At 43.8% G+C, this 72,089-nt stretch overlaps 1 protein-coding gene across 1 annotated transcript; it reads left to right on the plus strand.

Moving 5' to 3' along the window:
• The first annotated feature begins 12,018 nt into the window (after nucleotides 1–12,018).
• Nucleotides 12,019–40,671, plus strand: LOC120020606 (ephrin type-A receptor 4-like). Its single transcript, XM_038964312.1, has 19 exons — nucleotides 12,019–12,064; nucleotides 13,241–13,308; nucleotides 14,088–14,396; nucleotides 14,555–14,909; nucleotides 27,992–28,147; nucleotides 28,649–28,781; nucleotides 28,866–29,071; nucleotides 31,900–32,024; nucleotides 32,816–32,975; nucleotides 33,103–33,214; nucleotides 33,768–33,826; nucleotides 33,933–34,046; nucleotides 34,237–34,422; nucleotides 34,573–34,634; nucleotides 35,059–35,268; nucleotides 35,442–35,618; nucleotides 39,734–39,921; nucleotides 40,034–40,192; nucleotides 40,542–40,671. The coding sequence occupies exons 1-19, from the start codon at nucleotides 12,019–12,021 to the stop codon at nucleotides 40,669–40,671; spliced, it is 2,955 nt and encodes a 984-aa protein (XP_038820240.1).
• The last annotated feature ends 31,418 nt before the right edge of the window (nucleotides 40,672–72,089 follow it).

The following is a 72,089-nucleotide window of genomic DNA, read 5'->3' on the forward strand; positions in this document are numbered from 1 at the left end:
TATGTGGGTTCGATTGAGCCCAGAATCTGGTGCAGCACTATGAAAGAAAATATATGTGGCCTAACTACAGAAGATCAATAAAAAGTGCATGTTTCAAGTACGTTTTTGAACAGTTGAATATGGCTTAATAGCTTCAAATCAATTGATAAAAGCTCAAATCAATAATAGTTGAATAGAACTCAGCATTTGCTACTTCTGTGGCAACTCTGACAATTTTCAAATGCTTTTTTGTCATTAAGCCACTTTAAACTCTCCAATATATTTGCAGCTGCTATTGAAAAGCCATCCACATACAGATTTCTGAGAAGTAGCCTATTGATTTTGGGTCAGCTACATGAAGTGTTTTTCACATAAAGTATTTTAGTAATACTCCAATTGAACAACATATTAGCGGGGGAGTGACAGTGTGGGTGTGAGTTTGGGACAATGTATTTGTATATATTATGGATACCCATTAGCTGCTGGGGTCCAGTAAAATTAAGCCAATTTATACAATTTTAAAAACATTATAACACATTCACAGATTTCACAACACACGGTGTGCCCTCAGGCCCCTACTCCACCACTACCACATATCTACAGTACAAAATCCATGTGCATGTATAGTGCGTATGTTATCGTGTGTGTGTGTGTGCGCGCGTGTGTGTGTATGCATGTGTCTGTGCCTATATGTGTTGCTTCACAGTCCCCGCTGTTCCATAAGGTGTTTTTTCAAATAGACAGCTCGGTGCATTTAACATGTCAATACATAAATACAAGTAGTGATGAAGTTAATCTCTTCTCCACTATGAGCCAGGAGAGATTGACATTAATATTAGCTCTCTGTGTACATCCAAGGGCCAGGTGTGCTGCCCTGTTCTAAGCCAATTGCCAATCTACTGTAAGTCCTTTTTTGTGGCACCTGACCACAAGACTGAACAGTAGTCAAGGTGCGACAAAACTAGGGTCTGTAGGACCTGCCTTGTTGATCGTGTTGTTAGGAAGACAGAGCAGCGCTTTATAATGGACATACTTCTCCCCATCTTAGCTACTGTTGTATCAATATGCTTTGACCTTGACAGTTTACAATCCAGGGTTACTCCAAGCAGTTTAGTCATCTCAACTTGCTCAATTTCCAATTTATTTATTACAAGATTTAGTTGAGGTTTAGGGTTTAGTGAATGATTTGTCCCAAATACAATGCTTTTAGTTTTAGAAATATTTAGGGCTAACTTATTCCTTGCCACCCACTCTGAAACTAACTGCAACTCTTTGTTAAATGTTAGTCATTTCAGTTGCTGTAGTAGCTGACGTGTATAGTGTTAAGTCATCAGCATACATAGACACTCTGGCTTTACTCAAAGTTAGTGGCATGTCGTTAGTAAAGATTGAAAAAAGCAAAGGGCCTTAACAGCTACCCTGGGGAATTCCTGATTCTACCTGGATTAGGTTTGAGAGGCTTCCATTTAAACTTCTTAAGGATTGGTGTCCCGCTAGCAGGACAACTTCCAGTGAAACTGGAGGGCGCGCAATTCAAATAAACAATTATAAATATTATGGATTTTAAACATTTATGTATATTTAAGTGTCATATATCGGCTGAAATCTTAAATACTTGTTAATCTAACTGCGTTGTCCGATTTATAGTAGCTAGTACAGCGAAAACATGCCATGCGATTGTTTGAGGACAGCTTCCCACATCAAAATATTTTTCCACCGGCACAGGTTTCATACATTCACATAAAATTATTAAATATTCACTTACTTTTTGACAGTATTCCTCTGATTTGTCATCCAAAGTGTCCCAGCTATAACATGTAGTGTCGTTTTGTTAGATAAAATCCTTCTTTATATCCCAAAAAGTCAATTTAGTTGGCACCATCGATTTGAGTAATCCACTCGTTCAACTTGCAGAGAAAGCAATCCAAAAATCTACCCCTAAACTTTGTTTCAACAAGTCAAAATACATTTCTATTTACTCCTCAGATACCCTAAAATGTAATCAATAATATTTCTTTCGGAAAGAAGTATGTTCAATAGGAAACCGATTTTAGCAGGTCCATAATGTCTTCATGGCGCACGCAAACAAGAATTTCCAAGACTGTGTCCTTCTACTAAAACTGATATTTCTTTTTTTTTTTAAGTTACAAGCCGGAAACCTTGAAATTAGACTGCTGACACAATGTGGAAGCCATAGAAATTGCATCCAGGGAGCTAATTTTCAATATGACCTTTTTCTTGTATTTCTAAGAGGATGGTCTCTAAATAAAAAATATAAAAAATCTAGTTGGTTTTTCTTTGGATTTTCTCCTACCATATTTATGTGTTATATTCTCCTACATTATTTTAACATTTCTACAAACTTCAAAGTGTATTTTTTCCAATGGTACCAATTATATGCACATCCTGGCTTCAGGGCCTGAGCTACAGGCAGTTTACTTTGGGCACGTCATTCAGGCAGGAAGTGGAGAAAAAAAGGGTCCTAGCCCTAAGTTAAAGAATGCTGTGGCAGATGGCAGGGAGAGGTGAGGGGAGTGGTTATTGAGGGGAGATATCTTGCAGCCCCCTGGCTCCACACCCAAGCCTTATTTGGACTTCCTGCCCCAACGAGGCGAGGCTGTGGGTGTGCTTTACTGTAGCATTGTATCTGGTCAAACACAATTTTATCCAGAAGTTTACTAAGGGTTGATAACAGGCTGATTGGTTGGCTATTTGAGCCAGTAAAGGGGGCTTTACTATTCTTAGGTAGCGGAATGACTTTTGCTTCCCTCCAGGCCTGAGGGCACACACTTTCTAGTAGGCTTAAAAATAAGAGTGGCAATATCGTCTGCTATTATCCTCAGTAATTATCCATCCAGATTGTCAGACCCCGGTGGCTTGTCATTGTTGATAGACAACAAAACTTTTTTCACCTCTTCCACATCGACTTTATGGAATTCAAAACTAAAATTCTTGTCTTTCATAATTTGGTCCGATATAAGTGGATGTGTAGTGTCAGCGTTTGTTGTTGGCATGTCATGCCTAAGTTTGCTTATCTTGCCAATGAAAAAGTCATTAAAGTAGTTGGCAATATCAGCGGGCTTTTGTGATGGATGAGCCATCTGATGTTTCAATGAATGATGGAGCCGAGTTGGCTTTTTCCCCAAAATGTAATTTAAGGTGCCCCAAAGGTTTTTACTATCATTCTTTATATCATGTATCTTTGTTTCATAGTATAGTTTATTTTTATTTAGCTTCGTCACATGATTTCTTAATTTGCACTACGTTTGCCAATCAGTTGGGCTGCCAGACTTATTTGCCATACCTTTTGCCTCATCCCTCTCAACCATACACTTTTTCAATTCCTCATCAACCCAAGGGTATTTAACCATTTTTACAGTCATTTTTTAAACGGGTGCGTGCTTGTTAGTAAATGGAATAAGCAATTTCATAAATGTGTCAAGTGCCGCGTCTGGTTGCTCCTCATTACACACCAGCAAATATTCTTTACATCATCAACATGTGATTCACAACACAACTTATTGCACGACCTCTTATACCAGCCTCTGGAACTTTGGTTTTCCTAGATATGGCTATTATATTGTGTTGACCTACAAATGCCTCTTCTGATATTGAAAAGTTCAAAGGAAAAGTTAGAGGTTGTCTAACGGTCTCTCACATAAGATCATATTTGTGCTGAAATATCTATATCAGCAGTTGAACTTGTGTACTCTGAAATGGTGCATTGCCATCCATAAACTGTCACCGCAGAGTGCTGATGTGGAGGAAGGGGTGCATGTTTCTGTTTTAAACAAGATCAGAACTTCTCAGCGATGTCTGAATGCATGGCTCACTGTGCCCTTAGGTAGGATGGTGACACACTCATCTCAAGGTTTTCACTCACCCACCACCCACACCCACACCCACACCCACACCCACCACCCACACTCCACAGCCTTTTTGTCAATGTTGTTTAATCATAATCAGTGGAGGGGGATATGGTACAGTAATTACAATTAAAATAAATGTAATCTGCATGAATAGATTTAGTATAATCTCATTCCATTCTGTATTGTTAGATTTGTCAGTAGACATCAATGATGTATATAAACACTAGAGTGCCATTGCTTTGTATTGGCCAATGAGAAGCTTTGAAGCCTCCCGTCAGCCATATTGGTACTCCTCAGAAGAAGCAGTCCTCCATAGAAATGTACAGTATTTCAATTAAATGTTTCAAGGACAAAATAACATGTATTTAAGTATTATTTTGTTGTTGTGGGGACAGTAACATAAGTACTTTGAAAATGCTAAGAAAATGTATTTGTATGTTTAGCTCACATAATATAATTTAAAAGTATGCATCAAGTTGTCTGTAATAGAATAAACGTGGTAAAAATGAATGTAGACATCAATAAATGCATTTCTATAGCTTCCAAAATATTTTTCACAACGGTGGGGGAGTAGTAAAATGGAGGCGCGGAGGCAGTCATGTAGTGTATGTATAAATCATTGATAGGCACATATGCAAGCTCTTGGTCTCTGTCTGACCCTCTCATGTCTGTCGGTGTCATATCTGCACTGACTGGCTCTAGTGTTCATTGTCCAGCAGTCTTTGACCTTGTGCATCCCCCGCACCTTGGAGTCTTTTGGTATACTCCAGTCAGCTACCTCTGACCCTGGTGACCCCCCGAAGTCTCAGTCCTTTGGTACGGACTGATAAACTCTATCTCCAGAATGCAGTGGCATCAGAGCAAGCCTTCCAGCTGATCTGTAGACTATCATTGACTTTGATGAGCCCAGTCCTGGAGATGTGTCAGACAGCCCCATGCTTTGATCGTCCTCAGTTTAGGCAGAGAGAGAAGGAATGAAAACATGGTGGAGAGTTCTGAGTGTAGCACAAACCAATAGACATAACCTTGATCCCGGAGCTCCCAGGTTTGGGGTAGAATCAGCCAGTAGAAGATGGTGAATAACACCTATAAAAAATAAAAATGGATCAAGCAGGTTCAGAGGAACTCTCCGTGAGTTGGTCTATCTTGGTGTTTGTCTCTCCCTGTCTGTCTCGCTCTCTCTCTGTCTCTGCCATGCAAAACACAGGGCCTTGTTGTCCTCTCATCCTTGAAGTACTGAGAGATGAAGAAGGCAAAGAAAGAAGTGATGATTGGTTATTTGACACTTCCCTCCTTCACCCTCCTCCTGCATGTGTGTGAGTGTTGTTAGTTTGGTGTGAAAGAACAAACATGGCGGAGGGGGCTGTCAACAGACAGAGACAGGAAGTCAAAGGTGACGAGTGACGGATCTCAAAACCAACTTCCTGTTGGGAGAGTCTACTGTTCTCTTCCTTGTTTTCTGTCTCCTCTTCTCTCCTTTCTGCTCTCAAAGCTTTGCTATGTAATACCCAAGTTAATGCTTTGTTATCAGAGGGCTGGTGTAGAGCTGCTTTGTAGTGTGTGTGTGTGTGTGTGTGTGTGTGTGTGTGTGTGTGTGTGTGTGTGTGTGTGTGTGTGTGTGTGTGTGTGCGCACGTGTGTCTGTCCTGTCTCATCAGTGCAACAAGGGCCTGATATGTGCAATCATCTGTTTACATCTAATCCCCAAGTAATCTCCCTCATAACACAGTTCACTTTGTTTCCTTCCCTGTGCTCACTCAAAGAGAGATCTACAGAGAGATCCATCTCTGAGAAGACACCTTTAATCTCTTTTGCTCACTCACTCTTCCTCTCTCTCTCTCTCTCTCCCCTCTTCTTTCCCCACCTCCTCTGCCACTTTGATTTATTGTGGCTCTTGTGCCCTGTAATCATGTGTTTGTTTTCAGTAACAGTGGCATGTGAGTCTGTGTTTATTTAGTGGTGCTCCCATACAGTGGCATGTGAGTGTTGATGTGTGTTTGAGTTCAGCACGAATGTTGTCCAACACAAAAGAGCTAAATGTTTGCATAAGCAAACACGTGTGTGTGTGTGTGTGTGTGTGTGTGTGTGTGTGTGTGTGTGTGTGTGTGTGTGTGTGTGTGTGTGTGTGTGTGTGTGTGTGTGTGTGTGTGTGTGTGTGTGTGTGTGTGTGTGAGAGAGAGAGCAAGAAAGAAAGTCTTCCCTGTCCACATATGTCTCGCCTTGGGCCTCTCTCTCACTCGCCCTCCCAAAATGGTGGAAAAGGCAGGGAGTCCCTTTGAGTTGCCCACCCACACACGGTGTCCTCTGGTCACCTCTCTCCTGCATGGGCTGTGGGGCAACAGAAGCTGCAAAGACGTTGCCTTAAACTTTCAGTGGAAGCTTGTGTTCCTCAAGTCCTCTCCAATTGAACAAGTACTGTGTCATTAAGTGTGAATTACCAGCAACGATTTAGATACTAGATTATAACGATTCTCATTCTAGAATGTCACACGCACACATACAGCGGAGCATCCTCTTGACTGACATAATTAATGGCTGGTGAATAGTAGTTAGCCCTAAGCCTTTTTCCTTGATGAATAGCATCCATCAACAGAGTGACACAAACTACCAAGACGGATGAGAATCATAGTACATTCCCTCTAGAAGGACACACACACACAAACGCGCACCCAAGACACACACTTTGGAACTATTCGTGGTTGGTTATATATAACCATGTGAGTCGTGTCGGAGACCTCAGGGTGTGCGAGAGAGGGAGATGTTGAGAGGTGTATTGTCAGTTTTCGTGTGGTTTGGTCAAACATACACACACATACAAACACGCACACGTGCATGGGGTGAGAGGCAGGATGGAGCCTGCGGGGTCACCAGGTGACCTGAGAGTGTGCGCCGCAGACTGTGCTGACAGACAGACAGAACCAAGGCCACCACGGAATCTACCACCACCCCACAACCCTCTCTCTTTTTCCTATCTTTCTTTCCCAGTCACTCACTGCCTCTCTCTCTCGATTTGTCTCACTCACTCCACCCGTCTCTCTCTTTCCCTTGGGAATGCAGTGATCTGTTCATTCTGCCTTAGTGTACCAGTTGGAGAGAGGGAGAAAGTGTTCCCCTGTTCCTGAGGAGCGAGCCGCCAACAAGACGCCAGCACAACAGATGGATGGATGGAGAGAACAAACGTGTTCTGCATCATATCACTTCACTTTACATAACCGCACACACTGACTCACGCACTCACAGATACCCACACATAGATTAACGCGTAAAAAGTTATCTTTCTACCACATGCTAACAAGAAAAGACAGCAATAGAACGAGAGGGAGGGGGGAGAGAAGGAGAATAAAAGAGGGGAGAGGTTCCCTGGCTGTGTTCTTTTAGTGTCAAAGTAAGCAAACAAATAAAAGGACACACACTCCTCCTGGGTTTACTGACGACACCTGCTGCTCTTCTTCCTCTGTTGGCAACTTAAACCTTTTTTCACACACACACACACACACACACACACACACACACACACACACACACACACACACACACACACACACACACACACACACACACACACACACACACACACACACACACACACACAAATGCCAGCAGATACATTATGGCAGAGGATTGCAAGGGGATTTGACCTCTTTAGTCCTTTCATCAGAGCATATGAAGGAAAAGAGAGGAGAGGACCATCATGCTAGACTTGATGCACCTGGAGTCTTATTCCGCCAACTCTCCCCCAGCCCTCCCTTAGAGCAGCCGGTGGCTCAGTGGAATCACATCAGCTGTGTGTACACTCATGTGTGTGTGTGTCTGTGCTCCCTCAGAGTGGTGTGACAGATGCTAGCGATCCCTAGGTCTCGCCACTACGCCTCAGGCATGTTAATGATGCTCCGTTAACTGTGGGCTCTGGTCACACACGTGAACATACACACACACACAAATATCTGCTACCCTCTTTCTATGTTTGAGCCTCAATATAATAGCACAGATTGTGTTGTCAGTTAACCCGTACTCTTGTTCGTGGAGTGTACGTGATATAGGAGGAGGTTTTTGAAAGGCCCCATACAGAAGCTCCACTAGCAACACTTCTGTCCTCTTCTTCTCCTCCTTTGTTCTTCTGTCTTAACCACCCACATATCTTTTACATCCCTAGAGCCTTTACCAGACCTGCAGCTCATTCATTCATATATACACACACACACACACACACACACACACACACACACACACACACACACACACACACACACACACACACACACACACACACACACACACACACACACACACACACACACACACATATATACATACATACATACATACATACATACATACATACATACATACATACATACATACATACATACATACATACATACATACATAGAGAGACCAGGTTGCTGTTGACCAGGATGTTGCGGGCAGCCAGGTCTCGGTGAACGTAGCTCATGTCAGACAGGTACTTCATGCCCGACGCGATGCCACGCAGCATCCCCACCAACTGGATCACTGTGAACTGACCGTCGTGTTTCTAACACAGAGAGAGAGAGTGAGACATGCTATTTGAAAAATATCTCATTGCCCGAGCTCCTTACACACACACACACAACACATGTCCAACATCTCTCCATACACAAGCATCCCCCTATCCTTCTCAGCGATGTGTCTACAAAGCAGTTAGACTTATATTTGTCACACTGTTAAAGGGCCCTTCTGTGAACTTCTCCCCATGACTCCTTTTATCACTACTTCTATGACGAGTACCCGATGGTGTCTGTGGGAGGCATGAGGAGTTAGTTGGTGATTTGAGGAGGGGGTTTGGAGAGGGCCAAGATGACCTCACTGTGTCTTCAGGAGCTCTTCTGCGGGTTAGTGGGTTTTGGTGGGTTTAGGCTTTCTAGTAATTAAGGGAAGCTAGAGGGGTTGAGGGGTGCTCACACACACACAAACTCTCTCTCACACACACACACACACACAATATAGATGTGTGGGCAGTAGGAGCCATCTGGGGCCCTATAGGAACAAAACGTGTGTGTGGGGGCCGAAGGCTCGGGGGCCGCAGTGGGAGTTCACTCTTCAGATCTGGGAATCCCACAGGAGAATGGAAACACCATCACGACGGTCATCAATCAAAACTACACTGACACCAACGAGCCTAAACAACGGCCTGCAACTCCATAATGTCACTGTGTCACCTCCGACCCGTGGCGAGGGTCTGCCCACTGGCACCCGCGTTCGATAGGCCCCTGCTCTCCACAGCTCGATGTGATTGGACACCGGCTCCACAGCGAAGCTGCCACCCGCTCTCGGCTAATTGGGTCTTTGTGATTGCGCAGTCTGTCGTGGGTTTGGAGAAAAATAAGGTGGTGAAAACGGCATTATGGTCTGCGGCGGTGAGTGACGGGTCGATGTGAGGCGATGGGTTTCGGTCTCAAAGCACCAGATGCTCTTCCTGGTTCCATTATGGTGCATTATGGGGGATGGGATAGTTTCGCCTGAGCAACCGAAATGACACAAAGACGTTCAGAATAGGACCCTGGAGAAACACAAACACCCTGTACTAAGGGCCCCGCCCGGACCTGAGAATGGCCCCATACACTGAGATGGAAAGTGTATGGCGAACACATACAATTCACATACAGGTCTCACACACAGTAAATTCTCCCTCTGTCTCTAAATTGAGGTCAGCACAAAAGTTACACACTCTCACACTCTCTATCGAGCTGAACAAGTTTCAATATGATAAAAGACCTCAATTTACCTCAATCTCAAACTCTCTAGGTAGAGCTCTAAACAAAACACGTACAACTCGCGTGACCCTGTTGAAAGCAATATTAGACGTGGATAGGGCGGAATTAAAGATCGTAGACTTCCAAGTCGGGGTGTGATAAACAGCTATAACAGGCTGTAGTAAAGGACCTGTGTCTTTTCTCTTAAGAGATATCCACTGGGTTTCTCTCTGTAGCCACTCCATTGAGAGAGTGAAGGTGTGGGTGGACGCAACCCCCTCTCTTTGTTCTTCCTCTACGCCTTCACAGCCTGCACAGGATGGAGTCTGACTTTTTTTTAGAACAGAGTGTGTAATAATGGCTGTGGTGCGTGCTTGCCTCAGTGGACTACCTGTATACGGTCGACGTAAGCATAGTATGACCTTTGCCAAGAGGTCTGGATCGTTATGGCACGGTAGTGCGCTTATACCATAACAGCAAAGTTGCTGGTTTTTAAGACCCTTTTTATGTTGACAGTGTTACAGTTCTTATTGTGTAGTTGTCATAGCCTTAGGCAGGGTTGGGAAGTAATGGATTACACGTAATCCGTTACATGTAAGGGATTACAACAAATATGTAACTGTAATCCGTTACGTTACCCGTAAAAAATATTGTAATTGGATTACAGATACTTTTGAAAAACTAGATGATTACTTTGAGGATTACTTTTAAATTCATAAAGCTTCCTATCAATCATTGTTTTTGAAACCAGTGGACAGCCAGTGAAAAAATGTTCTCTTGCAACAGATGCACAGTGCGGATCCCAGCCTATGGAATAAAAGCGGGGCTTTTATTGCTCAATCTAATTCCATAGGCCTAATGGACACATGTTCAAACTCGCACACTTTTGATAGCCTTAAAGGGACAATCTGTAGTTGCTACATCCATTTTTGGATTTATAAATTATATACATTCATGTGAAAATATAATTTAATATTATTATTATATGTATTAGAAAGCAATGGGTTAGAAGAATCCTACATAACCAACCCATAAAATTACATTTAGATGTCGTTACATTGGTAACATACATTTTTGTCTTCTAATGCCTCTTGAGGGGAAAGTCATCTCAAAGTAACTAAATGTTACTTTACCTTTCTTTAACGAGGCACGTCAGTAAGGAACAAATTCTTATTTACAATGACAGCCTATGAGGAAACACTGGGTTAACTGCCGTGTTCAGGGGCAGAACAACAGATGTTTACCTTGTCAGCTCAGGGATTTGATCCAGCAATCTTTTGGTTCCTGGCCCAACAATATAAGCACTAGGCTACCTGCCGTAATTAGACTACATTACTGAGTTTGGGTAATCCAAAAGTTATGTTACTGATTACAATTTTGGACAGATAACTAGTAACGGTAACTGATTACATTTAGAAAGTAATCCACCCAACACATGCCTTAGGCTATTGAGGTCATCACCATCACCCCAGATCTCACTCCCAATGGAAGAGCGTCAGGTAGAGAGAGATATGAGCTAACGACAGGGGGCGCTATCTCCCTCTTGTTTTTCCTCCATCCTTTTCAGTGAGGCATTGCAATTCAGCAAGCAACAAACAACCTACTGACTGGGAAGAATGTCAGTTAAACGTCTAGTTTTGATTTATATTTCAACTAACATGAATTCAATGTGAAATCAACCAAAAAGGTCACTATGTCATTGGATTTAGGTTAAAAGTTGGGTGAAAGAAAGATGAAATGCCCTTAAATTGATTACTTTTAGCAAATCGAAACAGTTTTTCACGTTGATTAAATGTCATCACATATATTTGTTTGGCTTGAAATAACGTGGAAACAATGTTGATTCAACCAGTTTTTTGCCCAGTGGGAAGAGGTCTTCATATTTGATGTGTTCACAGTTCCAAAGCACACTATTTTATCTATCACTTTTGTTTCAATCTATAAGCAGTTTTCTATCTTAAATTAGTCCTATTCTATCCCAAACAAAAAAAGGTTATTATTTGTCACATACTACAAATGTTTCGTTAAAAGCTTGTCTGTTGATTTATCGAAACGATCACGTTATATTGGCTCATCATGACGAATCAATGACGCAGGCTTAGTGTGATGTTGTCACCCTACTGTCAGTGACTTAATTGCCAGGAACACAGGTAAAACACGCAGACATTACAACATAATCTACACATATGACATATAACAACTCACACGTTGACAAACACTTACACCCTATGCCAGCGAGATACCGCTGACCAGAGAAGAGAAGATACCTACAACTGCGTCAGAAGGAACGCGAGAGACCTCCTTTTGCCCACAGCGTTCCAAGTATCATTCCCACACACACACAGTTTTCCAAGAGGGATGCGCGGAGCTAAACGGAGACACTTCCACACAGCACAAATGGCTGCGAGTTTTTGCAAAACAACTTGTGCGTTTATATGGATGTTTACAGTTATTTCCGCCGCCCGAGTGTATCCACCTAACGAAGGTAAGGAAATCAGTGTTTTGGAATTGTTTAGGCTTAAGGGGGGAGTGTACGGTTCTCCGAAATATTTGGTTAGGCTACTTAACGTGTCTTAATTGAGGGTCCGTTTTTCCCTTCATATTCGGGCACTATTGGAAACTGATATTTCTTATTTCGCATGTACATACTTGGAGTTCCTACCCGCTGCCTGGAAAACGCCGTTGTCCTCTTTCATTTGACTGTTATACAACTATTTGTTTCACTAGCTTATAATGATGAATGATAATCGCAATCACTGCAATCAAAAAATGTATGCGGTTGCCTCCCATACTATCTTTCTTTATCAGGTTCAGAATGCCGTTTCATTTGAGCTGAATTTCAATGTTATGCAGTCAGTAGCCTATTCAGCCTAAAGCAGTTCGAACAGGGGCACAATTGAAACCTCCAAATTCACATTTCTAACAAGTAAAACGTCAAACATTTTCGGTTTAAGCAGTGACCTACGGCCTTTGCGCTACGGGTTTTATCAAATTGTATTTGTCACATGCGCCGAATACAACAGGTGTAGGTAGACCTTACAGTGAAAATCTTACTTACAAGCCCTTAACTAACAATGCAGTTTTAAGTAAAAAATAAGAAATTATAGTAACAAATAATTAAAGAGCAGCAGTAAAATAACAATAGCAAGGCTATATATAGGGCATACCGGTACAGAGTCAATGTTGGAGCTCCCGAGTGGCGCAGTGATCTAAGGCACTGCATCTCATTGCTTGAGGTGTCACTACAGACACCCTGGTTTGAATCCAGGATGTATCACAACCGGCCATGACTGGGAGTCCCGTTGGCCCAGCGTCGTCTGGGTTTGGCTGGTGTAGGCTGTCATTGTAAAAAACAATTTGTTCTTAACTGACCTGCCTAGTTAAATAAAGGTTCAATAATAAATGTACAGGGGCTCCGGTTAATCCCAACACAGTGTCATGGGCGAGCTATATGTGTAACGTTTAGCCCAAAATCTATACATTCGTTCCAGTATATTTGAGATAGTCTGTCTGTTTGTGATATTTTATCGATCTTGTCATTTTCTTTCCATATCTGCATCTGTATGAATACAGTATGTATGGGTTCTTGTTGAGCCTAAGAGTAGCTGCCAATGGAAAGTGGAAATCACCTTCCCTACCTGTTTGTAACTGTGTGTTTCAGGGACGTTACTGGACACAAGGACAGTTCCTGGCGAGCTGAAATGGGCGGCAAGTCCAACAGAAGGAGGGGTATGTGGTCCTGCCGAGACAAAATAACCTATTTCAGTGAGAACATGTGTTTGTAATGCATAATTGTACACAGGTAGACTATGGGTGAGTCTTTTTTTAAATACCCTATAATCCAAGCTAGATGGCATTCTACTGCAGTCTCCATCTCCCTCTGTCTTTATTGCATGCACACCCTCTCTCGCTCACTTTCACTCTCTCCAGCCTCTTTGTTAGTTTAAGAGTTATTGGTGAACTTGACTCCTCTCCAGTCTCCCTGCGCTCACTTTCTTTTACTGAACTGCTTGATTGACAAGGTCCTGGTCCCCACACACTGAGCCCTTTGATTGCCAGCATACCCACACCCACCCATTGCTTACACACACACACACACACACACACACACACACACACACACACACACAAACCCCTCTCCACATCACAGTCGGGGCCAGTGTACAGCTTTACGACTGTGACAGCTGTGATTTCTGTCCTTCAACAAAGACTCCAAAGGAGGGAATAAAACTTGGAGCCATACTCTATGACAGCTCCTATAGAACACCTCTACACACACACACTCTCTGCCTCGGTCCGTCTAAAGCTCTCACCAGCAGGGAGTGGGAGGCCACATTACTATTCCATGGTAGTAAGATGCCATAGTTAGGCAAGGTCACCATGCAAGTCCATAAAACGTCCTTGATAAACTATCCCAAGATAAACGCACGGAAGGTTTTGTCGTCACTGAAGCTGATTGATGACTAGAAGTGACTTTGGTCTAATGGTCAGAATGTGTGTGTTCCCAGTGGGAGGAGGTAAGCATCATGGATGAGAAGAACGTCCCTATCAGAACGTACCAGGTGTGTAACGTGATGGAACCCAGCCAGAGCAACTGGCTTAGAACCGACTGGATCCCTCGGTCTGGAGCGCAGCGCATCTACGTCGAGATCAAGTTCACCCTCCGGGACTGTAACAGCCTGCCTGGAGTCACCGGCACCTGTAAGGAGACCTTCAACCTCTACTACTATGAGTCTAACAACGACAGAGAGCACTACATCAGAGAGAGCAACTTTCTCAAGATCGACACCGTGGCAGCCGACGAGAGCTTCACTCAGGTTAGGACTCTTGTTTTTTTTTTCATCTCTTTGTTAAATTTTAAGATCTGATGGTGTGTTGATTATGTTTTTTCAATGTGAAAATTACAAGGAAGTAACATTGTTGTGTTCTTATGGCTATTTATTATCAGTAATTCTGTTATTATTACAATGATCAGGTGGACATTGGGGACCGCATCATGAAGCTGAACACTGAGGTGCGTGACGTAAAGGTCACAACCCGGAAGGGTTTCTACCTGGCGTTCCAGGATGTTGGCGCCTGCATCGCTCTGGTTTCCGTACGTGTCTTCTACAAAACCTGCCCCCTCACTGTCCGCAACTTAGCAACCTTCCCAGATACCAACACCGGAGCTGACACTTCCTCGTTAGTGGAGGTCAGGGGGTCGTGCGTGAACCAATCAGAAGAGAGGGAGGAGCCCAAGATGTATTGTGGCGCAGACGGGGAATGGCTGGTCCCCATTGGTGGGTGTGTCTGTAACTTGGGATACGAGGAGAAGAGCGGAGTCTGTCAGGGTAAGGCATTTGATTTACTTTTAATTTAATGACCACATTTTCTTCTAAATTGTATCGAACCCCCGGGCGTATGCACGTAGTCGACTGAGCTAAAGTTAAGTCATCAGCTCTTGGACCTCTGGAAGAGAGAGTGAGGGAAATAGGCGAGACTGGAGGGAACAGACGTTCTGAAGACAGCTTTATAGCACGCCATTACTCTCTCTGAATAGAGAGTCTCTGTTCACACACACACACACACACACACACACACACACACACACACCAGTTGAGCGTCAGTGCTTCAGTAGGGAATGATATACAGCTGTGGGTTTATTCTCTCAATCTTATTTATTATGGCCATCCCAGCAGGCTAATTATATAACAAACAGCTTAAACGTTTAAAGGCCTGCGGACCGAGCAGAAGGTGTGTGTATGTGTGTGTCTGTGATAGTAGAGAAAGGGATAGCTATCAAACCTTTCTGTATGTGACAGACACCAGGTTCTCTCCCTCCCTCTCTCTTCCTCTCCATCCCTCTCTCTCTCCATCCAGACCTCCCCCTCTTTATCCATAGCAGAGTTAATGACATCTAAAGGCTGTTTTCTTTAACAAGATTTAACTAGACCCTTGACTCTGATCACCTTTGAACAGAAGTGAAGGACTAGCTCTTTTTAAGTATTTCCTTTTCCCCACTCTAAGTTGAAACAGCCCACTCAGGTCTGGAGCGCTCTAGTGATTTGCCATAGTACTGTCAGGCTTGACGACCGATTGGAACCTAGATTAAGTCTTTCCGTCATATCAATTAGCGGCCTGCAAACAATGGACAGGTGACCAATAGGGAGAGAGAAACGACAAAGCGAGGCAGGGAATGAGTAGAATACTTTTTAGCGCTATAGAGTGCTATGAAGAGACAAAGAGAGAAATAGTGCAGAGAGATACCGGCGGATAGAGGTGGAGGATTGGAGAGAGAGAGGGGGAGGAAAGGAAGGAGGAATTAGTTTGTGAATAGAGCGGGGGTTCTATAAGGAGGCCATTTGCGGCATAAGGCATCAATGATAGCCCAGTCCCCCCAATTGTTACTATGTCGGGGTGTTAGAGGGGGTGCAGTGGGCTCACACGGGGGCAAGAACACAAACATAAGAGAGGTTACCCCCCCTCCCCTCGACTTTATCCCCCAATGTCCCTTACGCCCAACCCCTCCACACACGCACATACACACACACCTTTAAGAGCAGGGTCATGACCAGGCTTGATGAAGCCGTCAAAAACTTTGACAGACACACACACACACACACACACACACACAAATACACTCTGTTAAGTTGTGAAGGGCAGGGTCATGACCGAGGTTGATAAAGACGTCAAAACTCTGACAGCTGTGATTCGGGCTGGGAGGAGAGGAAGCGAGGGAGGGACAGAGAAGGAGAGGAGAGACAACAGAGGTGGTTTAAATGTGAATGGGACAGTCAGACTCCGGAATGAAAAAGGACCTCTGCGTTTTGTTAAGAGTTTTGACGGCGCCTTTTTAGAGGGACTTTGTTCAGCTGTGGTTGCTCATCTGCTGCTATTACTGTGTGTCCATGTGGGCGTTATCTGTGTGTGTGTTTCTATTTTCTGCAGTGTGTATATGTGTTTGTGTGAGATATACAGTGCCTTCGGAAAGTATTCAGACCCCTTGACTTTTTCCACATTTTGTTACATTTTAGAACAAGGCTGTAATGTATTTAATAGTTTTTTCCCCTCATAAATCTACACACAATACCCTATCATGACAAAGCAAAAACAGTTTTTTAGAAATTCTTGCAACAAAAATATAAAAAATATCACATTTGCATAAGTATTCAGACCCTTTACTCAGTATTTTGTTGAAGCACCTTTGGCAGAGATTACAGCCTCAAGTCTTTTGGGGTATGATGCTACAATTTTGGCACACCTGTATTTGGGGAGTTTTTCCCATTCCTCTGTCAGGTTGGATGGGGAGCGTTGCTGCACAGCTATTTTCAGGTGTCTCCAGAGATGTTCGATTGGGTTCAAGTCCGGGCTCTGGCTGGGCCGCTCAAGGACATTCAGAAACTTGTCCCGAAGCCACTCCTGCATTGTCTTGGCTGTATGCTTATGGTCGTTGTCCTGTTGGAAGGTGAACATTCTCCCCAGTCTGAGGTCCTGAGCGATCTGGAGCAGGTTTTCATCAAGGATCTCTCTGTACTTTGCTCCGTTCATCTTTCCCTCGATCCTGACTAGTCTCCCAGTCCCTGCCGCTGAAAAACATTCCCACAGCATGATGCTGCCACCACCATGCTTCACCGTAGGGATGGTGCCAGGTGCCAGACGTGACGCTTGCCAATCAGGCCAAAGAGTTCAATCTTGGTTTCATCAGACCAGAGATTATTGTTTCTCATGGGCTGAGTCTTGGAATGGATGCACCTGAGCTCAATTTCGAGTCTCATAGCAAAGGGTCTGAATACTTGTGTAAATGAGGTATTTCTGTTTTTTCTAAAAACCTGTTTTTGCTTTGTCATTATGGATTATTATGTGTAGATTGCTGAGAAAAACATTTCATCCATTTTAGAATAAGGCTGTAACATAACAAAATGTGGAACAAGTCAAGGGGTCTGAATTCTTTCCGAAGACACTGAATGGGGTGAAATAAAGCGAGTAAGAGAGTGATAGAGAGAGACCTGAAATTAGATTTTATAAGATGCATGGTGGCGGTTGTCCAAGTGTGATCGACGTCAGAGAGACTTGAAGGTGCACCTTCAATAACTCAACCAACAGAGGATTTGGTGTGTGTGTGTGTGTGTGTGTGTGTAGAGAGAGAGATGGCCAGAGAGAGAGACAGGGCCAGCGTTATGGGTGGGCCTTATGGGGCCAGGCCCGCCCTACTGTACCTCCTTGCCCATCGAAATCAAATATTTAAATATTGATCATTTATTTGACTGAGACGCACGTCGACATAAAGACGCAACAATCCCAGATAAAGCATCCGAGCGAAACAGCACCCATCTGCCTCGGTATGGGTTGCCCATGTGCATGACATGTCATACTCTTTTTGGTCAGACGGCATCAGATACATGAGCTACATATAGTAAGACAGAGGGGCACTGTTTTGCTCGCTCAGGTGACATAAGCATTTTCTCATTTGAGCAAAAGTCTGTCTTCCACCCTCTCTCCTCCGTTCTCTCTCTTGACACGGAAACCGTTGAGTGGTTGGGGAGATGTCAATTCGTTAGTAGGTGAACAGAAGCGTCCTCCCCTCCTCAATAGCCACCTTTCATCAAGGATACTCATGTGTATCCTACCGCGGAAGAGTTTTGAAATCTGACACACCCCCTTTGAATCAGCTTTTGTTTTCGCCAGATGAGAAAAACATGCACACGTATAAACCGGTGATTGTCAAGCAAATAACTCATGTAATATAGCCTACACCTTCACAATAAATTCAATATATTTTTTAGACAGGTGTAAAGAAACATGATATGAAGAAAATGTAGTCTATTTTAGAAGAGCAGAAGTTGAGCTGTCCTTATGTTAGGTCCTGATCTGGCTATGCCAAATGGCTGTGGGCTACACTAGTTCATTTAGCAGACACGATTAGCTTAGAATTCCGTGGCATTATTTTATATTATAGTATGAAGAATACACTTGAACTAAGCTGAATTAAATAGAAAGGATATTTTCTCCAAATGATTTGAGGGAGTGCGCACATGCAGCTATTCTGTGTTGAGCAGTTAACAAATAAATGTAACTTTAGTTGTTCTACAAACGTTGGGCTATATGTTTTGATGTTTAATACATTGTAAGGCTGCATGATGTGAGTCTATTGATGATTTGAAAAAAGTCGCTTGAAAGGCGTTAGCTCCTCTTTGTTTTTTGTGCAGGCTGTACACACTTCATCAGTCTCTCATTCACAATTTGACAAGCACTTGATAACGGCTCGAATTTCCCGGCGGCATCCCCTTTGTTTGGCCGTAATGCACCATAAAAAATCCATACCTTTTGCGGCCAGTGCCCTTCGTGCCCTCGGCCCGGAGTGCTGCGTTGTGCCCTCCTCCATGAGTGCTGCATGTTCTGAAGCACCTCTCACTCACATGGCTCTCCCTCAAGTGATCAGGTTTTTCTCACAGGCTACAAGTGAAGACAGACACATCGGGGACACAACTGTGCGTGTCCTTAACCATGTCCGAGGTACATATTGAAGATATTGGAAGAACTCTCCACATTTACTTTTCGTCAGCCAATATGATGAGTAGGCCTAACAAATGGCAAAATAACTAGCCTATGTCAATTTACTATCTTTCATAGTACAAAAGTAAACCTATTCTGTGCAAGACATAAATGTCTCGTTTCAGGAAACTAGGCATACGTCACGTGTCACTACTTCACAGGAGAGCCATTTGAACCTAACTTATTTTTTAATCAAAATGCGTATTTTTGACAGTAATGCCTTCTGGAACATGTGAACTTTCATGTTCCATAATAAAAGACTTGTATGCCACCTGTAAATCCGATTTAAAATATTTAAATTACGAGCCTAGTTGGTTTAGTAACAGAAAAGCGAGCAACCTTCCTGCTAGCCATGATTGGCTGAGATAATGAGTGGGCTGGACATGCCGAGAGATGAGTTCGGATTGGTCTGCCATATAGCACGCTGCTGTCTATTGGAGCTGGTCGGTATATGTAGGTAATCCTGTCTAACGCTGCTTTAAAATAAAAAATGTATTGTGTATTAGAACTGCGTAAGTGTTGCTCTCCACTTTCTGGAGGACCGAGTTTTGAAATCAGTGGAAATAGCTATCATACTCTATGTAAACACTCCGGATTACATCTTCATACTAAGGGCAGCTATGGCATCCGTGATAGGGAGAAGCGCCCATCCATGATGTATATGGGTAAGATAGTCTCGCTAGCTACATTTTCAGATATTACACTTTTCTAATTTTGACAAAGTCATTTTCATTTCAAGTTCAAGTGTACTGTTGGCTAGCTAACGTTAGATGGCTGTCTCGCTAGCTGTTACATGTATGATCTTATTATTCATATCTCAGAGCCATTTGCTTTGTTAGTTATAGCCTAATGTTAGCTAGCCAACATTGAACCTGGTTGTTTAGCTACCTGCAGATTCATGCAGGGTAGTAACGTCATGAGTTGGGATTATGGTTTATTGTTTACCTAGCTAGTTACATGGCTTAACTTCTCTAGGGTAGGGGGCAGCATTCGGAATTTTGGATGAAAAGCATGCCCAAATTAAACTGCCTGCTTCTCGGGCCCAGAAGATATGATATGCATATAACTGGTAGATTTGGATAGAAAACACTCTAAAGTTTCAAACTGTTAAAATAGTGTCTGTGAGTATAACAGAACTGATTTGGCAGGTGAAAACCTGAGAAAAATCCATTCAGGAAGTAGGATTGTTTTTGGTTTTGTAGTTTTCTATTCAATGCCATTACAGTATCCATTGACTTAGGACTCAAATTGCAGTTCCTATGCCTTCCACTAGATGTCAACAGTCTTTAGAAATTGTTTCAGGCATGTATTCTTAAAAATGAGGGAGTAAGAGCAGTCTGAATGAGTGGACCCTGCCGTGTCACAGAGCTTTTTCATGCGCGCGACCGAGAGAGTGCCTTTCATGTTTACCTTTTATATTGACGACGTTATTGTCCGGTTGAAATATTATCGATTATTTAGGCTAAAAACAACCTGAGGATTGAATATAAACATCGTTTGACATGTTTCTATGAACTTTACGGATACAATTTGGATTTTTTGTCTGCCTGTTGTGACTGCGTTTGAGCCTGTGGATTACTGAAGAAAACGCGCAAACAAAATGGAGGTTTTTGGATATAAAGAGACTTTATCGAACAAAAGGAACATTTATTGAGTAAATTAATGTCTTCTGAGTGCAACCATATGAAGATCATCAAAGGTAAGGGATTCATTTTATCTCTATTTCTGACTTGTGTAACTCTTCTACTCGGCTGGTTACTGTTTGTAATGATTTGTCTGCTGGGCTATGTTCTCAAATAATCGTAAGGTATGCTTTCGCCATAAAGCATTTTTTTTTTTTTATCTAACACCGTGGTTGGATTCACAAGAAGTTAATCTTTAAACCTATGTAAAATGTTTTGTTTTCTGAATTTTTATAATGAGTATTTCTGTATTTGAATTTGGCGCCCTGCAGTTTCACTGGCTGTTGAAGAGGTGAGACGCTACCGTCTCACGTACCCTAGAGAGGTTAACAAAATACTCCACTATGCAAGTAACCATTTCAATAGAATGTCACTGCGACAACTGTTGATAGACGTAGCTGGTAAATTCGCTCTGGCTATCTTCTCCGATTTCAGAGCACTCTCATCTGACTGTGCCAGAGTGCAGAATAACTGACGAATTTACGAACACTCAACACCTGTTGAATATGGCCGGTGTCAGTAAACATTGGCAAACAAGTGTAAATTGTTGCCAGCAGCACAGTTGCAGTCACCAACGCTCTGGATAACATAAAAACAGCCTAACCAGCTCTGCTAGGATGAGTAAAATGGTCAGTGAGCTGTTCTCTCATTTGTGTCTGGAAGTAGCTAGCCAATGTTAGCCAGTTAGCTTGGGTGCTTGACTGCTGTTGTTAGGACAGAATGCTCGGATCAACCCTTAAAGAGATGGGTGGGGCTAAAGCTTAAGAGGGTGTGAACAATGCTGAATGGGTGTAGAGAAAGAAGAGCTCTCCAGTAGGTACCAAAACATTCAAAGGCCATTTTCTCAAAAGTGAGGTTACAACTTTATCAACTTTCAAAGCAGAATTACTTTCCCATTGTTCGTCAAATGCGGTGTATGATGTACCATTTTGTAGCTCTGTGTCTTTGCTTTTATCCCATGTAAAAAAAAAAAAAAAAAAAAAAGAAAACACAATTTCAAATTTTGCTACATAAGACAGAATCAAGGCGGTCGGTCACAAATATTCCAAATATTGCATTTTTATAGTGAAAAGGCCATATCAAAACATAAAGGCCTGTGGGTTAGGCTACATGAGGTGTGCGACTATGATTAGAAAAAGTTGCCAAAAAAAGGCATTGTTTCTTGCCTTATGCTGGACATCATTCACAAGAAAATGCCATAGCTTCAGCCACTGTTTGGATGCTGGAATTATTTTGGATGAACGTGCGAAGGTAACCTTCGTTTTGAAGTGATTCTTTTGACAATTAGTTGAAAACATGACTGGTTGTGTTCAAGCCACATTAAATGTAAAACATTTTTACAGTTAAATTACATATTTACCTTAAACCCCATTTAAAAAACACACACATGGAAGTTCCTGTGAAAAAAACATGACTTATTTTGGAAATGTGTGTGTGTGTGATCACAGTGCTGTGCTGTGTGTTGCTTCTGTGTCTGTAAAACAAAGGTATTGACAGTCTGAATATTCATATCCTGTCTGCTTCTCACTGTGGGAGAATACTGAATACATGATCATCACCTGTCTACTGAAAGAGAAGAGAAGAGACGAGAGCGAGTGAGAGAGACGAGGGAGACCGATAGAGAGAAGAGATAGGTGTAGGGAGTGGGAGAACAAGAGGAGAGAGTGAAAGAGAAACATTCACAGTAAAGGTGCCCTTTTATTGCTATCATCTTGGTCATTTACATATTCATTTTTTTGCGCAAATCCAGATCAAATGCAAATCTATCTCATTACATAGTTTCTCTATGACCCTGTCCTGTCGCCCTCCCTCTCGCTCTCTGTGAGTCGGAAGTACCTCTGACCGCTCCAGTGTGTCAGCTGTCTAGGTGATGGATAGAGGGAGGGACGGAGTGATGGATGGATGGAGTGATAAATGAGAGGGAGGGATGGACATCAGAGGGAGTTATGGGTGCCCGGTAGACCTGGGGAAAACGAGATGAGTTTTTCAGAGTTAACCATTGTAGATTAGTGATCCCAAGGCTGTCCCATTCACTCCTCTGTGATCAAGGGGCTCTTCAAAATTGTAGTAGAATATAGCTACTTAATATAGCTACTTTGCAATCTAGGTTGATTACATAATCCCTCTTGTGTTTCCGGTACTTCCTCTTGTGGCTTGTGAACAAAATCAGAGTTCCTAACCAGAAGAACTATGATTATCCTCGATGGAGATGTGTCACCTCTGCAGTGACACACAGTGTGTGGTGCAGTTAAACACAACAGGACATCTGTATGAGAGCCTGGTTAGATGTTATATATGGCTCCTCTGAGTGAGTGAGATGTCTGTCTGTCTGACTGTCAGCCTGCCTTTCCCTTAGGGTAAACCAGGATTAGCTCCTACCTCACCACCGCACGCACAGATATGCAAGCATAGCCCTGTGTGTTTGTATGTGGAATGCATTTGTCATTGGAAAGGTGTTGACACTCGTCGTGTTTGAGGATAATTACAGAGTTCTTTCGCTCCTCTTCCTCTATCAGTCACCCAGACCTGCTAGTTACACACTAGTCTAGGTGGATTTAGTTTCACATTCACACAGTGTTTAGTGTGTGTGCCCAGGCTGGGGGAGGGGCGGGTGGAACTGACAGTGAGAGTATTATCATGTCAAAAGCCCCCTGCAACAATTACCCCCTTCTCTCTCTCAATTTAAGGGTCTGTATTGGCATGGGAAACATATGTTTACATTGCCAAAGCAAGTGAAATAAACAATTAACAGTAAACATTACAATCACAAAAGTTTCAAAAGAATAACGACATTTCAAATGTCATATGATGTCTATATACACTGTTGTAATGGTGTGCAAATAGTTAAAGTACAAAAATAAATAAACTTTTATATTTTAAATATATAAAACTATTTTTAAAATATTTTTTACTGGTTGCCCTTTTCTTATGGCAACAGGTCACAAATCTTGCTGCAGTGATGGCACACTGTGGTATTTCACCCAATAGATATGGGAGTTTATCAAAATTGGATTGGTTTTTCGAATTCTTTGGGTCTGTGTAATCTGAGGGAAATATGTTTCTCTAATATGGTCATACATTTGGCAGGAGGTTAGGAAGTGCAGCTCAGTTCCCACCTCTTTTTGTGGGCAGTGTGCACATAGCCTGTCTTCTCTTGAGAGCCAGGTCTGCTGTCGGCAGCCTTTCTCAGTAGCAAGGCTATGCTCACTGAGTCTACATAGTCAAAGATGTCCTTCTCGCTCTCTCGCTCTCACACAGTTTATGGAGTTTGTAGTACAAAGGAAGTAGCCTACACTCATTTACTCACTCTACCCAACTCAGCATTTTCTGTAAAATGAAGAGCAAAGGGGAAGGAGAAACTATAGGAGTGGAGAGGGATCTCTCTCACACACAGAGAGAGTTTAGAAAGTAATGTGCGTTGTCTACCCCTTACCCAGCAGCTTCAGCCGCTCTCATCAGGAGATTGGAGACAAGAGCCAAGAATCTGACTGTTTACAGTGCGTGTGCTTGTGTGTGTGTGTCCTACTGTCCTTCCTCCTCTGTCAACTGCCACCCCCCTCCCTCACACACACACACACACACACACTCCTACTGTGTGCGTTCTGCAAGGCGGTACTCCTGTCTCTCTGAGTCTGATGGACGACCCCGGGGCTGTCCATCAAAGAGACACGCGATACCTGACCTGCCGTTGACATGAACACACACACACACACTCTGTCACACATGCACAAGCACACCGGCACACATACAGCCATACTGGCACACATTTTTTGGCACACCGTGAGCCATTGAATTGTAGCAGGAGGGCAGGACTCAAGGCTGTGAGCTGGCTTTGTCTCCATCCCACCCTGCCGTTCTCCCTTTTTTCCACAATGAACAGAGGGAAGGTGAGAGGGAGAGAATAAGAAAGGGAGAGAGTGTGGCCACCAACCCATAAACACTCCTTCGTCTTTTCACGTCACTGTTTCTCTCTTCTTTCTTTTTCTCGCTCATTCCCTATCTTCTATGTTTCTGTCCCTCTCTCTTCTCGTTCCCCACAGTCTCTGATAATCTCTATTTTTCATCATTCCTCTCTCTGAGGGGAAAAGGCATGTGTGTGTGTGTCATGATTTGTGTTTGTGCTGCAAAGGGAGAGTGAGCGTTGACCTGGAATGACAGCTCATAAAGGTGTTATTATCCCTATATAAGAGAGGGCGACGGTGGACTGCTGCTCTCCTCTCTCTCTCGCTCTCTCTCCTTCTCTCCACTCCTCTTTCCCCTCTGTCGCACCCTCACAAAGACCATCACCCTCAACAGTGTATGACTTTATGGCGTCACACACACACCAAGGTCTCTACTGATAGTATTATAATACCCGGAACTACACTCACTCATTGATGGCGGGGGCTCAGTCAAAAACAAACCTGCCTTTTGCAACTAGCACAGACTTTCTGATAACTTATTTATTGAGGAAAAATGCATTTACTACGACTGTGATATGTGGTTGTCTGCATTCATCCTAACATGAGTGCACTAACTGTAAGTCACTCTGGATAAGAGCGTCTGCTAGCTAAATGACTCAAATGTAAAATGTCGACATCGAGGCCTTACAGCTGTAAAGTGTTTGACATAGAGCCATAAAAGCAGGGTTAACGGATGTGAATGGCTCCTATCTGTGTGTGTTAGTGCGCGTGTGTGTGCATGTTCTTATGCAATCAGCGTTTAACTGGTATCGATTGAGCTATAAAAAAAAAACAATAACAATCTTCAAAGCATTCCAGAGGGAGAGAGAGAAACAGAGAGGGAGAGAGAGAGAAACAGAGAGGGAGAGAGAGAGAAACAGAGAGAGGGAGAGAGAGAAACAGAGAGAGGGAGAGAGAGAAACAGAGAGAGGGAGAGAGAGAAACAGAGAGAGAGAGAAACAGAGAGGGAGAGAGAGAAACAGAGAGGGAGAGAGAGAAACAGAGAGGGAGAGAGAGAGAAACAGAGAGGGAGAGAGAGAGAAACAGAGAGGGAGAGAGAGAGAAACGGAGAGGGGGAGAGAGAGAGAAACAGAGAGGGAGAGAGAGAGAAACGGAGAGGCAGAGAGAGAAACGGAGAGGCAGAGAGAGAAACGGAGAGGGAGAGAGAGAAACGGAGAGGGAGAGAGAGAAACGGAGAGGGAGAGAGAGAAACGGAGAGGGAGAAACGGAGAGGGAGAAACGGAGAGGGAGAAACGGAGAGGGAGAAACGGAGAGGGAGAGGGAGAAACGGAGAGGGAGAGGGAGAAACAGAGAGGGAGAGGGAGAAACAGAGAGGGAGAGGGAGAAACGGAGAGGGAGAAACGGAGAGGGAGAGGGAGAAACAGAGAGGGAGAGGGAGAAACAGAGAGGGAGAGGGAGAAACAGAGAGGGAGAGGGAGAAACAGAGAGGGAGAGGGAGAAACAGAGAGGGAGAGGGAGAAACAGAGAGGGAGAGGGAGAAACAGAGAGGGAGAGGGAGAAACAGAGAGGGAGAGGGAGAAACAGAGAGGGAGAGGGAGAAACAGAGAGGGAGAGGGAGAAACAGAGAGGGAGAGGGAGAAACAGAGAGGGAGAGGGAGAAACAGAGAGGGAGAGGGAGAAACAGAGAGGGAGAGGGAGAAACAGAGAGGGAGAGGGAGAAACAGAGAGGGAGAGGGAGAAACAGAGAGGGAGAGGGAGAAACAGAGAGGGAGAAACAGAGAGGGAAACAGAGAGGGAGAGAGAGAAACAGAGAGGGAGAGGGAGAAACAGAGAGGGAGAGGGAGAAACAGAGAGGAGAGGGAGAAACAGAGAGGGAGAGGGAGAAACAGAGAGGGAGAGGGAGAAACAGAGAGGGAGAGGGAGAAACAGAGAGGGAGAGGGAGAAACAGAGAGAGAGAGAGAAACAGAGGGAGAGAGAGAAACAGAGAGGGAGAGGGAGAAACAGAGAGGGAGAGGGAGAAACAGAGAGGGAGAGGGAGAAACAGAGAGGGAGAGGGAGAAACAGAGAGGGAGAGGGAGAAACAGAGAGGGAGAGGGAGAAACAGAGAGGGAGAGGGAGAAACAGAGAGGGAGAGGGAGAAACAGAGAGGGAGAGGGAGAAACAGAGAGGGAGAGGGAGAAACAGAGAGGGAGAGGAGAGAGACAGAAACAGAGAGGGAGAGGGAGAAACAGAGAGGGAGAGGGAGAGGGAGAAACAGAGAGGGAGAGAGAGAAACAGAGAGGGAGAGAGAGAAACAGAGAGAGAGAGAGAAAGAGAGAGAGAGAGAGGGAGAGAGAAACAGAGAGAGAAACAGAGAGAGAAACAGAGAGAGAAACAGAGGGAGAGAGAGAAACAGAGAGGGAGAGGGAGAAACAGAGAGAGAGAGGGAGAAACAGAGAGGGAGAGGGAGAAACAGAGAGGGAGAGGGAGAAACAGAGAGGGAGAGGGAGAAACAGAGAGGGAGAGGGAGAAACAGAGAGGGAGAGGGAGAAACAGAGAGGGAGAGGGAGAAACAGAGAGGGAGAGGGAGAAACAGAGAGGGAGAGAGAGAAACAGAGAGAGAGAGAGAGAAACAGAGAGGGAGAGAGAGAGAGAGAGAGGAAAACAGAGAGAGAGAGAGACGGAGGAAAACAGAGAGAGAGAGAGACGGAGGAAAACAGAGAGAGAGAGAGACGGAGGAAAACAGAGAGAGAGAGAGAGGAAAACAGAGAGAGAGAGAGAGGAAAACAGAGAGAGAGAGAGAGGAAAACAGAGAGAGAGAGAGAGGAAAACAGAGAGAGAGAGAGAGGAAAACAGAGAGAGAGAGAGAGGAAAACAGAGAGAGTGTGAGAAAGAAAGTGTGTGTGAGAGAGGTAGAGCCTCCCAGAAGAGAGGGATGGTTAGGACAGCGTTGATTACAGAGACGGGACATTCCTATGGGAAGACTTCCTCTACTGATGAGTGTTATAAAACACTCTGTCACACACACACACTGTCATCCCCCATTTTCAAACACAAACTCTGTCACTCCCACATTCCGAACCACTCCCACTGCGATGACTTGGTCACCCCCGGAAATGAAATAGGGGGAGAATAGAGATGATAATAACGTAATTACTTCTAGAAGAGTTGTGAAAAAGTGAAGGATTTCATGAATGGGTTGACAGCCATGGGGGTTAGGCATTCTGAATAAGTCAAACTGGGTATTGTCATGTCAATGCATGTGTTGATTGTACTAGAATGAAAATGAATGGAACCCCCCCCCTCTCTCTCTGTAGCGTGTACGGTCGGTTTCAACAGAGCTGTGTCTACAGACAGAGCATGTTCTAAGTGTCCTCCGCACAGTCACTCAGAGAAGGAGGGGGCTACTGTCTGTGACTGCAACCCGGCATACTACCGTTCTGAGAGTGACCCTGCATCTATGCCCTGCACACGTAAGAACACACACACACACACAACATTTCCCCCTAGGGGGTCGATCAATCAATGCAGCTGTACTCTTTCTCCCCTCTGTTCCTCTTCTCTCTTTTGTCCTCTCTCTCTTTCCTCTGTCGTCCCTCTGTACTGATCTAAAGACTTCTGACTAATCCACCGTGTCCTGGACGGGAGATAAGGCGTTGCGATCGAATGAATAGTCCTCGGGCTCAGTTACATGTCACTTTCTGTCCCTCTCTCTCCTTCTCGCTCTCTCTTTCTCTCTCTTTCATTCTCTCGCTCTCTCTCCCCCAGCAACTGTGATCTGACAGACTTTGGTCTGTTTGTCATAAACTTAATTATGCCTATATACAGCACAGGGTTCAGCCAGTCAGCCTGAGAAAACAGACAACACTCTCTCACACAAAAACATAACGACAAACTGTACCACAGAGGAAAGTATATGTAACCATAACCACAATATATTTTCTAACTCAACCTCCCTGTTCTATGTATCCCAGAACCCCCATCTGCTCCTCAGCAGCTGATCTCCGAGGTCAACGAGACGTCAGTGGTTCTGGAGTGGAGCGCCCCCCTCAGGCTCGGAGGGAGAAGTGACATCAGCTACAGTGTGGACTGCCTGCTCTGCCACGGACCTGAGAGTCAAACCGGGAATCAAACTCAGATTGGGAGTCGACTTGGAGAAGCTGGTAGCCTTGCGGCTCTTAAGGGTCCTCTTGGGGCCCAGCTCTGCCTGCCCTGCAGTCAAGATGTCCTGTTCTCTCCCCAGCAGAGTGGCCTAAGGGCCACCAGGGTGTGTATGAGCGAGCTGCAGGCGCACACACGCTACACCTTCACCATCCTCGCCCGCAATGGCGTCTCCCAGGGCCACAGTGCAGGGGCAGGACAGAGTGTGTCTGTCACTCTCACCACCAACCAGGCCGGTGAGTTTGTGTGAAGGAGTATGTAAGTAACGAGGGGAGTGTGTGTGTGTGTTTTCAGGGGCCAAGCACAGGCTGTGCATTGCATGGAGTGTGGGGGATTGAGGGGTGTGTGAGAGTGTGTGAGAATGTCTGTGAAGCAGGTAGCCTTTAATGGGGGAATGTGAATTGAATTAAGTTGGAAGAACTTTTTGTGCCTACTGGTGTGTGTCTGTATACAGTGCCTTCAGAAAGTATTCATACCCTTTGACTTATTCCACATCTTGTTGTTACAGCCTGAATTCAAAATTGATGAAATATATATATATATATATTCTTCTTACACACAATACCCCATAAAGGCAATGGGGAAATATGTTTTTAGAAAAAAAAATGTTTTATTGGTAATGAAATACAGAACTACATTTACATAAGTATTCACACCCCTTTGCTATGACACACCAAATTGAGCTCAGGTGCATCCAATTTCCTTTGATCATCCTTGAGATGTCACTACAACTTGATTAGAGTCCACCTGTGGCCAATTCAATTCTTTGGACATGATTTAGAAAGAAACACACCTGTCTATATAAGATCCCACAGTTGACAGAGCAGAAACTATACCATGAAGTCCAAGAAACTGTCTGTCGATCTCTGAGATAGAACTGTGATGAGGCATATATCTGGGGAAGGGTATGTATTGAAAAAATATGGAATTACCTAGACTCTGCCTAGAGCTTGTCGGCCGACCGAACTGAGCAACCAGGCAAGAAGGACCTTGGCCAGGGTGGTTACCGAGAACCCAATGACAACTCTGACAGAACTACAGAGTTCCTTGGCTGAGATGGGAGAACCTGCCAGAAGGACAGCAGTCTCTACAGCAATTCACTAATCTGGGCTTTTTGCTAGAGTGGCCAGACGGAAGCCACTCCTGAGAAAAAGTCACATGACAGCACGCCTTGAGTTTGCAAAAAGGCACGTGAAAGACTCAAAGTATAAGGCAAAAGATTCTGTGGTTTGATGAGATAAAACACTTTGGCCTGAATACAAAGCGCTACGTCTGGATACAACCAGGCACAACTCATCACCCGTCTAACACCATCCCTACCATGAAGCATGGTGGTGGCAGCATCATGCTATGTGGATGCTTTTCAGTGGCATGGACTGGGAGAAGGGTAAGGATACAGGGGACAATGAATGGACAATGACCCCTAGTATACAGCCATAGCAAGGCTGGAATGGCTTCGGAACAAGAATGTGAAAGTCCTTGAGTGGTCCAGCCAAAGCCCAGACTTGAATCCCATGGAAAATCTGTGGAAAGACTTGAAGATTGCTATTCAGCTCCGATCCCCATCTAACATAACAAAGCTTGAGAAAATCTGCAAGGAACAAATCCAGATGTGCAAAGCTGATACAGACATACCCAAGACGAATTAAAGCTGTAATAGCTTTAATTAGAATGTAATAGAATTCCAAAGGTGCTCCTACAAAGTATTGACTCGGGCGTGTGAATAATTATGTAAATGAGATATTTCTGTGTTTCATTTTCAATACATTTTCATGTAATCCATTTTGAATTTAGCACAACGAAATGTGGAATAAGTTAAGGGGTGGGAATACATTCTGAACAGTACATGGGAGTTACGTGTGTGCGTTTCTGAGTGTGTTTGTGTTAAACTCTCAAGGAGAGACTTGTCTCGGTGACATGAACTGAATGATACGGGGATCATCATCTTATTGGCTTATGCCACGGTGTGTGTGTGTAGCACGTGCAGGGAGAAAGCGTGTTGGTTTGATCACCTCTACATTTAGGAGGTCTCTTAAGTTTTACGAGGTGTTTCATTTGAGTTTCTACGGGGAGTGTGAGTCAGATGGAGTGTGTGCTTATGTACGTGTTTTTCCCCCGTGTGGCTTACTGTACGTGAACTGGAACACAGCCCACCGACTCTAGTATCTTTACAATGTCTCTGGCTGCATTTACACAGGAAGCCCAATTCTGATATTTTTTTACCAGGAATTGACCTTTTGACCAATCACATCAGATCTTTTGACATCAGATCTTTTTCAGAGCTGATCTGATTGGTCAAAATATCAATGAGTGTAAGAAAGAAAAGATCAGATGCCTAGGTAAACGCGGCCTCTGAGTCCCAGATAGTGGCAGACACACCTGCTCTGACTACTTGTGGGAAGTGTGTTGTCTTCCTGTGTCGAGTAGCGTAACCTACTGGGTGCTAAATGAGAGGGCTGGGAACTATTACTCAAAGGCAGAAACAGTGTTGTCATTCAATACTCATTCACTCTGAAATAACTACTTTCTGTCTTTAGTGAGTCAGCATCCTACACTGTACAGTCACAGACCAGTGACTGAACCTTCTTCTCCTGTCAGTATGTCAGAGGGACTATCACAAGAATACAGGGACATAAGAGGAAGACTATATTAGAGGGATAGAAAGGGAAGGGGTAGACATTGATGGAGGGATGGAAAGAAAGTGGGAAAGGTAATGATAAAGGGATAGAAAGACAGGCTGAAAAGAGGTGAGAAAGGTCGTGGCCTGTTCCCTAAAGAAAAGGTAAAAGTTTCCTCCAGGACTCGGCTGTGGTGAATTGGGTCATTGTGATTGCCATCAAACATTCAGGGAATTGTTGTTTCATAACTCCAAATGTGGATTTGCATGAAAACCTGTCAATCCTGTAGCTTGAATTATTTTATTTTGCAGATGTTATGCCAATGTGTCTTATACATTATTTTCTGGTAAACTATTCAAGAGATCCAATACACAAACATAAAAGCCGTGATATATCTTGGGCTGTCCTAGTTCTTCAACTTATGTACCTCTCTCTCACTCACTCAGCTCCCTCCCCAGTTACATCCATCCAGGCTGGTGATGTCACCAGGCATGGTGTGTCGTTGGCATGGCAACAGCCCGACCGTCCCAATGGGGTGATCCTGGAGTATGAGGTCAAGTACTACGAGAAGGTGAGATGCCTCGTGGAAACCGCGGTTCAGAAATCAGTTTTTTTTTTACACTCTTAAAAGAAAAGGTTCCAAAAGAGTTCTTCGGCTATATAGGAGAACTCGTTTGGGTTCCAGGTAGAACCCTCTGTGGAAAGGGTTCTACAAGGAACCCAAAATGATTATATCTGGAACCAAAAGGGGTTCTTCAAATGGTTTTCCTATGGGGACATCCAAAGAACCCTTTTAGGTTCTAGATAGCACTTTCTTTTAGTAAAGAGTCTATGGAAACCTATAACGGGTGTGTGTTCTGTGTATCTATGCATGTTTGTGAGTGTTCACATGCTATCTGCTTAAACTGGTATCAATAGACCTATAAAACAACCAATAAACAATCTTCAAAGCATTCCTTGTGTTTGACATGGAAAAAGAGAGAGGGAGAAATTGAGTTTTTTTATGTGGGACTTGGGAGAGAAAAAGGGAGCTAGATGGGCGGGAGTGATTTGTAGTTGATTTGGAATTGTGTGGCTACAGTTTGTCCTTGCTTGTCTGGTTTTGTGATTATAGGCCGAGAGTCCACAGGGAGAGGTTTTTCGCTCCAGAACCACACAGATAACATTGTTTTGCAACTTCAAATTACATTTTAGGATCATGACATCATCCGTTACCCCTTTTCTTTACACTTGCCAATTAAAATGGGGTGTATTTAAGTTATGCTGTATCTTGGAAAGGTTCATGTATTTGACCGCAGATTTCTGCTCAGGCATTAACAGATCCCTCCCCTGTTTCTCTCTTCCTGTCTCTCGTCCAATCAGGATCAGAAGGAGAGCTCCTACCGCATCATGAAGACGGCGTCTCGCAGTGCTGACATCACTGGGCTGAGTCCGCTTACTGTGTACTTGTTTCAGGTGCGCGCTCGCACCGCCGCCGGATACGGAGAGTTCAGCGGCCCCGTGGAGTTCTCCACCAACTCAGGTAGAAGACATTCTATTCTATTCTATTCTATTCGGCTGTTTTTGAGCAAGAGATATTGCATTTTTCTGGAACCTGTTTTTAATGAAAACATCCTGGTTTGTAACCTGTTGTCCCCTCCCACTGACAGATCCCTTGCCTCTGATTGGTGATGCCGCTAACTCCACCCTGCTCCTGCTGTCAATCAGTGGAGGTGTGATTCTACTGCTCATCTCCACCGCAGTCTTCATCATCAGCCGCAGGTACAAACACATATGGCCTCAGAAACACAAGCAACCGCTAAAACACACACACACACACACACACACACACACACACACACACACACACACAGATCACCTGGGGCTGTGGAGGGGGATTAAAGAGGAGACAGTATGTCCTTCTAAAGGTCTGATTGTTCACCTGGTAATCCCCTTGTCCCTGACTTATCATTAGTGTCTCCACAACAACCCAGCCACTGTATCAGCTTCCCCCTGGCCTCGGAACACTCACACACAACCTCTCCCTTGAGGCCTCTTTTTTCCTGACAGTGGCTCTCAAGGTATGACACACACACCGCTTAAAGACACAATGGGTAGTGTTACAGACAGGTTCTGTAAGATAACACACCTTTCCTCCTATATTACCCGAGGCACTATTCTCTCTCCTTCCCACCCTCCATCCCCCTTCTCCTTCTTCCCTTCCACTCGCCTTGAATAGCCAATCTCTGCTTGGATTGGTCAAAGTAGCTGTCAATCACTCACATTGTGTGTTCCGTGCCGCTCACTACTTCTTCCTCTGCCTTTCTTCTTTCAGGAGGGGCAAATACAGCCAAGCCAAGCAAGACTCAGAGGAGGAGAAACACCTAAACCCAGGTAAGACCACACATGCACTCACACACTTCGTCCTATTCCACAAACAGGTCTCCATTGCGTCAAACTCATTTTCCCAACCCATCTCCTTCCCTTTCTCCATCTGTAGGTGTGAGGATATACGTGGACCCGTTCACCTATGAGGACCCTGACCAGGCGGTTCATGAGTTTGCCAAAGAGATTGACGCCTCCTACATACACATAGAGAAGGTCATTGGCATTGGTAAGGGAGCCTGACACACACGCTCACAGTACATCATCAAGGTTTGAAGGTGTGTGATGCTAATGCTGTGCGTGTTGTAGGTGAGTGTGGGGAAGTGTGTAGTTATTTATACTGTGTGTGTGTCTGTGTGTGTTGTAGGTGAGTTTGGGGAGGTGTGTAGTTATTTATACTGAGTGTGTGTGTGTTGTAGGTGAGTTTGGGGAGGTGTGTAGTGGCCGTCTGCGTCTCCAGGGAAAGAGGGAGATCTTCGTGGCCATAAAGAGTCTGAAGGCAGCATACTCCAACAAACAGAGGCAGGACTTCCTCTCTGAGGCCAGCATCATGGGACAGTTCGACCACCCAAACATCATCAGACTGGAGGGCGTGGTCACGCGATGTGAGTGATTGACAGCTACTTTGACCAATCCAAGCAGAGAATGACAGGTTCTGTCTGCATTTATAAAGATATAAAAATGCAGAGGACCCAAAACGGATCCTTGTGGAACACCCCCCTGTCTTAATCGCTGCTTGTTTGTCTCCTGTGCAGGTAAACCAGTAATGATCATCACAGAGTACATGGAGAATGGATCTCTAGACGCCTTCCTCAGGGTAAGAGGTCCTCATGTTCCTTGGAGCGTCAGGTAGCCTAGTGGTTAGAGCGTTGGACCAGTAACCAAAAGGTTGCTGGATCAAATCCCCGAGCTGACAAGGTGTCGTTCTGAACAAGGCAGTTAACCCACTGTTCCCCGGTAGGCTGTCATTGTAAATAAGAATTTGTTCTTAACTGACTTGCCCTGTTAAATAAAGATTAGAAAGAAGTTCTATCTGTATATCTTTGTACTGTGTGTTATATTCTAAAGCAGGGGGGGTTTATTTTCAATTAAGACCTAGACAACCAGATGAGGGGAGTTCCTTACTAGTCAGTGACCTGAGTTCATCAATCAAGTACAAGGGAGGAGTGAAAACCTGCAGACACTCAGCCCTCCGTGGAATGAGTTTGACACGTGTTCTAAAGTCTCTCTCTCTCCATTAGAAACACGATGGTCATTTCACCGTGATCCAGTTGGTGGGCAAGCTGCGTGGCATCGCGTCGGGCATGAAGTACCTGTCTGACATGAGCTACGTTCACCGAGACCTGGCTGCCCGCAACATCCTGGTCAACAGCAACCTGGTGTGTAAGGTGTCTGACTTTGGCCTGTCCCGAGTACTCCAAGAGGACCCTGAGAATGCCTACACCACACGGGTAAGAACACAGGGGAGAACATAGAACACTAACATGCCTATTACTCTGGGGTAATGATTTAGTATGTGAGATAAGTTCATGTTTCAATGAGTGTAAGATCACTCACCTTTGAACTATGGGTCCTTAATGCTAGACTGTGGATTCAAATAACATTCTTTTCCCATGTGTTACAGGAGGTGACTGGGACGTACCACTCTCCAGGGGGGAAGATCCCCATCAGATGGACCTCTCCAGAGGCCATCGCCTACAGGAAGTTCACCCCATCCTCTGACACCTGGAGCTATGGCGTGGTCATGTGGGAGGTGATGTCCTATGGAGAGAGACCATATTGGGACATGAGTAACCAGGATGTAAGTGCGTTTTCTATGTAATAACTCAAACCTGGATTTCCCCCTGAACGTGGAATATTTTCCATGTGGACTGAAGCAAAGTTAGACGGTTACAGTGCATTTGGAAAGTGTTCAGAGCCCACTTTTTGCATATTTTGTTACGCTACCCCACAATGGCAAAGTGACAACAGGTTTTTAGAAATGTTTGCAAATGTATTCACTGTAGACAAAGTTAGTTAAACATGCTTTCTTACCCTCTTTCTCTATACCCTGTTCTCTCTCAATTAAATTTCAAGGGCTTTATTGGCACGGGAAACATATGTTTAACATTGCCAAAGCAAGTGAACTAGATCAAATCAAATCAAAGTTTATTTGTCACGTGCACCGAATACAACAGTTGTAGACCTTACAGTGAAATGCTTACTTACGGGCTCTAACCAATAGTGCAAAAAAGGTATTCGGTGAACAATAGGTAAGTAAAGAAATTAAACAACAGTAAAAAGACAGGCTATATAACAGTAGCGAGGCTACATACAGACACCGGTTAGTCAGGCTGATTGAGGTAGTATGTACATGTAGATATGGTTAAAGTGACTATGCATATATGATGAACAGAGAGTAGCAGTAGTGTAAAAAAGGAGATGCAGATAGCCCAGTTAGCCAATGAGCGGGAGCACTGGTTGGTCGGCCCAATTGAGGTAGTATGTACATGAATGTATAGTTAAAGTGACCATGCATATATGATAAACAGAGAGTAGCAGCAGCGTAAAAAGAGGGGTTGGGGAGGGCACAGAAATGCAAATAGTAGCCATTTGATTACCTGTTCAGGAGTCTTATGGCTTGGGGGTAAAAACTGTTGAGAAGCCTTTTTGTCCTAGACTTGGCACTCCGGTACCGCTTGCCATGCGGTAGTAGAGAGAACAGTCTGACTGGGGTGGCTGGAATCTTTGACAATTTGTCGGGCCTTCCTCTGACACCGCCTGGTGTAGAGGTCCTGGATGGCAGGCAGCTTAACCCCAGTGATGTACTGGGCAGTACGTTCTACCCTCTGTAGTGCCCTGCGGTCAGAGGCCGAGCAGTTGCCATACCAGGCAGTGATGCAACCAGTCAGGATGCTCTCGATGTTGCAGCTGTAGAACCTTTTGAGGATCTCAGGACCCATGCCAAATCTTTTTAGTTTCCTGGGGGGGGTGCCCTCTTCACGCCTGTCTTGGTGTGTTTGGACCATTCTAGTTTGTTGTTGATGTGAACACCTAGGAACTTGCTGCTCTCAACCCCGCAGCCTTGTGTAAGTTGACCTGTTTAAAGGTCTTTCTCACGTCGGCTATGGAGAGCGTGATCACACAGTCCTCCGGAACAGCTGATGCTCTCATGCATGTCTCGAAGCGAGCATAGAAGTGATTTAGCTCGTCTGGTAGGCTCGTGTCACTGGGCAGCTCGCGGCTGTGCTTCCCTTTGTAGTCTGTAATAGTTTGCAATCCCTGCCACATAAGACGAGCGTCGGAGCCAGTGTAGTATGATTCAGTCTTAGTCCCGGAACATGTTTCAGTCTGTGATATCAAAACAGTCCTGTTTCTGCTTCATCTGACCATTTTTTTATAGACCAAGTCACTGGTGCTTCCTGCTTTCATTTTAGCTTGTAAGCAGGATTCAGGAGGATAGAGTTGTGGTAGGATTTACCAAATGGAGGGCGAGGGAGCGCTTTGTACGCGTCTATGTGGGGAGTACAGGTGATCTAGAATTTTTTTCCCTCTGGTTGCACATTTTACACATTTTAGAAATTTGGTTGAACTGATTTAAGTTGCCCTGCATTAAAGTCTCCGGCCACTAGGAGCGCCGCCTCTGGGTGGGTGGTTTCCTGTTTGCTTATTTCCTTATACAGCTGACTGAGTGCGGGTCTTAGTGCCAGCATCTGTCTGTGGTGGTAAATAAACAGCCACGAAAAGTATAGCTTTAAACTCTCTAGGCAAGTAGTGTGGCCTGCAATTTATCACAATACTTCAGGCGAGCAAAATCTAGAGACTTCCTTAGATTTCGTGCACCAGCTGTTGTTTACAAATATGCACAGACCCCCCCCCCCCCCCCGTTTCACCGTGTGGTGTTCTATCTTGCCGGTGCAGCGTATTTCCCGCTAGCAGAATATCAATGTCGTCATTCAACCACGATTCCGTGAAACATAGGATATTACCGTTTTTTATGTCCCGTTGGTGGGATATTCGTGCTCGTACCTCGTCTAATTTATTGTCCAATGATTGCACGTTGGCGAGTAGTATTGACGGTAACGGCAGCTTTCCCACTCGCCTTCTCCGGGTCCTGACCAGGCATCCGGCTCTTTGTCCTCTGTACCTGCGTCGCTTCCTCTTGCAAATAACGGTGATGTTGGTCCTGTCGGGTGTTTGGAGAATGTCTTGTGGGGTGTTTAGAGAATGTCTTGTGCGTCGTCCTTGCTGTAGAAAACATCTTGGTCTAATCCGAGGTGAGTGATCGCTGTCCTGATACCCAGAAGCTCAGTCTAATCCGAGGTGAGTGATCGCTGTCCTGATATCCAGAAGCTCAGTCTAATCCGAGGTGAGTGATCGCTGTCCTGATATCCAGAAGCTCAGTCTAATCCGAGGTGAGTGATCGCTGTCCTGATATCCAGAAGCTCAGTCTAATCCGAGGTGAGTGATCGCTGTCCTGATATCCAGAAGCTCAGTCTAATCCGAGGTGAGTGATCGCTGTCCTGATATCCAGAAGCTCAGTCTAATCCGAGGTGAGTGATCGCTGTCCTGATATCCAGAAGCTCAGTCTAATCCGAGGTGAGTGATCGCTGTCCTGATATCCAGAAGCTCAGTCTAATCCGAGGTGAGTGATCGCTGTCCTGATATCCAGAAGCTCAGTCTAATCCGAGGTGAGTGATCGCTGTCCTGATATCCAGAAGCTCAGTCTAATCCGAGGTGAGTGATCGCTGTCCTGATATCCAGAAGCTCAGTCTAATCCGAGGTGAGTGATCGCTGTCCTGATATCCAGAAGCTCAGTCTAATCCGAGGTGAGTGATCGCTGTCCTGATATCCAGAAGCTCAGTCTAATCCGAGGTGAGTGATCGCTGTCCTGATATCCAGAAGCTCAGTCTAATCCGAGGTGAGTGATCGCTGTCCTGATATCCAGAAGCTCAGTCTAATCCGAGGTGAGTGATCGCTGTCCTGATATCCAGAAGCTCAGTCTAATCCGAGGTGAGTGATCGCTGTCCTGATATCCAGAAGCTCAGTCTAATCCGAGGTGAGTGATCGCTGTCCTGATATCCAGAAGCTCAGTCTAATCCGAGGTGAGTGATCGCTGTCCTGATATCCAGAAGCTCAGTCTAATCCGAGGTGAGTGATCGCTGTCCTGATATCCAGAAGCTCAGTCTAATCCGAGGTGAGTGATCGCTGTCCTGATATCCAGAAGCTCAGTCTAATCCGAGGTGAGTGATCGCTGTCCTGATATCCAGAAGCTCAGTCTAATCCGAGGTGAGTGATCGCTGTCCTGATATCCAGAAGCTCAGTCTAATCCGAGGTGAGTGATCGCTGTCCTGATATCCAGAAGCTCAGTCTAATCCGAGGTGAGTGATCGCTGTCCTGATATCCAGAAGCTCAGTCTAATCCGAGGTGAGTGATCGCTGTCCTGATATCCAGAAGCTCAGTCTAATCCGAGGTGAGTGATCGCTGTCCTGATATCCAGAAGCTCAGTCTAATCCGAGGTGAGTGATCGCTGTCCTGATATCCAGAAGCTCAGTCTAATCCGAGGTGAGTGATCGCTGTCCTGATATCCAGAAGCTCAGTCTAATCCGAGGTGAGTGATCGCTGTCCTGATATCCAGAAGCTCAGTCTAATCCGAGGTGAGTGATCGCTGTCCTGATATCCAGAGGCTCTTTTTTTGCCGTAAGATACGGTTGCAGAAACATTATGTACAAAAGAAGTTACAAATAACGTGAAAAAAAACACATAATAGCACAATTGGTTGGGCGCCCGTAAAAATGCTGCCGTTTCTTCCGCCGCCATTTTCCCTTAGTAAACAAAAGTGAAATAATCAGTAAAAATGAACAGTAAACGTTACTCACAAAAGTTCCAAAAGAAGAAAGACATTACAAACGTCTCTCTCCCTCCCTCTCTGTCCAGGTGATAAAAGCAATAGACGAGGGTTACCGTCTGCCCCCTCCAATGGACTGTCCTGTGTGTCTACACCAGCTGATGTTAGACTGCTGGCAGACAGAGAGAACACACAGACCCAGCTTCACACAGATCCTCAACATGCTGGATAAACTCATCCGCAACCCGACCACCACTCTGAGGACAGGGGGAGACAGGTACACACACGGGACACGATGTCTCTCATTGCAAGCTCTTTCAATGTGTTTTTCCAGCATAACGTTCACTCCCCATAACTATCTCATCCTCTGTCTGTATCTCTCTGTGCAGACCTGTTCCCAGTCTGTTGGAGCCTGTAGTAGGCCCAGAGTTTGTGTCAGTGTGGTCAGCAGAGGACTGTCTCCAAGCTATAGGGATGGGCATGTATAGAGACACGCTCACTACTGCTGGATACACCAGCCCTGACAGCCTGCTAACCCTCACACATCAGTGAGTCTCTCTCTAACCCCCCCCCCCCCCCCCTCTATATATATCATTATGGCTCTGTCTATTTCTCTGCTAACCCTCACACATCAGTGAGTCTCTCTCTCTGTATCTCTAACCCCCCCCCCCCTCTCTATATATATCACTATGGCTCTCTATTTCTCTCCCTCTATTCCCCCCCGCTCTCTCTCTCTCTCTCTCTCTCTCTGTCTCTGTCTCTCTCTGTCTGTGTCTCTCTGTCTCTGTCTGTCTGTCTCTCTCTCTCTCTGTCTCTCTCTCTCTCTGCCTTTCTGTTTGGGTACTCATGGTCTTCTTAACTCTGAACATGTCTAATTGAATTATTCCATGTTTACAGGGACATGACCAGTATAGGAATTATCACACCATCACACCAGGACCAGATCCTTGCCAGTGTGCAGCAGGTATTGCTGTCCCACATGCAACAAATACAGGAACAGATGCCAGACAGCATGGTTCCCGTCTGAGCCAGTGAATGGATACAAAACTAAAACAATTTGTTTTTAATGAATTTTATTTACCTCATCCATGCACTTTAGAATGATATTTTCACAAGGAATTACATCAACATACAAAAAACTACAACAGAAAATATGAATGGAAGAGAGAAAAGCAGCACTTTTATAAACCCTATAAACTTTGACCCTTGAACTATGACCTGAGGTTTGACCTGAGGCTGAAGAAGCTGCTGAAGATGGTTTCACTGCAACACTGAGGAAACAACGAGACATGTTGTCCCTTTTTTGTTTACTTTTTGTACATACGTGTCCGTGTAAATAACGTTTCATCTGCTCCTGATTTTTATTTTTATTTTGTACATGTTGATGATTTTGTGTCATCCCGACTTGTCATGCGCGAAACGTGTCTGTAGCTCGTTCAGAGTGGTGCCTTTGTTTTCAGTTTAGAAACTGTTTTCTCTCCCGTACACATTTCAAAATGGAATAGACACCTCCAGTTTGCCTCATATGCATCTCAGGACTACACTACCCATTTCTCTTTATACCAGAAGGACTCCAGCTCCCATTCCCACTAAGAAGTAATCCATCCATTGAGCTTTGTAGACAAGGACTAATGAGTGCTACAAATATTCACCAACAAGGACTTGTAAGTTAATAGTGAAGCATAGTTCAACAAATAAAAACAGGACAAATTGAATGTCTGGAAGTCGAGAAAAATGTAATGGACGAGCTGATAAAGTGTAGTTCTGAAGCATCACTGTGTGTGTGTGTGTGTGTGTGTGTCAGGGTTAGGGTTAGGGTCAATTCCATTTCAATTCCAGTCAATTCAGAAAATACAATGACATTGCAACTCCGATTCTCTTCCAATGCTTTTCAATCAGTAAAATTTTAAATTAGAATTTGGTTTACTTTCTGAATAGACTGGAATTGAAATGGAATTGACCTCAACCCTGGTGTGTGTGCTTGTCTTTGAGGACCAGTTTGGGATATTCAAAGACAGAAATATGGGCAGGGGAGCGTTTTGTGATAGAATGTATGTGTGCCAAGCTCTTAATGGCGTTTTATTTAGGATGAACACATTAACAACGGTATTAGCTAGTTTTATCGAGTCAATGATTAACATATACTCTAGGTATTACATGTCTTTGTAAATGTTACTGTTTGGAAATACAATCAGGTACATAAAGGATTTCATTCTATTTATAGTCTTCTTATTATCTAGGTTGTACATTGTAAAATAGGAATAATGAAATTGACAAATGGGTAATTTCTGTCTGAGCTTCTTTTTGACGCAGATGCGGCAGAGTGTGTGCGACTGGGAAGTGTGTGTTCGATGTGTGTGTGTGTGTAACTAAGGGAAGTGTGTGCACTGGTGTGGTCTGACCGGCAACAAAGCCAGGTGGATTAAAGTGAAGGGTGCTGGGAGGCATTCTGTTAAAACGTTCAGTGGTGTGGAGAGAGCCATCTGCTAAACACACACGGAGAAACGCATACACAGTGTGTCACACACACACACACTGTGACACACACACAGCAGGAGAGAACTTCGGGCACACACATGGACAGCATAGGTGAAGGACATCCACATATCTGTACAACACAGATATGTCACTTTAGCAACGACACGTACTTGCACAAAACCAAACCTCAATTTCACATTCAAATCAGGGATATTTGATTTTGGATTAAATAAAATCCTTGCCAGCTGGAGACAACAGGCAAATCACCTTGGATACTCAGACATTCTACACCAGGGTTTTGCATAGGATCAGAGAGACACACAAACACACACACACCAACACCAAGCTGCCCTGTGGGTTAGGGGTGTGGGGCAGATATGCTGGGACAGTCTTTTTGAAGAGTTGATCCCGTCAAGGGTGTTAGACACACTCCTCTCTCCCACAGACTACACCCTCTCTCACAAAACACACTCTGTCCTATAGATACATGTGCACCCACTCGCCCACTCTAATAGAGTTTGAGGGAGACCGGAGCACGAAGATAGACACCCGTTCTTAATCTGTCCGTCTGTCTACGCAGGCTGCCACTGAAGAAACCATGTTAAGAGAATGGAATCGCTGTTAGAATGAATGCTTAAATAAAAAAATTCTCCCCTCTGTCTCTCGCGCTCTCTCTCTCCCGCTCTCTGTAGGGTGTCATTGTGGTCTTTTGGTCACTAGATTAGTGTGGTAATAGAACAGGCTAATCTCGCCTGGTCTTACACAGGGGGAGTGGCCGTGGGGTGTCTTTAATAGCCAGCCAACCGTACCCTAATGTGTGTGTGACTGGGAGGAGAGAGACAGGGTTTAGACACACAAGCACACGCACACAGTCGCATGCACGCACGCACATACACACACACACACAGCCAGGGTTTACATTTCTTTCAGGATTTCCATTTAAATGCATCACCTCATTGACCAACGCAATGCCAGAGGCATTCCCACGGTAACCCTGGTGTGTGTGTTTTGTGTGTGTACGTGCATGCAAGTTTGCATGCCCACTGGTACTGGTAGAGAGGTGGCAGTCCCCCCAGTGTAAAATAGCATACACTGAGTATACAAAACATTAAGAACACATGCTCTTTCCATGACAGACAGGCCAGGTGAAAGCTATGATCCCTTATTGATGTCACTTGTTAAATCCACTTCAGTCAGTGTAGAGACAGGTTAAAGAAGGATTTTTAAGCATTGAGACAATGATTGTGTATGTGTACCATTCAGTGGGTGAATGGGCAAGACAAAATACTTTAGTGCCTTTGAACAGGTATGGTAGTAGGTGCGAGGAGCACCAGTTTGTGTCAAGAATTGCCACCAGCCAACTTGACACAACTGTGGGAAGCATCCCTGTGGAGTCTATGTCCCGACGAATTGAGGCTGTTCCGAGGGCAAAAAGGGTGGGGTGCAACTCAATATTAGGAAGGTGTTCTTAACATTTTGTACACTCAGTGTATACAGAAACGCCTAGTCCCTCTTTTTATCTCCCTCTCTCACGCCATCCTGGTGTAGCCACCTGTCCAATTTGGCAACCTGTGCTCCCTTTATTACTGAAGCCACTGACTCGAGTCATGTGATCCATCTCTCCCGCTGCCAGTGGACAGATAACATCTGACAGACATTAAAAGCTGACTAATGAGTCTGAGACAGACATTAGCAGCCAATTAATGAGTCTGGTGTGGCATCTTACTACAGCACCTTTCAACCTAAAAACAGTGCAGGCAGATGGGTAATAGCTCTACGACTTCTCTGCGGAATAGTTATCAGGAATAATTCAAATAGCCACAGCCATTTAATGGAGTCTTGTCAATGAAAGTAAGTGGTTATAATGAAAACCAACAGAGTCTCAGAGTGGAAATGCTGATCATAATGAATACATTGACAGAGGGGACCTGATCCTAGATGGACCCAGAGTTGAGGAGTCCTGGTCTAAACGTCATAGAGGGATCGCTGAGGGCGTAGTTGTCCGGGTCGGGGGATGAAGGGGGTGGTCTGCAGACCTACCATGTCTCTGTCATTGTCTATTCAGAATCTCCTTGGGGAATACCAGTGTGATTAACACTAATCTTGCTGCTTTCTACGAAACCTCCTCCCACCGTTACAACATTACACTAGGGCCACCAATTGCCAATCACATTTACAGACTACAAGCCCCAGTCCCCAACCCCAAAAATATTCTCTTTAAGATGCACACATCTATGCACGCACATAGTGAGAGGGAGAGAGAGAGAGTTGAGAGATACAGCAACACCTCATGACGGTGGCACCGACAAAGAAGGGCGACATCTTACTAGTTCGACCCCAACTTTACTATATAGTGTCTTTAATCGTGTTTATCTTAAAAGAAAGTGTATACTATTATCACACATGACCACCAAGCACTTCTGGACATCAGATCAACAGTTACGAACCTCGATTTCAACTTCAAATACGACTCAGCTGTTCCACTGTTCATACCGAACCTTATTCATTGTTCCAGGGGCTACCAAAACGCAGCTGGTGTAGACGCGGGAGACGAGGTGGGGAAATTGGTTGCAATGAGAAAACAGAACGCCGCTCCCCTATGTTCTACTGGCAAATGTCCAGTCACTGGAGAATAAGATGGATGAGCTTCGTTCGAGAGTCTCCTATCAGAGAGACTTGAAAAGCTGCCATATTATATGTCTTACTGAAACGTGGTTGGATGATGATAATACGCACGTAGTACTCGTGGATTGTCCATGCAGCGGCAGGATCGGAAGGCGGCCTCGGGGAAGTCGAAAGGAGGCGGAGTGTGGTTTTTCGTAAATAACAACTGGCATGCTGCTTCAAGTGTGAAGGAAATCTCAAGCTTTCACTCACCTGATATAATATACCACATGGTAAGCAGCAGCCTTTTATCCACCAAAAGACCTTATCCGTAATTATCACAGTTGTCTAGATCCCTCCATAAGCCAACACCACTCTGGCACTCAGCAAACTGTAAACTGGGGCCATAAACATTAAAGAAACCGCTCACCCAGAGGCAGTGTTTCTAGTGAGCGGAGACTTTAACCCAGGAAGACTTAAAACCGTCCTCTCTCACTTCTACCAACACGTTCCATGCGCCACTTTATTCTACCCACAGAAATGCATACAAGGCCCTCCCTCGTCCTCTTTTTGGCAAATCTGACCATGACTCCATTCTCCTGCTTCCGTGTTAGAAACAAGTGATGTACCAGTGATGCCCTCAATACGGAAGGGGTTGAATATAGAAGACGCACGGCTACAAGACTGTTTGGCTAGTACAGATTGCGATGTGTTCTGAGATTCATCCGATAGCAGTGAGGAGTTTACCACAGCAGTCACAGGCTTCATCAATAAGTGCATAGACGATGTCGTCCCCACTGTGACTATAAGAATAGATCCAAATTAAAAAACATGGATTACAGGCAATATCCACAGGCAATATACCTATGATAAAAATTACAGACCTCTACATGCTTTGTAAGTAGGAAAACCTGCAAAATCGGCAGTGTATCAAATACTTGTTCTCCCCACTGTAGCTCCATTCTTGTGTACTGTATTTTATTCCTCTTGTGTTACTATTTTACACTCTGTATTGTTGGGACGAGCTCGTAAGCAAGCATTTCACAGCAGTTTTCACCAGTTGTATTCGGCGCATACAGGGGTGAAAGTAAATTGATACGGTTTGGTACGGCGTCCCTACAAAATATATAGTGGGGGTAGGCCGTATCGGTAAAACATGATCATATCAAAATAATTAAAACAAAATGACAAGAAAACTGTAGGCTATTACACCACTTTTTATAATTACCACATTTCAGACACATGAAAAATTTGTGGTAAAGCCTACGCTCCAAAATGCGATGTCATTCTACGAGAACACAAACATTTTGCCAAGGCAGAGATGAGTGGTCAACTTCTAGATGCACGCGGACAACAACGGATTCATTCATTCTGGCCTAATGACAATCGCCAAATGTCATTAAATTTTTGGGTGTTTGGTGTAACAGATGTCACTTTCCATTCACCACTGTTTGGAGAGCCTTCAGAAAGTATTCACACCCTTTGACTTTTTCCAGATCTTGTTGTGTTACATCCTGAATTTTAAATTGAGTTCATTGAGATTTTGTGTCACTAGCCTATACTCAATACCTCATAATGTCAAAGTGGAATTACGTTTTAAGAAATGTTTACAAATGAATACAAAATTAAAATCTGATATGTCTTGAGTCAATAAGTATTCAACCCCTTTTGGAATGGCAAGCCTAAATAAGTTCAGGAGTAAAAATGTGCTTAACAAGTCGCATAATATGTTGCATGGACTCATTCTGTGTGCAATAATAGTGTTTAAAATGATTTTTGAATGACTACCTCAGCTCTGTACTCCACACATACACAACATGACCAAAAGTATGTGAGTTCTCCACCAAACTTTACAGTTGGTACTATGCATTGGGGCAGCTAGCGTTCTTCTGGCATCCGCCACGCCCAGATGCATCCGTCGGACTGCTGGATGGTGAAGTGTGATTTATCACTGCTGACGTTGCTTCCAGAGGCAGTTTGGAACTCGGTAGTGAGTGTTGCAACCGAGGACAGACAATTTTTACACGCTACGCGCTACAGCACTCGGTGGTCCCATTCTGTGAGCTTGTGTGTCCTACCACTTCATGGCTGAGCTGTTGTTGCTCCTAGACGTTTCCACTTCACAATCACAGCAATTGCAGTTGACCGGGGAAGCTCTAGCAGGGCAGAAATTGAATGAACTGACTTGTTGAAAAGGTGGCATCCTATGACTGTGCCGCGTTGAAAGTCACTGAGCTCTTCAGTAAGGGCATTCTGCTGCCAATGTTTTATATGGAGATTGCATGGTGGTGTGCTCAATTTTATGCATCTGTCAGCAACGGGTGTGGCTGAACTAGCCGAATCCACTAATTTGAAGGGGTGTCAACATACTTTTGTATATGTAGTGTACAATTATCTGTAAGGTCCCCAGTCAAACAGCAAATTTCAAACACAGATTCAACCACAAAGACCTAGGAGATTTTCCAATGCCTCGCAAAGAAGGGCACTTACTGGTACAGTAGATGGGTAAAAAAGCAGACATTGAATATCCCTTTGAGGATGGTGAAGTTATTAATTACACTTTGGATGGTGTATCAATACACCCAGTCACTACAAAGATACATCCGTCCTTCTCTAAGAGGAAGGAAACTGCTCAGGGCTTTCACCAAATTAGTTAGAGTTTAATGGCTGTGATAAGAGAAAACTGAGGATGGATTAACAACATTGTAGTTACTCCACAATACTATCCTAAATGACAGAGTGAAAAGAAGGAAGCCTGTGCAGAATAAAAATATTCAAAAAAATGCATTCTGTTTGCAATAAGACACTGCACAAAATGTGGCAAAGAAATTATGAACATTATGTCCCGAGTACAAAGCATTATGTTTGGGGAAAATCTAATAGGACACATCACTGAGTACCACTCTTCATATTTTCAATACTTTTTTTAATTTAACCAGGCAAGTCAGTTAAGAACAAATTTAATTTACAATGATAACTGTGGGTTATCTGCCTTGTTCAGGGGCAGAATGACAGATTTTTACCTCGTCAGCTCAGGGATTCGATCTAGCAACCTTTCGGTTACTGGCCCAGTGCTTTAACCACTAGGCTACCTGCCGCCCCAAAGGGTAGTTATCCTGTTGGAAGGTGAACCTTCGCCTTCCAGAATGGTGGTGGCTGCATCATGTTATGGATATGCTTGTCATTGGCAAGAACTAGGGAGTTTTTGAGGACAAAAAGAAATGGAATAGAGCTAAGCACAGGCAAAACCATAGAGTCTGCTTTCCACCAAACACGGGGGGAAAATGCACCTTTCAGCAGGATAATAACCTAAAACTCAATAATTGAAACAAAAATAACATGTAAATATTGTACAATCCTGGTGTGCAAAGCCCTTAGAGATTTACCCAGAAAGACTCACAGCTGTAATCGCTGCCAAAGGTTATTCTAACCTTGTGTGAAGACTTACATAAATGTGATATTTCTATATTTAATTTTAGAATACCTTTGCAAAAATGTCCAAAAACATGTTTGCACATTGTGTCATTATGGGTTATTGTGTGTAGATGGGTGAGAAATAAATATATTATCCGTTTGGAATGCAGGCTGTAACACAACAAGATGTGTAATAAGTCAAGGTTTATGAATCATTTCTGATGGTACTATAAGTTGCAAGTGGATGAACGTGCGCGGGTAGCCCAGTAAAGGAGCACTTTGAAGTGATTGTTTGACATCAGGACTGGTTGATGGTAATACAAATAAATGGTAATACATTGAATCAATTAATAGGGATTCTATACAGTGCATTCGGAAAGTATTCAGACCAGCTGACTTTTTCCACCAGTTGATTTTGTTACGTTACAGCCTCATTCTAAGATGTGTCAAATGCTTTTTTCCTCATCAATCTACACAAAATACCCCATAATGACATAGCCAAACCAGTTTTTTTAATTTTCTGCAAAATGTATAAATAAATAAAAAACTGAAATATTACATTTACATAAGTATTCAAACCCTTTACTCAGTACTTTGTTGAAGCACCTTTGGCAGCGATTACAGCCTCTTGTTTCTTGGATATAACGCTACAAGCTTGGCACACCTGTATTTGGAGAGTTTATCCCATTTTTCTCTGCAGATCCTCTCAAGCTCTGTCAGGTTGGGTGGGGAGCGTCGCTGCCCAGCTATTTTCAGGTGTCTCCAGAGATGTTAGATCGGATTCATGTACGGGCTCTGGCTGGGCCGCTCGAGGACATTCAGAGACTTGTCCCGAAGCCGCTCCTGCGTTGTCTTGGCTGTGTGGTTATGGTCGTTGTCCTGTTGGAAGGTGAACCTTCACCCCAGTCTGAGGTCCTGAGAGTGTTTTTCATCAAGGATTTCTCTGTACTTTGCTCCATGAATCTTTCCCTTGATCCTGACTAGTCTCCACCACCATCCTTCACCGTAGGAAATGTGCCAGGTTTCCTCCAGATGTGACGCTTAGCATTCAGGCCAAAGAGTTCAATCTTGGTTTCATCAGACCATGAGAAACAAGAAACAAGTAATTTAGGTGCCTTTTGGCAAACTCCAAGAGGGCTGTCATGTGCCTTTTACCGAGGAGTGGCTTCCGTTTGGCCACTCTACCATAAAGGCCTGACTGGTGGAATACTCTGGAACTCTGTCAGAGTGACCATCACTTCCCTGACCAAGGCCCTTCTCTCCCGATTGCTCAGTTTGGCCGAGCGGCCAGCTCTAGGAAGAGTCTTGGTGTTCCCAAACTTCTTCCATTTAAGAATGATGGAGGCCACTGTGTTCTTGGGGACCTTCAACGCTGCAGACATTTTTTGGTACCTGGCTTGGTTGGCTTGGTTTTTGCTCTGACATGCACTGTCAACTGTGGGATCTTATATAGACAGGTGTGTGGCTTTCCAAATCATGTCCAATCAATTCAATGTACCACAGGTGGACTCCAATCAAGTTGTAGAAACATCTCAAGGATGATCAATGGAAACAGGATGCACCTGAGCTCAATTTCGAGTCTCATAGAACAGGGTCTGAATACTTATGTAAATAAGGTATTTCTCATTTTTTTGCTTTGTCATTATTGGGTATTGTGTGTAGATTGATGAGGTAAAACATTAATTTAATCCATTTTAGAATAAAGTCTGACGTAACAAAATGTAGATAAAGTCAAGGGGTCTGAATACTTTCCGGATGCACATATAGGAGGTCCCGTACCGGGAATAAATGAATTATACTTTCACCCCTCGGCGCATGTGACAAATAACATTTGATTTGGTTTGAGATGCTGCTGACTGTATTGTATTTGTCCGGTACAGGGCACAATGACAAAGTGCAGGTTCCTCTTCTCCTTCTCTCTCTTCCCCATGTCCGTGAGTGTGTCCACTGATTCTGGTAGAGAAATGTGGGTTCTCTCTTCTGCTGCCAAGGTACCAGACTGCTCCCCATCTGCCACCAGATACACCCCTCCAGTGTGTGTGTGTGTGTTTGTGTGTGTGTGTGTGTGTGTGTGTGTGTGTGTGTGTGTGTGTGTGTGTGTGTGTGTGTGTGTGTGTGTGTGTGTGTGTGTGTGTGTGTGTGTGTGTGTGTGTGTGTGTGTGGTGTCCTAATTGTGTGTGTATTCTTTCATGTCTGTGTCCTCTGTGATACACTGTTAAAAAAAACTAAACCAATTAATCAGTGTTATTCTGTGAGTTGACTGGACTTCAAAAGGAGAAGAATTTGAGCTAATGCGTTAAAATTTGTTTACTGAACAAGCTTAAAGTGAGCTGAATATAAAACTACAAATTCATGTTTGCTCAGAACCACTCTAAACCATGCCCATCATTATTGGAGGTTGCTTTTCAGAATGGTTTGTTTCAATACCTGTGTTTGTGCATGTACATTGATTGGTTGATTAATCTTATGCCACACAAACATAAATAAAATTATATTTTTCTAAATGTATTTAATCTGTTAGTAGTTGGATTTATTGCACCCGTTACTGAGACGGCAGTTCCAGCTTATATGATTTAGGTCGTCTCGATTCTTCCCCGGCAGTCATTTTCAATGCAGGTTGTGGGTGATTAAAAGTTCAAATTGTTGGATATCCTCACTCTGGCTGGATTCCAATAGGAATTACATATCACTTTGCTAGCCAGCATAAAGTGACTTGCAGGTTTGATGTGGCCTTTTAACCAAGAGTTTCACACCACTGTGATTCCATGCTAACATACTGTAGGTGGAAAAGCTTTTTGGTATCTCAGATTGTTCTGGCAATTCTCACACAATTCTCACTTCATTGGGAGGATGTTTTTTACATTTGTATCACAAACCATTTTCAGGAAATCGTGATGAAAGTGGCCATTTTGGGCCCTTTAAAAAAAAAAATACTTCATATTTTAGAGCACACTATAAGGAGTGTAATGACACCAAGATGTTGTCTGTATCATGTACGGTTCACAGATATTAAAGTCTTAAAGGAGGCATGTATAGGTCTAAAAAGGGCGTAAAATGTCAATTTTCATCATGATTTTCTAAAGAATAGTTTGTTCCTAGCTCCAACAGCACAGTAGTATCTAACAATTCACAACAATACACACACATCTAAAAGTAAAATAATGGAATTAAGAAATATATAAATATTAGGATGAGCAATGTTGGAGTGGCATTGACTAAAATACAGTGGAATAGAATACAGTATATACATGTGAAATGAGTAAAGCAGTATGTAAATATTGTTAAAGTGACTAGTGTTCCATTATTAAAACCTCTCTAGGGTATGTGGGACGGTAGCGTCTCACCTTGTCAACAGCCAGTGAAACTGCAGGGCGAAACAACAAGAACAAGAATCCCATAATTAAAATTCCTCAAACATACAAGTATTTTACACCATTTTAAAGATACACTTGTTGTAAATCCAGCCACAGTGTACGATTTCAAAAAGTCTTTACGACGAAAGCACACCAAACGATTATGTTAGGTCAGAGCCAAGTCACAGAAAAACACAGCCATTTTTCCAGCCAAAGAGAGGAGTCACAAAAAGCAGAAATAGAGATAAAATTAATCACTAACCTTTGATGATCTTCATCAGATGACACTCATAGGACTTCATGTTACACAATACATGTATGTTTTGTTCGGTAAAGTTCATATTTATATCCAAAAATCTCAGTTTACATTGGCGCGTTATGTTCAGTAGTTCCAAAACATCCGGTGATTTTGCAGAGAGTCACATCAATTTACAGAAATACTCATAATAAACATTGCTAAAAGATACAACTGTTATGCATGGAATTTTAGATCCACTTCTCCTTAATGCAACCGCTGTGTCAGATTTCAAAAAAACTTTACGGAAAAAGCACACCATGCAATAATCTGAGTACAGCGCTCAGAGACCAACACAACCCAAACAGATATCCGCCATGTTGTGTAGTCAACAGATGTCAGAATAGCATTATAAATATTCACTTACCTTTGATGATCTTCATCAGAATGCACTCCCAGGAATCCCAGTTCCACAATAAATGTTTGTTTTGTTCGATGAAGTCCATCATTTATGTCCAAATAACTCCTTTTTGTTAGCGCGTTTAGCCCAGTAATCCAAATTCATGAGGCGCGATCACTAGGTCCAGACGAAAAGTCAAAAAGTTCCGTTACAGTCCGTAGAAACATGTCAAACAATGTATAGAATCAATCTTTAGGATGGTTTTAACATAAATCTTCAATAATGTTCCAATCGGAGAATTCCTTTGTCTTCAGAAATGCAATGGAACGCAAGCTAACTCTCTCACGTGAACGTGCCTGGTCAGCTCGTGGCTCTTTGGCAGACCTCTGACTCATTCCCCTCTCATTTGCCCCCACTTCAATGTAGAAGCCTCAAACAAGGTTCTAAAGACTGTTGACATCTAGTGGAAGCCTTAGGAAGTGCAATATGACCCCATTTCCACTGTATCTTAGATAAGCAAAGAGTTGAAAAACTACAAACCTCAGATTTCCCCCTTCCTGGTTGGATTTTTTTCTCAGGTTTTTGCCTGCCATATGAGTTCTGTTTTACTCACAGACATCATTCAAACAGTTTTAGAAACGTCAGTGTTTTCTATCCAAATCTACTAATAACATGCATATCTTAGCATCTGGGCCTGAGTAGCAGGCAATTTACTCTGGGCACGCTTTTCATCCGGACGTGAAAATACTGCCCCCTACCCAAGAGAGGTTCAAGTGACCAGTGATTCCATGTCTATGTACATAGGGCAGCAGCCTCTAAGTTGCCGGGTGGTAGCTGGCTAGTGATGGCTATTTGACAGTCTGAAGGCCTTGAGATAGAAGCTGTTTTTAAGTCCCCCGGGTCCAGCTTTGATGCACCTGTACTGACCACGGGTGTTGAGCGTTCATAAATGTGTCAGTTATTCTGCTCTTTGGCACAGAGCTCTGGCACGGAGTAGATAGCCAGTGTGAATTTACCAGCTACGTCTATTGACAGTTGTTGCAGTGACATCATGAACATTCTATTGAAATGGCTACTTGCATAGTGGAGTCTTTTGTTTAGTTATTTAGCTAGCTAGCTAAACAATGAATCATAATCCCAACTCATAACGCTACTACCCTGCTTGAATATGCAGGTAGCTAACCAACCAGGTCCAATGTTAGTTTGTTAGTTTGCTAACTAACATTGGGCAATAACTAACAATGCAAATGGCTCTGAGATACAAATAATTTTTCTACACAGATCATACACGTAACATTAGCTAGCAAGCCAGCCAGCTAACGTTAGCTACATAGCTAACAGTACGCTTTAACTTCACATGAAAACAACTTTCTGACAAAATTACAAACCTGTAATATCTGAAAATGTAGCTAGCTAGACTATCTTACCCGTATACATGGATGGACGCTTCTCCCTCTCTGTCATGGATGCCATGGTTGCCCTTAGTTTGAAGATGTAATCCAGAGACAGGTATTTTATAGAACAGCCTTCTGTGTGTTCTCTTTTCGACTCCCTCTGCATATTTGCAATCAACTGCCAGGATTTTCTACATCTCCTTAGCTATCATACTCTAATTCCACTGTTCATTCCACTGATTTCAAAACTCTGTCCTCCAGAAAGTGGAGAACAACACTTTTTCAGTTCTACTACATGACATCTTTCAAAAAAGTGTGTTAGAAAGGATTACCTACACATACTGACCAGCTCATATCGCAGACAGAAGCGCGCTACATTGCAGACCAATCCAAACGCATCTCTTGGCATATCCAGCCGAGTTAGGATTATGATTCATTGTTTAGCTAGCTAGCTAAATAACTAAACAAAAGACTCCACTATGCAAGTAGCCATTTCAATAGAATGTTCATGATGTTATTGCAACAACTGTCAATAGACGTAGCTGGTAAATTCGCACTGGCTATCTACTCCGTGCCAGAGCTCTGTGCCAAAGAGCAGAATAACTGACACATTTATGAACGCTCAACACCCGTGGTCAGTACAGGTGCATCAACACCCGTGGCTGGTGTCAGTAAACGTTGGCAAAATAGCGTAATTCAATTATTGACAGCAGCACAGTTACAGTCACCAATGGTCTGGTTAACATAAAAACAGCCTAACCAGCTCTGCTAGGGTGATTAAAATGGTCAGTGAGCTGTTCTCTCATTTGTGTCTGGAAGTAGCTAGCAAGCTAGCCAACATTAGCCAGTTAGCTTGGGTGCTTGACTGCTGTTGTTAGGTCAGAATGCTCAAATCAACTCTACTCCTCGGCCAGAGCGTCCAGTGTGCTTTCTGAACGCTCCGAGAGCGAAAAGCTCTGAATATACGAACGGACAATCTGACAATGCTCTGAGTTTACTCCAGATGGAATTTACGAACACACCTGTAGCATAGAGAACAAACATGTCTCTGTCGCTAACAAATACACACCCAGAGGCGCCGTTTATTGTGGCTGGTTATTTTAATGCAGGGAAACTGATATCCGTTTCACCAAATTTTCACCAGCAGGTCACCTGTGCAACTGAAGGTGACAAAACTCTAGATCACTTTAATTCCACACACAGAAATGCATACAAGGCCCTCCCTCGCCCTCGCCTTGGCAAATCAGTCCATAACTCCATCTTCCTACTTCCTGCTTACAAGCAAAAACTCAAGAAGTACCTGTGATGCGCTCAATACGGAACTGTTCCAATGATCCGGACGCAAGGCTACAGGACTGTTACACTAGCACAGACTGGAATATGTGACCATACTTGACTTTTTCCACAATTTGAATTGTTACAGAATTATTCTAAAATTGATTAAATTATACATTTTCCCTCAGCAATCTACACACAATAATAACCCATAATGACAAAGCAAAAACAGGTTTTTAGAAATGTCTTATTTGCATAAGTATTCAGACCCTTTGCTATGAGACTTCGAAATTGAGCTCAGGTGCATCCTGTTTCCATTGATCATCCTTGAGATGTGTCTACGACTTGATTGGAGTCCACCTGTGGTAAATTTGATTGATTGGACATGATTTGGAAAGGCACACACCTGTCTACATGAGGTTCCACAGTTGACAGTGCATGTCGGAGCAAACACCAAGCCATGAGATTAAAGGAATTGTCCGTAGAGCTCCGAGACAGGATTGTGTTGAGGCACAGATCTGGGGAAGGGTACCAAAACATTTCTGCAGCATTGAAGGTCCCCAAGAACACAGTGGCCTCCATCATTCTTAAATGGAAGATGTTTGGAACCACCTAGACTCATCCTAGAGGTGGCCACCCGGTCACACTGAGCAATCGGGGAGATGTATTTTGAATACATTTGCATTGTTTTTGCTTTGTCATTATGAGGTATTGTGTTTAGATTAGTGAGGAAAACATTTTTTAAATCCATTTTAGAATAAAACTTTAATTAATGTAACAAAACGTTGAAAAGTCAAGGGGTCTGAATACTTTCTGAATGCACTGTACATACCACAACCAGAAGCCATGAATAACAGGCAACATCTGCACTCTGCTAAAGGCTATAATTGCCACTTTGACGGAGCAGGACACTAATCCGGACGTTAATAAGAAATCTCGCTGCAACCTCAGACGAGCCATAAAACAGGCAAAGCATCAATACAGGACTGAGATCGAATCCTACTCTGCTCGATGGATGTGGCAGGGCTTGCAAACTATCACGGATTACAATAGGAAACCCAGTCACGAGCTGCCCAGTGACGCAAGCCTACCAGACGAGCTAAATGCCTTCTATGCTCACTTCGAGGCAAGAAACACTGAACCATGCATGAGAACAGCAGCTGTTCCGGACGACTGTGTGATCTCTTTCTCCGCTACGGCTACTGATGTCAGTAAGACCTTTAAACAGGTAAACATTCGCAAGGCAGAGGGGCCAGATGGAACACCGGGATGCGTGCTCAGAGCATGCACTGACCATCTGGCAAGTGTCTTTACTGAAATGTTTAACCTATCTCTGACCCGGTCTGTAATACCAACTTGTTTCAAACAGACCACTATAGTCCCTGTGCCCAAGAACACCAAGTTAAACTTCCTAAATGACTATCTCCCCGTAAAAGGCACATCTATAGCCATGAAAATCTTTGAAAGGCAGGTCACTGCTCACATCAACACCATCATCCCAGACATCATGGACCCACTCCAATTCATATACCGCCCCAACAGATCCACAGACTCCACACTGCCCTCACACAACTGGACAAAAGGAATACCTATGCTGTTCGTGGACTAGAGCTCATTATTCAACACTCATCCCCTCCAAGCTCATCACCAAACTCAGGACCCTGAACACCTCCCTCTGCAACTGCATCCTGGACTTCCATTAACACGGGGGCACCTCAGGGGTGTGTGCTTAGTCCCCTCCTGAACTCATCAGGTTTGGCAAACTGATCACTGACAACGATGAGGCAGCCTATAGGGAGGAGGTCAGAGACCTGGCAATATGGTGTCAGGAAAACAATCTCTCCCTCCCTCAATGTCAGCAAGACAAAGGAGCTGATCATGGACTACAGGAAACGGAGGGGTGAGTATACCCCCATCCATATCGATGGGGCTGTAGTGGAGCGGGTTGAGAGCCTCAAGTTTCTCTGTGTCAACATCACTAAGGAATTAACATGGTCCACACACACCCACATAGTTGTGAAGAGGGCACGACCTGACCTCTCCCCCCTTCAGGAGGCTGAAAAGATTTGGCCTGGGCCCTCAGATCCTCAAAAAGTTCTAGAGCTGCATCATTGAGAGCATCTTGATGGCAAGCGGTACCAGTGAACCAAGTCTGGAACCAACAGGACCCTGAACAGTTTCGTCCCCCAAACCATAAGACCGCTAAACCAGACTGATCAATATCTAATCAAATGGCTCCCCCGACTACCTGCATTTACCCTTTTTTGTGCTAACTATCTTGCACTGAGTCTATGCACACGCAGTGGATTCTACCCACACACTCACACATACTTACGCTAACCCCCAACACACACTTACACACCACAACACACACATTCACTTTTTTTGCACTAACTCTCCTGCTCTGACTATATGCACACACACACTGGACTCTACCCACACTCTCACACATACTTACACTTACCCCACACACACATGCATACATACATACACAAACACACACACAAAATACATACGTTCACACACACACATAACATGCCACACGTACACACACACGCAAACACACACTCTCACACTCACCACATATGCTGCTGCTACTGTCTATTATCATACTGTTGCCTATTCACTTTACCCCTACCTATGTACATTGCCACCTCAATTACCTCGAACCCCGGCACATCAACTGCTACTCCCTGTATATAGCCATGTTATTTTTGACTTGTTATTTGTTATTCACCTTGTATTCATTCCTAGTGTTACTATATATATATTAATCTTTAACTCTGCATTGTTGGAAAAGGGCCCGTAAGTAAGCATTTCACTGTTAGTCTACACCTGTTCTTAAGAAGCATGTGACGAATAACATATGGGTGGTAACTACAATTCACTCGAAAGACGAGGCACACTGCGAAATATGCAAACAAGGTAGAACAAATTCTGAAGTTAAATTGTAAGTTCACTCAACCTAAAATTACAAGTTGAGTCAACATTCAATTCAACTTGAAAATGTATGTTGTTTAAGATACATGCCCAAATGTTGAGCAAACACACAATCCTATTGTAGCAGGTTGCCTTACAAGCAGGTGCGTTGAATTTTTTTGTTGTTGTTGTTGCAGTGTAGGCCGGGATTCAGTCGTAGAAATGTCTATCAAGTTTGAGTCACACAGACAACCAAGGTTTAAAATCCAGTCAGTTACACTGTACATATCAAAATCGGATAAATATCCAATTCCCTCTTCTGCCTATCTCTATATGTGATTGATTGTCCTTGATCGGAGGATTGATTGGTTGATTGACTGACTGATTGTCCTACTGTTCCCCTCTCTCCACTGTAGGTATGTGTCTCTCTAAAAGAGGTCTGTGTCTGTGGGTTCTGTTAGAGGTCAGAGAGAGGTAGATAGAGGGGAGGAGGAGGCGGAGACGAAAAGCATGTCAATCAATCTGGCATCTCGCTGAGTGAACAAATGAAGTGTTGTGGTTCTTGGGGTGCAGGGTTAATGCAATTACTGTCCTCAGCAGCAGGGTAACAGCTGTGTGTGTGTGTGTGTGTGTGTGTGTGTGTGTGTGTGTGTGTGTGTGTGTGTGTGTGTGTGTGTGTGTGTGTGTGTGTGTGTGTGTGTGTGTGTGTGTGTGTGTGTGTGTGTGTGTGTGTGTGTGTGTGTGTGTGTGTGTGTGAGAGAGACAGAACAAGGCAGGCCAACATGAACATCGGCCATGCGCAGTAGATCATCTTCTGTATTTCGACATGTCGAATCATTGGGGAATTAGCAGAAATTGACGGCCAACGTTCTTTGGTCAGAGGCGATAGGACGGCCACCTGGGTAGAGAAATATGGAGAGGAGAGGGAAAACACAGAAGAGAAATGTTCTGACATTAATTAGCAGGGTACTGTGGGCCATGAAATCCAATAAGGCCATGATATGGTGCACATGTATGGGGAGGAGACCTTGAAACAGACGTGTGTGTGTGTGTGTGTGTGTGTGTGTGTGTGTGTGTGTGTGTGTGTGTGTGTGTGTGTGTGTGTGTGTGTGTGTGTGTGTGTGTGTGTGTGTGTGTGTGTGTGTGTGTGTGTGTGTGTGTGTGTGCACGTGCGTGCATGCATGTGTGCGTGTGTGTGTGCGGGACAGAGAAACATGAAAGTGCAGTCTAGTCTGCTAGGGGATGTCTGAAAGGTGGCCCTTTACTTCCTGTTTTGGATCACATGAGACAAACATAGACTAGGGTTACTGTCCTAATGAGAAACAGTCTCTATCTCTCTCTCTCTGTCTGTTCATTTGTGTGTGTTCGTGTGAGTGAGTGACAGAAAGAGAGAGAGAGAGAGAGAGAGAGAGAGAGAGACATCCAAATTAACTATGACCCCAACTTCAGAGCCAGATCACTTAGCTCCCTAATCAACCAACACAGCTTACACATTGTGCCTTTCAGGAGCAGGACTACTCTTAGAAAATAGATGCTATCTAGAACCTAAACGGGTCCTTCGGCTGTCCCCATAGGAAAACCCTTTGAAGAACCCTTGTTGGTTCTAGGTAGAAACCTTTTGGTTACAAGTTGAACCCTTTCCACAGAGGGTTCTACATAGACCTCAAAATGATTCAACCTGGAACCAAAAAAGGTTTTTTATCTGTAACCACAAAGGGTTGTCTTATGGGGACAGCCGAAGAACCCTTTTGGAACCCTTTTTTCTAAGAGTGTACCATTAACGTTTCTGCTACCCAACTCAAAGAGAATTCCATTGTATTCACTTTTTTGAAATTCACATTCTAACTCAAATGTCTAATCCTCTTGGTGTATGTGTATGTGTATGTGTATGTGTATGTGTATGTGTATGTGTATGTGTGTGTGTGTGTGTGTGTGTGTGTGTGTGTGTGTGTGTGTGTGTGTGTGTGTGTGTGTGTGTGTGTGTGTGTGTGTGTGTGTGTGTGTGTGTGTGTGTGTACAGTAGGTGTATGTCTGTAACATGAATCCCCTAGGCTCTGGAGGCTATTCAACAGCATGTTTCAGTTGCATCAGTCAGATCGTCCGGTCCTCGCTTATTTGTTATGGTTTCATACGAACATCTGAAAACCCCGAGTCTGCTTTCACTTGGCAGGGGGTGTACTCCCCACTGCTGCTGGAGGATGGGAGAAAATAAAGAGTGAGTGGGAAGGAGAGGATGGAGAGGAGAGTGTTTTTGAGAGCGTGAGAGAGTTAGAGAGAGAGAGAAGAAGGTACACATACTGTCTCTTGCTGATGAAAGCATCTGTCATGGATCTTCTCTCCTTTAAGCGTCTCTACACTCATCTCTCCATCTGTTCATCTCCTCGTTGTGAGGGGTGCTCAGAAATGTGCAATATAACACATAACACTCTAATACCCAACAATGCCCAATGTACTGTGTGCCGTCATGAGAAAGAGTGTCTGTCTATCCCCAGAGGGGACTGAAATCAATAGTGTATCATTCATTTGTGTGTTTGTGTGTGTTTGTGTGTGCGTGTGTGTGTGTGTGTGTGTGTGTGTCTGTGCGCATGCGCGCGCACGTGTGTGTGTCTTACAAAGTCAACTACAAATCTATATCATATCTTACACTAGCAATCTATATTACATCATGTCTCCTATTATAGATCACTATCTATCTTCCCCCTCCGTTACAATCTGATGCTGCTCCCCGATGTCTGCTTGCTCTCTAGAGAATGAAGGTAACGCCTGAAATACAATGCACACGCACGCAAATACACACACGCACGTGCACCCACAGTTGTCTGAAGAAAGAGGAAGTAGCTAGTGTGTTGACAGAAGGGAGTGCTCGTGGTGTCAGGCTTGTGATCAGTGTTGCTTCTAGTAAAGTCCCATTTACTGGAGACGAAGGTGAGGAACGCAACACAACCCTCTTGGTTTGACTGGGACTCTCCCGTTGCCGTACCATATTCTCCTACCGTGTCAAACATTTCTATTGCAACAATATACAGAATGAAACATATGTACATGAGTTTGGAAATTGCCCCAAATTGGGATTCCTTAGCTACGGAATAGAGGAAAAGAAAGAAGTGTGAGGGAGAAAATAGTAAATGGGGACATTACTGTGGTTGGAAAATACAACCAACATTTTCAGGTAATAGCAGGAGATTGGGTGAATGGACTCCCTGTTATGGGATTTTTATGAATAATGACTAAATTATGTATACATTTAACTTAGAACTATAACTAAACGGGAAATAAATTCCTCTAACACTCCCATAGATTATCTGCACTTCAATTCAACATTTATAACCACAGAGACCCTTGTTGATAGAAATAACCACTAGGTCTACATAAGGCAAAGCTGACCAAATACATGCTGGGGTATATCAGAGTCGGTTCTCATAGCTAGTCTGACTATGACACACAAGGAAAGGTCCGACAGCTTCAACAATATTTACATAAGATCAAGTGTATCAAAGACAGCGTTTCGAACATTCCACTACGGCTGGAGAAAAAGAGCCATTGTCATTGAATATCGGGCACTCAGAGCTGAGGACCTGCCACCCGCTAGTCAAACACAGACCGGACAATCACTGATGTTTGGACTGAAACATGATACACCCTGGAGAGAGAGAGAGAGAAGAAGAAAAAGAAGAATGAGAGAGAGAGATGGAGAAAGGGCAACGGTGAATGGAGAGATGAGAGAGAGAGGGGAACGGGTACACTTTCACAGCCAGGAGTCCAATCAATGGAGAAAGAGAAGAATTGAGTCATTTGCAGTCAAGTCGATTCAGTGAACTTGCTCAGGCAGCCATAGCGGCAGGGGAAGAATTGGCTGTGAGGTCATGTGAAAAGACCCCAAAAGCAGAGAAACTTCATGGATATGTCACAGACTGGGTATCAATCCTATGTCATCTGTGGGCCTCAAGACCATGTTAGCCCATTGAGCTAAAGCCTACAGGTAATTGTTCTGGTAGATAACATGAGGCCTCAGGATCAAGGTAAGGCTAAGGTTACATGTTCACCAAACCCCCTCCACTACATGAGCACATTTAACTTGTTATAGTACTGTAGCGCTTGACTGCAGAATAGAAGAATAGAAGAGTGCCTGAGAGAAAGAAATGAAAAGTGAGTAGAGATGGAGAGAGTTGTGTCCTTTATGGGCTCCCTACCCCTCTATCTCAGTTGGGATGAGTTGAATATTGATAGGACAGACTATAGAGGAGGGGATTTGTATTTGAAATCAATTACTTTGTTGTCTCCGCCAAAGGCAAAGACAAACACAGACTCTGCCCAGAGATACTTAGGTGCTAAAACACATTTCAACAATGTCAAATATTTTATTTACTGTAAGAGCTGCTGGTTCATCAGTCAGCCTGGCAATAAAACGTTCTTCCTTAGCAGCTGTAGCCAGAGAGGAACACCACAACACCATATCCATGTCCCCATGTGTCCTGCAGTATTGAGGATAACACCGTATGTGTCCATGAATGAACTCTTCACATGCCAGAACCTGCATGCAAGGTCAACCGTTACATAGCCCTACTACACACGAATAATCCTTACCCTACCCCCCCGTCATAGGGTAGTAATCTACAGAGGTCAGAGCAGAGCAGACAGTCTTCATGGAACACTAACACAGTCTGCCTGTCACATCTCCCCTGCTTCATTACTGAGAGAGAGAGAGAACTCCACCTCTACCTCACCCCTCGCACGACCAGCTTTTCCCTAAACCTCTCAACCTCCTAACCCAACCCATCTTTCCCCCTCTATAGAAAGAAACCAGAACCACTACCGTATGTTAATACCAGGACAGATTGCCAATCACGATGGAGTGCCAAAACCAACCACAGCAGTTGATACCACTGCAACATTCCAAAACCACACTCCATCACCAAATCACATTAGGAATATAAATACATATACAGTAAAGCCTGGAAATGTGTTCATTTTCCAGTAGACATGTGTTCAACATCCACTGAAGTAGCTTGCAAGTTTACTAGATAGCTACAGTAGTTGCCTTGGTAAGCAAACAAACAGACCTGTTAGTTTAGCTGACCAAACCCTCAGTCCTACAGTAGCTTGCTATTATGAAGATCGAATTCAACAATACCAATACTGTTTTTAATTCGACTTTTGCTTTCAAAAGCAGCTCAAACAAAACATGTAAAAATGTACTGTAGCCATTGAATTCTATCGTGCAACTATACCGTGCGTTATAGGGAACTAATGCAGGCTCTAGAATGTCCTTCAAGCCAATCAGAAAGGAGTATTCAACAATGCCATGGTATAATTAAGTGATAATACCCGAGAAGCCGGTGTTTGGACGATATATTGGCACAGGTGATGTTAGGCCCAAAACGAAATCGATGGCCGGCAAAGCGTGCCAATATATCCTCCAAACACAGGCTTCAAGGGGGATTAACACTTTTATACAACGGGTTACCAACATATTCAAATAATGAATGACATATTTTCATAAAAAACGTTATTTTGATTAATTTATTCATACTCTTTCATCATTCCAAAAGATATAGTCCCGACACAAGTCAAGGGTTGCTACCCAAGCCGGCTGGTTGTTCATTCTATCAGTTTGGTTGCCAGAGACGCAACCCAGTGGTTCAGTCTTCTTGTTCCTTATCTATGGACAAGACCCAGTTGTTCATTCTAAATGTTCCATTGCCATACTGGCTGGCAACGTCCTTATCCCTTGGTTGCTAGCCATCTACGGCTAACATACTGTACAGTCACGTCAAAAAGTGCAGCCAGAATAACAGCAAAGTAGCTTCATTTGCATTTGTTTAAGCTGGTGACATTTATTTGAATACATCCATAACAATGAGCTAATGAGGCACGATTTCGCCTGGCATAGAACATTTGTTCACTCGTCAGGACACTGTTGTTCAGAGGAGCTAGCCAACAACACAGCTAACACAATCACTTCATACTGAAGCTGGAGAGACTGCACACTAGCTGCACTTTGTTTCATTTGACTTTTTCTCAATTGACATTTCTTTGTATATATCCATAATGATGCTAGCTGATTCATGCTTTGACTGGCTGAGAAATGCTGCCTGCCTGCCTGTCTCCTCCCAACTCGTTCATTACTATGGGACAGCTGGAGATCGAATTTGAATATTGAAACAATGTTACAAATGTCGGGGAGACAGAGAACAAGGTTAATTTAAATCTTTGCTGTTGAAAACGAAATGTTAGTCTAAAAAAAAAAGTGAGATAATGTCTAGATGTTTTTTATAGTGGAGATCAAGTTTATAAATTGCTTGGCTGGGCTGATGAGACAGTTGATTGAGCAGTCAGATGGAACAGACTAAATAGGCATTTTAACATCCAAGAAATAGACGGTAGTAACTTACGGAATCGACACCAGCTGGAATGTACTTTTAACCAATCTGCATTCAGGATTACACCCCACCCATTGTATAACAGCCAGTGTCTATTCCGCAAGTTACCACCGGCTAAATCTCGGATTACAGGCAACATCCGCATCGAGCTAAGGACTAGAGCTGCCGCTTTCAAGGACACTTATAAGAAATCCCGCTATGCCCTCAGATGAACCATCAAACAAGCAAAGCAAACAAACAAACAAGCAATAAAGGATTAAGAATGAATCCTACTACACGGACTTTGACGCTCGTCGGATCTGGCAGGGCTTGAAAACTATTACGGACTACAAAGTGAAACCCAGACATGAGCTGCCCAGTGACGTGAGCCTACCAAACGAACTAAATGCCTTTTATGCTCACTTCGAGGCAAGCAACACTGAAGCATGCATGAGAGCACCAGCTGTTCTGGACAACCGTGTGATAATGCTCTCGGTAGCCGATGTGAGCAAGACCTTTAAACAGTTCAACATTCACAAAGCCGCTGGGCCAAACGGATTACCAGGACGTGTACTAAAAGCATGCGCAGATAAACTGGCAAGTGTCTTCACTGACATTTTCAACCTCTCCCTGACTGAGTCTGTAATACCTACATGTTACAAGCAGACCACCATAGTCCCTGTGCACAAGGAAGCGAAGGTAACCTGCCTAAATGATTACCGCCTTGTAGCACTCACGTCGGTAGCCATGAAGGGCTTTGAAAGGCTGGTCATGGCTCACATCAACAGCATCCTCCTGGATACCCTAGACCCACTCCAATTTTCTTACCGACCCAACAGATCCACAGATGACGCAATCTCAATCGCACTCCACACTGCCCTTTCCCACCTGGACAAAAGGAACACCTATGTGAGAATGCTTTTCATTGACTACAGCTCACCATTCAACACATGGCCAAACACAACTCCAACGCCATCATTAAGTTTGCTGACGACACAACAGTGGTAGGCCTGATCACCGACAACACTGAGACAGCCTATAAGGAGGAGGTCAGAGACCTGGCAGTGTGGTGCCAAGACAACAACCTCTCTCTCAATGTGAGCAAGATAAAGGAGCTCATCGTGGACTACAGGAAAAGGCGAGCCGAACAAGCCCCCATTAACATCGACGGGGCTGTAGTGGAGCGGGTCGAGAGTTTCAAGTTCCTTGGTGTCCACATCACCAACAAACTATCATGGTCCAAACACACTAAGACAGTTGTGAAGAGTGCAAGACAAAACCTTTTCCCCCTCAGGAGACTGAAAAGATTTGGCATGGGTCCCCAGATCCTCAAAAAGTTCTACAGCTGCACCATTGAGAGCATTCTGACCGGTTGTATCACCACCTGGTATGGCAACTGCTCGGCATCTGACCGTAAGGCGCTACAGAGGGTAGTGCGTACGACCCAGTACATCACTGTCAGAGGAAAGCCCCAAAAATTGTCAGAGACTCCAGTCACCCAAGTCATAGATCGGAGTGCCAAGTCTAGGACCAAAAGGCTCCTTAACAGCTTCTATCGCCAGCCATAAGACTGCTGAACAATTAATCAAATGGCCACCGGACTACTTACATTGACATCACCCCCCCTCCATTTGTTTTGTACACTGCTGCTACTCGCTGTTTATTATCTATGCATTGTCACTTCATAGTCACTTCCATGTCTCAATTGTTTACCTACATATACAAATGACCTTGACTAACCTGAACCCCGCACATTGAATCGGTACCGGTACCCCCTGTATATAGCCTCGCTATTGTTATTTTATTGTGTTACCAAATGAACTAAGTAAAAAATGATAAAAAGTTAATATTTTCCTAACTCTTCTTGAACTGCACTGTTGGTTAAGGGCTTGTAAGTAAGCATTTCACGGTAAGGTCTACACTTGTTGTATTCGGCGCACGTGACAAATAAAGTTTGATTTGATTATAATAGAACTTAATTTCAATGTGATTCCTAAAATGACTCCTATCCTGGCAATATTCTGGCATGTTGTCATGGGAGCAAAGTGTGCAAACTATAAAACCTTCAACAGACCATGGTTGTAGGGCGTTTTGCTGTGCTGTGTAAATAAATCGTATCTAACTCAATATACAATCTCAATTTTGGGCAAGCTACGCCATCATATCAGATTAAGATTTATATTACTTTATCACTGGTTCCCACATCCCAAAAAACTCTGTAACCTTTCGTTGGTTTCTTATGGGGGTTTATCATATCCATGGTAACGTGATAAGAACAGTGATGGCCCAAAAAACCATGAGTGGGCTGATAGGGGTGACGCAATGCATGATGGGTAGGTATGTACGGAGTCACCTCCCACACAGGACCAACTCTTCGTCTCCGTCTCGTTCTCTCCCTCTGGAGTTCAAACACTTCCCATCTGCTTTGATCTGCTCTCTCCATCCATCTCCCTCTCTATCCCTTCCTCTCCCTCTCCCTCTCCCCCTCTCTCTCTCTCTCTCTCTTTCTAACTGATTCTGTCATTCTCTTTCACCCCCCCCTCTCTGTTTGTTGTTTCTCTGCTGCTTTCTTCCTCCTCTCCTTTGTTCTCCGGCTCAAAGAATAAAAGAGTTTTCCCTGCAGATGAAACGTTTGCTTTGTTACGCCCCATTTCCCCCCTGATACAGAACATGCCGACTACACAGAAATTAAGAGGGGAGCGGGAGAGAGAGAAAGGGAGAGAGAGAGAGAGATATGAGAGACTGTAAGGGAGAGGGAGGGGTGGGAGCTCTGTTAACATGTCCACATAGTCATGTGCAAAATATCTGCAGAAAACATGTGAAGCAGGTATAGTCATATGTGAATGAAACACCAATAGGATGTGGTGGGGAAGTACAGAACAGCTCATGTCATCACCATGAATGGGCTGTTTCACATAGTCCTCCAGCACAGTGGAATATGAGGAGGACCTTCGCCACCACAAGCCACTGTTTGGTTTATTAGAGTATACAATAAAAATACACATTAGGCAAACGTGTCCACACACATAATCACACATGCATGCATCCACGTTCACATACACCGCAAAAAAAGTGAAATCTAAGAAAGCCTACATTAAATATCTTATGTTGAGTGATAATTCACTTAAAATGTGCTTTTTTTCCTGTTTTTTCTTACCAAGCTAAATTATCTAACGTCAATCGCAGATATTTTTGCTTATTTTAACCTAAAAAATGCTTAATACAAGTAATTCAAGTAATTCATCTTTAATTGAGTTATTAACCTAAAATAGCTTGAAAAATATATTGAAATAAGATAAATTACTTGTATTAAGCATTTTTTTATGATAAAATAAGCTAAATTATGTTAGATAACAATATTGTTAGATAATTTAGCTTGGTAAGAGAAGACAAGAAAATAAGAAAAGCGAATTATCACTCAATATAAAATATTTAGGCTTGCTTAAATTTCATTTTTTTGCAGTGTACATACGACCATACAGAAAATACACTAGAGTATAGCAAAAATCTGGAACATGGACTTTAGAAGGTGTCGAAAGCCTTCCAAAGGGATGCTGGCCCATGTTGTCTCCAATTCTTCCCTAAGTTGTGTCAAGTTGGCTGGATGTTCTTTGGGTGGTGGACCATTCCTGATACACACATGAAACTGTTGAGCGTGAAAAACCGAGCATTTTTGCAGTTCTTGACACAAACTGCTGCTCCTGGCACCTAGTACCATACACCGTTCAAAGGCACTTCAATATTTTGTCTTGCCCATTCACTCTCTGAATGGCACACATACACAATCCATGTCTCAATTGTTTCAATGCTTAAAAATCCTGCTTTAACCTGTCTCCTCCTGTCTCCTTTAACAAGTAACATCAATAAGGGATCATAGCTTTCACCTGGATTCACCTGGTCAGTCTATGTCATGGAAAGAGCAGTATATATTGAAAATGTTATCATCTGTTTCTCATAATCATAAATCAATGTACTTCTGTGTGTTTTTTGTGTGTGTGGGTGTGTGCTGTAGCCTAGTGGGTGAGCGCTGAGAGGGAGATTTCAGGCCTCAGTTAGAGACTGGACTGCTAATCTCTATGGGGGGAATTCCGACCCGAGTTTAGCGTACGTAAATGGAAAATAATTCATTTTTTATGCACTTTTCTCTCTACGAGTAATCTGACCATGAATTTAAGCATGAGAATAGCATGCTAATCACCCGCTATTTGTTTTGGGGTGTAGATCAAAGAAATTAAGGTGTGGTGGAGGTATCTCTACAGGTACACCGTATTCCGACCTTGACTTAATTCCCTCATAACTCCACCACCTTCATGTGCGATGAAACGATGGCTAAGGTCAAGCAACCTTTCGGTTCCAAGTGGAACAACATCTACTTCATTTTTTTCAGATAGAAATAACACAATTTTCCATGCACTGTAATTTACAAATTGATGAGAGCTATTGATAAAAGCTAGGTAAATGAGTGAGCCAATTGGATAAGGGGATCGCATGGGCGGATTGGCCATCTGGCAATTCTGAATTCTGGCAAATGCCAGAAGGGCCGGACCAGATTTTATTGGAGTGGGCTGGTCGAAATTGACCCCAAAAATATGGGATAGTTTTTTTTATTGACTTTTGCGCAATTTCTCTGTTGTCATAATTATCTGTATTGAGCATTTTACCAGATGGGCAGCCCCGGTTTTAAGACTGGCTCAGTTGGCGCAAATTCACATCCAAAGTCAAATGCACATCATCAAAGATAGTGAGACACGTTTTGACTGTCTGTCATTCACTCAGTCAAAACAGAAAAATGTAAAGGTGGTGCCAATGTGTGAAGTTAACCAACTTATTGGCTAAAAGTTATGGTTCTGCTGGTCTGAGTGATGTGTCTGTGTCTGATAAATGACAGATCAGCTGCTGTGGTGCAGTCGAGGTAGGAAGTAAACGGAGAAAGACACACTTATAGTGCATTCGGAAACTATTCAGACCCCTTGACTTTACTCACATTTTGTTACATTACAGGCTTATTCTAAAATGGATTAAATCATTTGTTTCCCTCATCAATCTACACACAATACTCCATAATGACAAAGCAAAAACAGGTTTTTAGACATTTTTGCAATTTTATTAAAAACAAAAAACCTGAAATATAACATTTACATAAGTATTCAGACCCTTTACTCAGTTATTGTTGAAGCACCTTTGGCAGAGATTACAGCCTCAAGTTTTCTCGGGTATGACGCTACAAGCTGGGAATACCTGTATTTGGGGAATTTCTCCCATTTTTCTCTGCAGATCCTCTCAAGCTCTATTCAGGTTGCATGTGGAGCGGTGCTGTGCAGCTATTTTCAGGTTTCTCCAGAGATGTTCAATCGGGTTCAAGTCTGGGCTCTGGCTGGGCCACTCAAGGACATTCAGAGACTTGACCCGAAGCCACTCCTGTGTTTTCTTGGCTGTGTGCTTAGGGTCATTGTCCTGTTGGAAGGTGAACCTTTGGCCCAATCTGAGGTCCTGAGTTCTCTGGAGCAGGTTTTCATCAAGGAATCCTCTGTACTTTGCTCTGTTCATCTTTCTCTTGATCCTGACTAGTCTCCCAGTCCCTGCCACTGAAAAACATCCCCACAGCATGATGCTGCCACTACCATGCTTCACTGTAGGGATGGTGCCAGGTTTCCTCCAGACATTACGCTTGACATTCAGGCCAAAGAATTCGATCTTGTTTTCATCAGACCAGAGAATCTTGTTTCTCATGGTCTGAGAGTCTTTAGGTGCCTTTTGGCAAACTCCAAGCAGGCTGTCATGTGCCTTTTACTGTTGAGTGGCTTCCGTATGGCCACTCTACCATAAAGGTCTGATTGGTGGAGTGCTGCAGAGATGGTTGTCCTTCTGGAAGGTTCTCCCATAGCCACAGAGGAACTCTGGAACTCTGTCAGAGTGACCATCGGGTACTTGGTCACCTCACTGACCAAGGCCCTTCTCCACGATTGCTCAGTTTGGCTGGGCGGCCAGCTCTAGGAAGAGTCTTGGTGGTTACAAACTTCTTCCATTTAAGAATGATGGAGGCCACTGTGTTCTTGGGGATCTTCAATGCTGCAGACATTTTTTGGTACCCTTCCCCAGATCTGTCAATCGACAAAATCCTGTCTAGGAGCTCTACGGACAATTCCTTCCACCTCATGGCTTGGTTTTTGCTCTGACATGCACTGTCAACTGTGGGACCTTAAATAGACAGGTGTGTTTCTTTCCAAATCATGTCCAATCAATTGAATTTCCCACAGGTGGACTCCAATCAAGTTGTAGAAATATCTCAATGATGATCAATGGAAACAGGATGCACCTGAGCTCAATTTCGAGTCTCATTGCAAAGGGTCTGAATACTTATGTAAATAAGGTATTTCTGTTTTTCTTGTTAATAAATTTGTACACATTTATAAAAACCTGTTTTGGCTTTGTCATTATGGGGTATTGTGTGTAGATTTATGAAAATATATATTTTTTATCCATTCTAGTGATTCTGTCGAGAAAATTCAAATTAATGGTTGACCAAATTTAAAGTAATGGCTATATAGAAAAATGTACTGAAAACCCTATTGAATGAAAACTCCATGAGAAAATCTGTTGGACAGGAAGTGGAAGTGTTTTCAGCATTTAAATTACATTTAATTCAGCGTGTGCAAGGGAATCAAACCTGCAAAGCCTGTCAACTACTGTGAAGTGCATAGGAAAGGCGTGCGTAAGAAAGGCATACTTTTCCTAAGTCTGAATCAGGCCCTATGAGAGGAGGAGACCCTGACCACACTGACACACACGCATGCATGCACACATACACCCACATACACCCACATTTCTTCATTGCCAGTTAGCCCTCATTTCATTACCACTGAGCCTTGTCATCAGCATGCACAAGTACCTGCCCACCCACCTGCTCCTGCCTCACTGGGGCATCACGTATCATCACCCTGTGCCAGAATCTCCTAACAACATCATTGGGCTTTTATTCGCTCTCAGTAACAGGTCCCTGGAGTCCAGTAAGTCACGGTTTCCTGTGGGCCACTGCAACTGCTATGGCCCCCATGGAAACTGTAAAGAGCCAAGGCTCATGAGGGATGATTGGCAGGAAGTGAGTAATTATTACGCACCATTAACACCCGAAACCTGGCAAAAACACACTGACACCCAACCAATACATTTGAAAACCTTCACAACTGATGAAGAGAAAGAGGAAAAGAGAAAGAGAATGGAGTCTTCAGCATGGGATGGTGTCTGTCTGAGTTTAAAACTGTTTTGACAAGGTGATGACAGAGGGCTTGTGTCTGGACGTCTGGCAGGAGAAAGTAGTTGTGGGGACAGGAAGAGAAGAAGAGGGGGAGAGACACACACACACACAAAGGGAATCTAAGGGGATAGAGAGAGATGAGAAAAGAGAGAAATACTCATAGGACCGGTGGTGTGTGAAATTGGGGGAGAAGTACCTTCAGTTCAGAGAGAATGAAGCATACTGCACAACATGGCAAGGATAAAGAACAGGTCAAAAAGGTCACTGATACTAGGACAAGATAGACTGTTTGGAAGCTTAGTGGTGCTGCACAGACAGACATACACACATACGCGCACACACACTCCATGCCTTGAAAATGTAAATAAACACCAATCGCCGTGATGACAACCAGGCCGTGATGACAGCCATGGATGTCCGGAGAGCGCCACCAGAAGGAAGTTACAACGTCACAGAACAGGAAGAGACCTCGGCGGTGGCAAGCGGCGTGTGTTTCCTGGGCCAATGTGATGCTATCCAGACCTCATCCCAAATTCCCGAACCAACCCCAAGGCACTCTGATCAGCTTCCGATAACTGCCACAAAAACACTGCAATCATTCTTCACCTTCCCTCTCTCTCTGAACCACTTTAGTCCCCCCCCCCCCCCTCTTTGCCCCTCCTGTGCTCTCTCAAGATTCTTGAACCTGTCCCTGTTTCTCTGTGTTTTTTTAACCCAGTAGTCTACCCAGCATTTTGCCCATAGTATTTCCTCTGTCTC

The sequence above is a fragment of the Salvelinus namaycush genome, chromosome 25, assembly GCF_016432855.1.
Source record: "Salvelinus namaycush isolate Seneca chromosome 25, SaNama_1.0, whole genome shotgun sequence".
Lineage (NCBI taxonomy): Eukaryota > Metazoa > Chordata > Actinopteri > Salmoniformes > Salmonidae > Salvelinus > Salvelinus namaycush.

Coding starts and splice junctions, on each gene's coding strand:
- LOC120020606 (XM_038964312.1), top strand. CDS start 12,019: ATGTTTACAGTTATTTCCGCCGCCCGAGTGTATCCACCTAACGAAG. Junction 33,827..33,932: donor GGAGAAACACCTAAACCCAG/GTAAGACCACAC, acceptor CTCCATCTGTAG/GTGTGAGGATATACGTGGAC. Junction 40,193..40,541: donor CTGCTAACCCTCACACATCA/GTGAGTCTCTCT, acceptor CCATGTTTACAG/GGACATGACCAGTATAGGAA.